The sequence below is a fragment of the Beta vulgaris genome, chromosome 4 (genome assembly GCF_026745355.1).
Source record: "Beta vulgaris subsp. vulgaris cultivar EL10 chromosome 4, EL10.2, whole genome shotgun sequence".
NCBI classification, from domain to species: Eukaryota; Viridiplantae; Streptophyta; class Magnoliopsida; order Caryophyllales; family Amaranthaceae; genus Beta; species Beta vulgaris.
In genome coordinates this window covers 56,215,413-56,286,780 of record NC_079205.1, presented here as the reverse complement: position 1 = coordinate 56,286,780, position 71,368 = coordinate 56,215,413, and the positions used below count along the sequence as shown (strand labels likewise).

Below are 71,368 nucleotides of genomic sequence, written 5' to 3'. Positions count from 1 at the left end.
TCCGTTTCTAGGCATCGCATATTGTGTTTCCTCCCTTTGTAAAATGCGAAGGCAAAATGGCGAGATAAGTTTCTGGAGGAGTGAACCTGCAACCCGTCATTAATGGCTAAGTTTCGAGCTACGAACATGGTGGTTCACATGGTTGCAGCAATCGGCTTAGCTATTAGTTTTGGTTAAAATTTGAAGCGAACTTGTGTACCAGAATGAGAAGAGCAAAGAATGCCCTTATTAAATGGCAACGATTGTAGCCCTGCGGTATGTGATGAAGCATGATGAAGCCAGTCATTTCGTATGATGTCGTGATATACTGATATGAAGAAGCTGCAAATGAAGACATCAAAATCCAGCATGTGAAGGAATTAATAATACATTTATTTAAAGTATTATTTCCTATTCACAAAGAAGAAAAGGCATGCAATGTACACAACATTTGACATTCATGGCCCACCACACATGTATATGGTTAATATATTAACCAAAATACAACAAGTGTCCAATTAAGGGTACCAAAGAAATTGCGAAGCGGTCCAGTTCGAAGGCTACTTGGTCAAACACCCTCCAAGCCAAAATGGCTAGGGGGTCTTTGAGAGGCAAATGATGTGCCAAGTAAAATCTACTGGTCACGTGTCCACTCATTATTGGATCAAAACGATCCACATGGCAAGCGCTATAAATAAAATAAATCTGGTCTGAAACGGATCGGATATCAGATATCCGTACACCAAAGCGTAGTAATGGATAATCTACGGTATAGATAGATGACAAGTGTCACCCATCCGAGCTCCCGAAGGATTAAGGTGAAGCACCTATAAATACTTCGGAGGAAGCTCATTTTAGGCGACGACTTATCTCTCACTATTCTCACAAACCACCTCATTTATTACTTGAGAACTCGTGGTCACTTTTTATGCTTTGCTTAGCACCTTTACATTCCCTTTAAATCCGTACTTACTTAAGCATCGGAGGGGAGATAATCCGAAAAGGATTGTTCTCCTTTGTGCAGGTGCCAGGCCACTAGAAGTGCTAGGAGCGAGAAGTGCTAAGGCGAGGACTAGTGCTAGGACTCACCTTGACTTGGTCAGGAGGGAGCAAGTGCTAAGGTTCGTACGTTCATCCAATATAGGTCAACTCTCCCGGGGTAGCATTGACGGGAAGCCTCCACCCCTCTCTCAACCCTGCAGCTCAGAGGAAATGTTGTAGCCACCCCCATTTTAGATGCTACAACAGTTAGATATTTCCATTTTTATTTTACTATTTTTATATTTAGTTATATAATTTATTGGATAAGATATATTATTTTTAATATTAGTTATTTTATTTTTTAATGGTATCTTAAGGGCAAAAAAGTCGTCACAAAATTTATTCGACCAAACTTGAGTGTTTTCTTTATAATATAACATAGATATAGGAGTATTACATATGAAACAATTCTAAATATTTATCATATATATTTTTGCTTTCATTAGCACCTATTATATATAAAAAAATTAATTTAATTATTTTTCATGTTTTTTAAGGGAGAACTCGTATACTTCTAATTATTTCTATTGTTTTTTTAAAGATTAGTTATCATGTATATTTTTTTCGCAATATATTAACTACTCTAAAGCAAGCAGCTAATATTGGGAAGAAACAAAAAATGAAAATCTCTAACAATCTTATTTAAAAAATATAATATAGAAAAATTTACTATTAAAAATAAAAAATAAAAATAGAAATTAGAACTAAACTAAAAAATTATCTAAAACAAAAATAAAATAAATAAAATAACAAAAATGTAACTTCCCAAGAAAAAAAAACTAATTCTAAAAAATGCATTCCAAAATTTATACCATTTTAGGAAATTTATTTAATTCTTATCCAACGACCCATGACACTTATTAGCAATATCGAATAAATAAAAGTTAAAACTTCTCTTTTTACTATTTTCAAACCTCGGCGACCTCGGATCATTACGTTTTTTTTTTTTTTTTTTTAATTGCAAAAGTGAGATAAAGACTCATACAAGGAAAAGAAATAAAAACAGAACATAAAACAAACTACTTGGCAACAAGCCTTGGTAAGGCCACGCCAATTACATCATTACTTAGGATCTTTGCAAGCTCTAAAGGAATGGTTTGATGCAGCTTAAGATTTTCGTGTGAAATAGTTCGGATCATTACGTTAAATGTGAAATAGTTCTATATTTTAGGTTTTATATTGATAGTCAATTAAGTTTAGATAGTTCTCAATTATTTCATTAGAATTAGTAAACAGACTATCAAAAAAATTAATTAAAATTGTTCCCTAATTTTTTTTGGTATAAGTTCAATGATCTGATTTGTCTCTGAAAAACAAAAAAAATGCTACATTTTCTAATTAAAAAGCCAAAAATCAAATATATCTATTATATAAGTGAATGGGGTAATGGTGTCCCCATGGGTTGGATTGGACCAGAAATTCAACTTGATTGGACCAAATTGTCAATTTTGGTTGAGTAGATGCCGCTAGATGGGGTGCGATTTGTCAGCTAGGGTGACGGCTACCATATCCTTCGCCTTCCTGCTTGTTCTACGCGTATCCCTCACTTCTGGAGATCCCCAGCATTCACAGTGCAAAGTAGTTAGCCAACGCTAAACCTTCACGTCTGGGGATCCCCAACAGTTAAGCGATGACTTCTTCATAGAGAAAATTCAATTTCAGATTCTACATTAGCCTCTCCAAGAAATGGACTGGCACCGAAAGTTTTTTTCTCATTCACAGTAACCCCACCTAAACGAGCAGGGCTCCTCATAGGATTACCTGCCGTGTTTTGAAGGGAGTTCCTGCCATCATCATTCACAGTAATTTCAAGCTAATTGTGTTGGTATTAATTCACTTTCCAAGTTATTACAAAGAACACCAAGCAATCTAGGGGAAGGGGGGTTGAACACAAGACATTCAAGCAATGAAAACAATAGCTAACATATGACAATCAGTCTGTGACTATATTACTGCTCCAAATAAGTCAATATTAAGTAAAAGCAACACCAAGATAGCTTACACGACAAATACAGATCTCAACGAATCCATTACGATTTTATTAAATAGCATACAACGAATGCATTACCATACCATTACCCAGACTTCTCATTAGAAATCGCAAATTGCTTAAGTCAAAACATATACAATATATCACAAGTTCTTGAAAAACAATAAACTAACATAATCAATACAATCAAACTAGCATATTAATGTCTCTCCACATAGTGCCTTCAAGGTTGCTCTCCTTGCCGAGTAAATCACTTAGGCTATGTTTAGTTCAACTTTATTTAAGCACTATATTGCTTATTTAAAAAAAGAGTTCAGATTAAATCCGAAAATGAACAAAAAACAATTACAAAAAGTTTAGATCAGATTAGAACAGACCAAAAAAATTTAAATCAGATCAGTCTAGATCAGAAAAGTTCAAATCAGAAAAAATTCACACGAACTGATTATTGCCTTAGTAGTTAGTACAAGGGTTTCCACTTTCCACACCACCAAAATTCTACTTCACCTTTCCGACCAACATTGAGTGAAAATTCGCCGGACATGAGATCTTGGACCTAAATCAACCAACCGTGGTCAAAATTAGAGGTGATCAACATAAGTCCGATCAGTTGGCCCAGTTCAACTCGACAGGGAAAAGTGAGGTTTTTGAGCTACTAAAAATATCATTTCTCAAATCAAAAGTTTGACTCAGCCCGCAAAAGCCCGTATTAACCCACAAAGACGGTCTTTTTTTTTTTTAATTTAAAATTCATATACAAACCCGATCCAAACCGTCTACTTAATCCACTCTAGTCAAAATTAAAAAAAGTTAACCAGGGGCAGTAAACTTAACGTCAACTTATCTAACCAGGGTCTTCGACAACGAACCTTCAATGGCGGCCATTGCACTGTCATCCACATCAAGCTCACTTGCGAACACCACCTCACTCCTCACTCGACTGTCTTTCCTCAGCTCAGTCCACCACCTCGCACTCACTCTCTCTCCTCCGCTTCGCATTTCGCTCAACTCCCCCGCCAATGCGCGCGCAATTCGGGCGGTGACAAACAGCGCCACCAAGAACGCGGCTGCCGCGGAAAAGAAGCCACCTGCGCAGCCTCGCTACTCTAAGGCGGCGAGGAGGTACTTTAATGACACCTTCGGCGAAAAGCCGCAACGTCTTGCCAAGGTTCTTGCTGCTGCTGGAGGTTATACATACTCTTCTTTCCTTAATTCTTCATTTTTCGTTTTCAATTCTCCGTATTTCTGGTGTTTCCTCGGTTTCGTATTACTCGCTATATTTCCAAAATTACGGATTTTTAGACCGTTTTTAGAGACGAAAAAGATGAGTGAAGGAAAAAAAGGTCATAATTTGAAAATTCGTGTAATAGTAAATTCAATTTTGCTTGAGAAGAAAGAAAAGCTGTATTTGTGGATGATTGATTGATTGTGTAATAGTAATTCAAAACGCATGAAATAATTGATTGATTGAATGATTGTCACATGGTAGGTTGTGAATTTGTATTGCTTTGATGCAAATAAATTAGGGGTTTGATTCAAATAACTTAGAGGGTGTCATGTAATGTATCATGTTTGATTTATCGGTAAGATGAAGAAACCTAATGGGCTAATGTTAATGATTAAACACACTAAATTGGAGGATAGAACATGTGATTTAAGCTCTGAGTAGTGTTAAATTGTTCAAGGTGGAACTTGCTCGTTTCATTGTGTGGCTTTGATGGCGAAACATTTAAAATCCAATTGTTTAGTCGTCTCCATGTATGTTTTCATTGCCTTATTAAAAGATTTCGCAAGGGGAAGATACTTACTTAATGATGACTTTATACAGCTAGAACTACTGAATTGGGAAGTATGACACGGGAAGTCATCATTGAGCGAGAAAGAATGAAGGATGGCTCTACTACTTATTAGTTAGTGTAATTACCGCCACTCTTGGTCATTGTTTTATAATAATATAGATAGTTCGCTTAAGGAAATAGATTCATCAATGGGTCATTTGATCATCTAAAGGTCAATTTAATTTTATACCTAAAATTTTAGGTTAGATAATTTCTAGCATTTACCTTCAGAGGCTTAGACTATGTGCACCTAGAACCTTATTAATTTTTAGACCAATCTTGAGATGCTTTTCATTCTTGTATAATACATGACTTATTAAGCAATTATTATATAGAGTTAGATGGTGCACAACTAGAAGAAATGGGTATATGATGCATGGCTTGATTGTATTAGGCTATTCATAAGTTAAATGGAGAACACTCTCTAAATCACATTGATATTGGCAGGTTTAGTATTAGTGAAAGTAGAATTTTTGCATTGAAAAATTTTGAACATGTGAAACCAATTATTATGTTAATTATATTTATTTACTTGAGTTTTTATACTACCTTATTAAAGATACTTGACAAGATAACGACACAATGCTTTAGCTAAAACAAATTGTAACATAGCCATGTGTAAAAATCAAGCTAGGTGTGTCCAGTGTCCATTAGGTCTCTTATATGTTGACTCTGCCCTTGGGCCATGCGGAATACATTAATGTTGGGTATTGCCTCAGAAAGAATGATGTAGTAGAGATTTTTTTTATTGCACTGGAATTTTGTTAAGTTTTTATTTAAATTTTTTGGTTGATCATTTAGATGAAGCTAGGGGAGTGCGATTCATTTAGATGTTGTTATGAGTTTTTAGGTTTATCGATACTTAGGATCCACTATCGTAAAAGATGGGGAATTGGATGGAGATGTTGATCCTTGGATCAAATCTGGTTGGATGAAGTGAAAGGGAGCATTTGGACTAGCATCATGGTATGCCCCATAGACTAAATGGAAAATTCTATAGAACTGCTATTTGGCCAACTTTGTTTTATGGGATAGAATATTGGCAGTGAAGCATTGTCATGTTCATAAGATGAATGTGACAGAAATGTGTATGCTACGTTGGATATGTGGGCATACAAGAAAGGATAAAATAAGAAATGAGGTTATTTGAAAGAAGGTAGGGGTTGTACTTGTACCCATTTAGAATAAGATGAGGGAGAATCAATTAACATGATTTTTGATCATGTGAGTCGTAAACCGTCAAAGCACCGGTGAGGAGACCCGAAGAGTAGCAAGGGTAGAGAAAGACCAAATCAAACTTGGATGAGGGTGGTTGAAAGCAGCATGCAACTATTGGGACTTGGTAAAAATGTGGCTTCAAACAAAAGAAGAATGAAGGGAGAAGATTTATATTGACGATTACTGCGATTCTCTATATTGATTCAAGCCTAGCCGACCCAAATTATTTTGGGATTAAGGATTTGTTGTTGTTGTTGTTGTTGTTGTTGTTGTTTTGGTTGACAGTCTAAGAAATCTTCCTCAATATTGTAACAATGTTATCTGAAAATGGAAGGTGTATGAAATGGAAGTAAAAAGGTGAGGTTCACTGTGTTTTTGAGTTTACCCAAGACACTAACAATTTTTTATTTTTTTGGAAGAACGGGTGGGTGGGTTGAGAGGAGATGGTAACATCAGAGATCCAATCTTTCAGTTAAGGTTAAATGAATATTCCAAAATTGTTCTGCTGTCAATTCTTGGTCAGTGGCATCTGTGGGTTCTAAGTCTCGCATCTTTCTCTTCTTAGTTGCATCAAGGAGGAGCAGTGAAGAACTCATATTTCAGGGGAAGGTGACTGTAAATGGTTCAGTCTGCGAAACACCTCAGGTTTGCTACTGATTCTGCTCACAAATTCTATGTTTTATGCTTAATAAATTGCTGTCTGATCATTTTGTCTTGCAAATTTGACTTGAGTTCCCTCCATAAATATGTAACTTTAACTACCTAGTGTTGATGACTCGATTTACAGACAAAAGTTGATCCTGCCAAAGATGTCATCTATGTCAAGGGAAGACGGCTACCTAGAAAATTGCCAGCAAAGGTTTATCTTGCTCTGAACAAGCCTAAAGGGTCAGATACTCACGAATGCTTTTTTCTGAGAAAGACGAAATTCTCTTTGTCAAGTCCTTTATGACTCCTTTTCAACTAAGAACACTGAAATGATTTCTCTATTGCAGGTACATCTGCTCTTCTGGAGAGAAAGAGTTTAAATCTGTTCTTTGTTTGTTTGATGATTTTCTGAAAGATTGGGTATGTTTTTGCTGATTTTTATACAGTTCCGTGAATATGTGTTTCTAAATTCTGTTTCTGAGAATTGTTGTGATTTGTATAATGTCTCTAATCAACAGTGGTATTTACATCTTTTTAGAACAAAAATTATCCTGGACAGCCAAAGCCTCGGCTATTTACAGTTGGGCGCCTAGATGTTGCAACTACTGGACTAATTATTGTGACTAATGATGGTAAATATCATTCTTTTTAAAGCTTTCAAATTGAATATATTGAATATACCAATTGCTTCGTTTATGCAGGCGAGTTTGCTCAAAGGGTTTCACATCCTTCGTCAAATTTAACAAAGGAGTAAGTATAGTAGTTCATTTACTAATATCAATATTCTCCAATACAAAGTAAATACTGTATTAAATTAGATTTCACTGCTACTAAGGCAAGATGAACTTGTAAAATGATCTTATATGTGATATGGAAGCATATGTAAACGTTAAGGTTAGAACTTCACTACTCATTACTTATAACTTATAAGTCCTGTAAGTTCCTTTTCTGTAATCTACTTGCACTAAGCAAAGCCTCTGATGATTCAATTTATTGTATTGTTCCTGCCAATTTGAGACTTGACTCTCTCTCTCTCTCTCTCTCTCTCCCCCTCTCCCACTCTCTCCCTCTCTCTCCCCCTCTTTCCTGCCTTCCCTCTCACTCTCTTGTCTTTTTCTTATTTTTTAAAATGTCACTAGGTTTTAAAAAAACTTTTTCGTCAAAAGAAAGCTAGATATCATGAAATGAAATCAATTGCTAATTCCTCTATTATGTCCTGCTGTTAAAACTTTCGTTTGGGTCATCATATCCATCCGCCTTTGCCCCTACATGACCGTTGAAATATTCTATAGGGAGCTTGTTAATTTAAGGAGCTTCATGCATTAACTCATCTGACTCCTTTTGGTAAGCTGGCAATTTACATTATTTATCTCCCAAGCTAAATGTAAAATACATGGTTTTATCATTCTTTCTCTCTACTTCCACAATGTGGTCTTTGAACTCCTAAGCGATCAAGATGCCCACAAGTCCAACTATTTTCTGATCTTGATTTACATGAATGCCAACGATTGCACTCATTGATTTTCCAAACTTTGGTGCCTACTCGGTCTTTGAATGCATTCTATTTATTATGCACACTTTTTAGTATCTCCACCAGCTGTGGAAATACTCTTTGTCTTTGTGTTTCTTAATTTATTGCAAATTTTATCTTTGACTCCTATCCACATTGTCTTTTAAAAAAAATACTTCCTCCGTTTCTTTTTAATTGCAACAATTACCAAAAATGGAAATTTCAAATTAATTGCAACTTCTTTCCTTTGTACAATTCACTTCTTCCTATCTCTCTTCATCATAGGTCCCACTTTCTCTAAAACACATCACTTGTCCTTGCCTACTTTGTGTTTTCGATTCACCTGGGTTCATTGCTCATCATGAAGCTGCTGCTTTGGGCATTGGATTGTATAAAATCCATAAATGGTTCTTGACTTTAGTTTACATTTGTAGATATATTGCCACAGTCAATGGTGAAGTTCATAAAAGACACTTGGTGGCCATCAACAAAGGAACAACCATTGATGGTGTTCACTGTGTTCCTGAATACGTAGAACTACTTCCCCGACAGCCAGAAATTCCCAGAGCTCGCCTCCGTATTGTGGTAAGCATCACAACATTGCTGTTAGTATAATAATTGCAGAGGTGGTTTGTGACCTCAGAATGGTCTTTGTATTGGCCTAAGTAAATGATTTAAGATTCACAAATCTTAAGATGAGACATATAACAGCTGGTCTTCTTCGATGCTTTGGAGATATTCCATGTAACTAATTTTTTCTTTATGGAATCATCTATCGCTTTCCGATAAAATAAAGTTCTGTTGAAAACTGTTATCTCTGTATGGAATGTCAGGTTAGTTGCTTCTCGAGGCTTCTTGATTTAGATTTAGTGTTCTACTAACCTTTTTTATTATCGGAAAGGTAAGTATTCATTAAGGAAAAGAATAATTACAAAATGTTCTTTACATCAAACTACTAAACAAAACAAAACTATGATCAAAACATGCACAAGTGTACCAAAAACCATCAGTCCTAATGTCTACAACATCATTCCCTATTCCCCTTGCCGCCTTCTAGGAAGGGTTCAAGGGGAAGGTCAATAATTTGCTACAGTAGGAAGAGAACAAGACAAGAAAACTAATCAGCAAGTGTACTACTAAAATTTTATGGAATGTGGAATCTAAGTACCAAGTGTTCTATATCGACAACTCTTATCTCTCACCACTCAAATTCAACTGAAGTATCTGTGATAACTCTCTGAGATTGTTGTTGGTTACGCTAATAAATATCGTTTCAATTATCTGTGCATAGATATAAGATTTGTTGACGTGCATGTAATAGTCTGTTGAATTCTCCTCTCATAGCCTCATGTAGTGTTTGCAACTGCACACTGCCCTGAGGATGATTTATATCTAAATTTAATACTCTACTAGTCCCAGATAACATATGGAGAAAAAGTGGGTCGATGCAAATTAAATTTATTCACCTTTTTCTAAATGGTTTTGTCGGACTTTGATGTTCAAGCATTGGTCACAGTGCTAGATGTCTTCAGTTTTGCTCCTTAATTACAGGTGATGGTTGTTTCATTTCATCCAATTAAGTTATCTCAATGCCTAAGATTTTAATGGGCTTGATATGTAGTACCTCCATACAGTTTAGATGAGAGTGAAAACTTTTTTCTTAGATGCTACTGTGTTGTTAAGTTATTTTCCTTTTAGTTATGAACTGGCAATTTGATGTTCTGAAATTGAAGGAATCAGTTTGACTGCTTGATGCAGTAATCGTGTCCACCCGACTTTCTGATCCGACACACATAATGTTACATGCTTTGTGTCTAGCTGGGAACAGGAGCATTTGAAAGCTGACTGCAATTGTAATATTGACAGGTTAACGAAGGAAGAAATCATGAGGTTCGGGAGTTGGTGAGAAATGCTGAACTTGAGGTTAGTTCCCTCTTTTTGATTTGGTCGTTACTAGGTATGCTATTTCTGTGTCGCACAAGACTAGGTATGCTATTTCTGTGTTGGACAAGACTAGTTACTAGGTATTCTATTTCTGTGCATTTAAGTAATTGACTGCTTATATGGCTGCACAAAATCAATGGTGTCATTTGATTACTATTCCTGTACATATATGTGCATAGTATGAAGTTTTGAATTAATTTTCCTTGGTTTTTTCTCACACAGATTCATTCCCTGAAACGCATACGTATTGGCGATTTCAAGCTTTCTCCTGACCTTGGGTAATACATAAGTTCCCTTGTTTCTGATTCCCTCCGGTCAATATATTTTGATTAAAAATCTAAAACACCAGACAACTTAAGGCATCCACTTCCTTTTATGATAGCTTTGAGCTTTCTTGAAGTGTCTGAGGCTCTGCTCGAAGCACTAAGTACTCTGATTGTAGGTGGATGCAAATGGGAGACAGATTACCTAAAGTTGAATAAGCATGCCAAGAAATGCTTCCACTGAACAGAGCATTCTTGCAGCCGTGCAGGACCCATGTAAATACAAACGATGAGTATTAGAATCTTAAATTAAAATTTCACTGATGAAATGTTTGGAAACAAAAAAAAAAATAAAAAAAATAAAAATTGTACTCGTAGTAAATTAGCACTGATAGCTCATAAATATCAATTTCTGCCGTTGATTGCAGCTGTCAACAGAATTTGCTCAGTTATTGCATGATCAAAATAAATATTCTGATCGTTCTTTGTTTAATCCCTGGCTGTCGAATCTGATGGACTGGAATAATTGATTGTGAACTTTCGTAGTGTGGTTATTAATGTCTTTGGCCCCTAGTTCATGATCTTTGTCTTCAAGCTTATCAATTCTAGTCTGTTTTTAGCACTTAGATCATATATTATCCATAGCTATGCAATGTTCTGAGTCTGTTATTGTCTCTTGTAGGCTTGGCAAGTACATGGAATTGAAAGATAATAATCTCAAAGCGCTGGGATGGGAGAAGTAAATTTCAAAGTTATTTTATGCTATTTTCTTCACCCAAGGAGCACATCTGGAACATGACTGATCAGAATTTATAGATTCTAACATCAATCGATGACAATACATTTTGGAGCCTCAGTGGGTCAACATGCTGTTTCATTTATATGCTGCAGATATGGAGATTTAAGAAAATGGTAGTTTTTCAAAAGGAAGCATGCACCGTTATAGTTCCTTGACGCACCTGGATTTGCTAAAATTTGTTTTCCTGGTGTGAATAATGTGTTATTTTGGTGAGGTTTTTCATGCATAATGAAATGCAATGCAATTGATCCAAAAATGTCAGCCAGTTGAACATTTGGATCTTTCTTAAGGAAATCAAGATGAAGGATGTAAATCCGCTGGCCGGCACAATGTTTCCTCTGTACAGTGAATGACTGACTGAAGACAGAATACTCCATTTTTTAAATAATGTAAAATGGTCCTATCCAATTTTTGCAGTAGGCTATCAGGTATTCAGGTGTAGTTGTCTGTAGGTGTACTATGTTGGGTATTGAACTGTATAAACTTGTGAGTTGTGGATGTAACATATGGAAATAATTAATTATACATATACTTGCGTAATCCAATAAAGGGATGGATAGAACAGGGGTGATTATTACCAGAGTCAAATTCGTGTTTGAGATTGCTCAATATGACTTGTTGAGAATTTAAGATCCTGCATCAATCTTGGGTTGGTTTGAGCTCAGACGAATCGAGCTTTAACCAAGTTTTAAGTTTTAACCAACTCTAGTCTAGCTATGAACAAGTCAACTTGAAGTAACTCGTAAGCCATCTCAAATCTATAGTACTCATAAAGTAGATGACATGTTATATTGAGACATCTTGCCTTGATTTGAACTTGATATTGTGTTTTTCAAATTTCTCACAAGTTTTTTTGAGTGGAGTTATATGTTCCTTAACTCGGCTCATTAATATCTTCAACTCGAACACAATTCAAGTTAAGCTCTCTTGAGCGGACTCAAGCTCGCATAGTTCATAAGTTCTTGTTTCATAATCACCTCATGGAAATAACGTTGAGTTCAATATCATACCTCGCATGTATTTATACATCGAAACCATCCATGTCAATATAGTTTTTGGACCATTGAGATTGGATTGCAAAGGGGATTGAGCATATGTAAATGATTTTTTTTTGCTATTATTAAAAAAATATTGTATGATTGCAGGCCCAAGCTACGGTGTGAGGGGAGACTCTCGAGGCCTACGAGTGTGTGCAAGATATTGAATAATATGCTTGACTTGGGATATTGAAAAATATATTAAAAAAAAATCGATCGGAAATCATTAAAAAAAAATGACCCAAACCCCCCAAAAAATCGAATAAAAATCCCCTCAAAAATACCATGGCTTCTTTTGGCCAATTAGTCTATCCTTTCAAAGAAAATTAAAAAAAAGAAAGCATATCAAAACATGGAGGTAAAATCGCATTCTCCATACATAAGAATAGAAGGAATAAAAACTCTCAAAAAAAAAAATAGAAAGAATAAAAAAATAAAGGGAAATTCTAAGGTATGCCCCTGAAAAATCGCACGGTATACCCCTATTTTTTTCGGTCTATAATAAATCCCTGAGATTAAGTTTCTTTATCCATGATAACCTTCCACTAATTTTTTGTTAATGTGTTGTTTAATTAGTGTTAACCATGGTTAAGGGATAATATATTCCCAAATTAATTTTAGGGTTTATGATATAAAATCCCCAAATTGATTTGCGATTGAAACAGCCTTGTTCATCTTCTTTCTTCGACTCTTCTCAGTAGTCACCCACGAAAGAGAAAAATGTCATTTCAACCTCCAACTGCTCATATTCAAGGATTTCGCCATGTAAATTGGAGTTTGTAAGCCCCAAATGTAAATGCAAGCCTCCAAAACTCGCGAAGTTGAAGCTCTCTCTGACGGAACTCAATTTCAGGAAGGCATTCTTCAGATGTGATGATTGTATGTTCTTCAAATGGCTCTACGAATCTGATATTATTGGTTTTGCGAAGCTTGCTGCAAATTCTGATGCTCAAATCTTTCTGTTAAGGAAAAAAATTGATGGATTGAAGGAGATTGTAAAGCTAGGGTTTATGGCTGTTGTCATTCTTATTGTTCTGGTGATGTTGAAGTAATAGAAATGGTGAATTCAATTACATTGTAGTCGATTTTAATTATGTACTTCCAGTTGTACACTTTCTTTGGATTAATGAAATTCATTTCAGAGTTTACAGTAATTCTTGGCTTGATTAATATCTGTGAAATCAAAATTTCAATACTGGCTTGATTAATAGCAGGTTATTCAGCAAATAGCAGGTTATTCAGGTTATTCACAAGATACTGGCCTGAAATTGTGAATGCAATAGTTAACTCCCATATTATTCAGCAAGAAATATATTGACATCAATATTCAGGCTTGAAACAAATAACCTGAAATAATATTCAGGCCTGAACTGAGACCAATTTGCAGGCCAGAATTTGTCAATGCAGGTTATTCAGAATTGCACATTGTGTTTGCACAAAAAAAACCTGCATAAAATTCAAGAAGCCTTGCAAAGAAACAGTGCAATCTGTGGCATTCAGTCAATTTAGCTGAAAGTGTAACAAAGTCAGGTCTAAGTAAGGCCTCCAAAACACAGCAAAATAACCTGTGACACAAATTTCCTGTGTGAATAAGAGGAACAGCAAATAACAGATGAGAGCAACATTGACAAGATAACAGATGAGCAATTTCCTGTCACAACCAAACAACCCTGAAATACAATTTCAAAATATGCAATAACCTGAAATAATTTTCAGGTTTTAATTGAGTTGCTTACAGCAGGTTTATCACAACCAAAAAAATTGGAGGCCTGAAATTGTGAGCAATAAGACTGCTATTAACAGGAAACAAATGCACAAATTCATAGCCTGCTAATAGTGAGCAAATAGCCTGATATATTCATAACAGGAATAGCCTGATATATTCATATTAGCAAATAGCCTGACATATGCAAAGAGCCTGACATATGCAAAACAGCAATAATATCTGATAATTTTCAACCTGAAACCAATTACAAATGTGAAACTGACATATGCAAAACAGCCATGACATATGATCTTGAAACCAAAAACCTGAAACCAAAATATCAGATCATTTTCAACCTGAAACCAATACTCTGAAACAAGTAACCTGTGAAACCAATTTCCTGAAATAATTTTCAGCCTCAACTGAGTTGCTCAAAGTTGATATATTCACAACAAAACAGCCAATGCAACCAAAAACCTATGAAACCAGTAAAGTAGTATGATATATTGATGGTCTAACAAAGTGGCAGATAGTTGTTCAAAAACGAATACAAAAAACACATTGCAATATCTAATACACAGTGGCATAAACAGCTATCACAACCAACATTTCAGTAACTAAATTTCACTACAACAGACTAATTAGGCTAGTACTGAAATAGCTACTGCAACATTGCAATCCTCTTCACGATTTTTTGCTGGTGGCTTAATGTTTGGCTGTTTTGGGTTGCTATGCTCTGCTCTGATCTGGCCTTGTTCATGTCAAGCACTACTACATGCGCTTCTTCTTGCCTTTCCTGGTGCGACCGGGGTGAGTAACTGGGTGAATTATTTTCATTCCAGGAAGTTGGTTTGGGTCCTTTGGAATTGAATTCAAATCTTTTTTTGGTGTTGTCTGAGAAATCTTGACTTGAGGTCCTTTCCAAAAACCCTTCTTCCTTAAATATTCCAAAGCCTCCCATTCATTTGAATTGTGTAAAACAAAAATGAAATTGCTCATCTTAGAGTCCCAATTCTGTATTTTCTTCAACATATTCTCCGTACATTCTTGTACATAATACCAAAAAGTAGCTTCTCTTTTAGCAGCCTCTTTCTTTTCATTTGTGACACCTTCAAAATGAGAATCACCTTTCTTTGATTTCTCATTCCAATCCTTAACCAACTTTTCAGCAAACTTAAAATCATGAAATTCTATAGCGGCGAATTGACTGAAACAGATTTGTTCCCTTTGAACATAAACTGTGGTCTTTTCCTGCAAAAAACAACGATAAAAGAATTAAAGAACATAAAAACCCATTGCCACATCTCCCAACAGGCAGCCACATTTTAATACTCTCCCAGACCTGCAAACTCACAGAACAGGGGAAAAAAAGATGGGCATGCGTCTCAATCTCAGAGTGGCAGAGCACACATTTCTCATCCTGCACAAAACCAATCTTAAACAATCGATCCTTCGTTTTCAACCTGCTAAAAAAAAAACGAAGGATCGATTGTTTAAGATTGGTTTGGTGCAGGATGAGAATTGTGTGCTCTGCCACTCTGAGATTGAGACGCATGCCCATCTTTTTTTCCTTTGTTCTGTGAGTTTGCAGGTCTGGGAGAGTATTAAAATGTGGCTGCCTGTTGGGAGATGTGGCAATGGGTTTTTATGTTCTTTAATTCTTTTATCGTTGTTTTTTGCAGGAAAAGACCACAGTTTATGTTCAAAGGGAACAAATCTGTTTCAGTCAATTCGCCGCTATAGAATTTCATGATTTTAAGTTTGCTGAAAAGTTGGTTAAGGATTGGAATGAGAAATCAAAGAAAGGTGATTCTCATTTTGAAGGTGTCACAAATGAAAAGAAAGAGGCTGCTAAAAGAGAAGCTACTTTTTGGTATTATGTACAAGAATGTGCTACGGAGAATATGTTGAAGAAAATACAGAATTGGGACTCTAAGATGAGCAATTTCATTTTTGTTTTACACAATTCAAATGAATGGGAGGCTTTGGAATATTTAAGGAAGAAGGGTTTTTGGAAAGGACCTCAAGTCAAGATTTCTCAGACAACACCAAAAAAAGATTTGAATTCAATTCCAAAGGACCCAAACCAACTTCCTGGAATGAAAATAATTCACCCAGTTACTCACCCCGGTCGCACCAGGAAAGGCAAGAAAGGCAAGAAGAAGCGCATGTAGTAGTGCTTGACATGAACAAGGCCAGATCAGAGCAGAGCATAGCAACCCAAAACAGCCAAACATTAAGCCACCAGCAAAAAATCGTGAAGAGGATTGCAATGTTACGTAGCTATTTCAGTACTAGCCTAATTAGTCTGTTGTAGTGAAATTTAGTTACTGAAATGTTGGTTGTGATAGCTGTTTATGCCACTGTGTATTAGATATTGCAATGTGTTTTTGTATTCGTTTTTGAACAACTATCTGCCACTTTGTTAGACCATCAATATATCATACTACTTTACTGGTTTCATAGGTTTTTGGTTGCATTGGCTGTTTTGTTGTGAATATATCAACTTTGAGCAACTCAGTTGAGGCTGAAAATTATTTCAGGAAATTGGTTTCACAGGTTACTTGTTTCAGAGTATTGGTTTCAGGTTGAAAATGATCTGATATTTTGGTTTCAGGTTTTTGGTTTCAAGATCATATGTCATGGCTGTTTTGCATATGTCAGTTTCACATTTGTAATTGGTTTCAGGTTGAAAATTATCAGATATTATTGCTGTTTTGCATATGTCAGGCTCTTTGCATATGTCAGGCTATTTGCTAATATGAATATATCAGGCTATTCCTGTTATGAATATATCAGGCTATTTGCTCACTATTAGCAGGCTATGAATTTGTGCATTTGTTTCCTGTTAATAGCAGTCTTATTGCTCACAATTTCAGGCCTCCAATTTTTTTTGGTTGTGATAAACCTGCTGTAAGCAACTCAATTAAAACCTGAAAATTATTTCAGGTTATTGCATATTTTGAAATTGTATTTCAGGGTTGTTTGGTTGTGACAGGAAATTGCTCATCTGTTATCCTGTCAATGTTACCAATTTAAATTTCTGCAAACATCAAATGGTCAAACCCATAATCCCACAGAAAAGTAAACTAGAAATCAAATGGTCAACTTTTGCCGCACATAATTTTTAAAGATAAACCTACCTCAATTAAGCTCGCAACTAGAAATTTGTTGTTTCCAAAATTGGGGAACTCAGGTAGAAACGACACCATGAGCTCCCCATCACACTGCAAAAAAAAAAAAAAAAAAAAAAAATCATAAAGTTCATATTTAAACACAATTGGGTACTTACAATCAAAACAAAGGAAGAAATGATGATAACAAGTCTAGAACAGTAGATCATATGCTAGTATATACTAATCAGCCAATTCACTTATAGTTTTATCTCGATATTATAAAGCTTACCTCTGTTGAGACGCGTTGGGTACTTGCTATTTGAGTGTCTCCTGAGCTGAGCAAAATAATACAGGCATGAATACAACACATCAGTCAACATAGATTATGATATTAAGCATCATATATATAAGCCCATACTTTCCACATGAGTATGGAAATGTGACAGCATAAATTTCGCAGTCTAAAATTTGAAGTCTAGGACAACTATAAATTAAATAGGTTCAAGGAAAAAAAAAAAAAGTAAGGGAGATTATAATGGTATAGTAGTAAATTAGTAAATGTCCCTCACCTGACTTCTCCCAACATTCCAGTGAATGTCTCGATTCCACCCTTTATTAATGTCCAACATAATAAAAGAGTTAGAATAACAATACATTGTCATTTTCAACAATAATAAATAACCAACGTGGTATAGGAATACCATTTAACACTTGTGCCTGGTTTTCGGAGGTGATAAGGATCACAGAGTTTGTCTGTTCCAGATAATACAATTAGAAACAGAATTAAAACAGGCAAGTAAATGTTACAATTAGAAACTGAAAATTAAAACAGGCAAGTAAATGAATAGGATCTTACTCTGAGCAGAGCAACTCTTTCTGTAATGACATCAGGGCACTCCAAGGCTCTGAGCAAAGCTTTACTTCCTCTAATGTAACCAAAGTGCTGCATAAATCAAAAAATCATTAGCATAACTATCTGGCTGTATTCTAAAACTAATTGGAGGTAGTTAGTAATTAAAGACCTACTAACCACAATATTTTCAGCAGCCTTTTGAATCCTACCAACCTTATCCTCAGGCAATTGTGTGATTTCAGCCAAATACTACACAGAAACAATTCATTTAATATACTAAGAAAGTTTCAGCTTATTAAAAAATATCAAAAATATTAAAAAAAACACATCTACCTCCTTTGGTTGTGTCATTAGCTCAGTGTATGAAATGATCCCAGCATCTTCAAGTTTTCTCACATTTCCAGCATTCATACCATGTGAAATCCCTAACACAATAATTCAAATCATTATAATAATTGAAAATAGCTTTCAAATGCTTCTGATTAAATAGAGTAAGTGCAAAAAAATGCATAATATATGAATCAGGTTCACAAACACTAATATTATAAGCAATCAGCTTAAAAAAAACAGTTTATATATAGAAAACTGAGTTTCAATTTTGCTTTGCAAAATTATGCGACAAATAAATTCGGCATCGTACAAATTTTCTACTCTATTTCAAAATTCAAAACAATTGAGTAATTGAGGAGCAAACATGAGGACGATGAAACGAAATTCTTCAATATTGCGAAAATTTTAACCTAACTATTTTTTTTTTTTCAGGCATTTTAAGATTGACGAAACTTCACAGTATGAATTAAACTCACTAAACTTATGCTACTGATGCCAGTGGTTTCTCTACAAAATTTCTACTCTATTTCAAAATTCAAAACAATTGAGTAATTGAGGAGCAAACATGAGGACGATGAAACGAAATTCTTCAATATTGCGAAGAATTTAACCTAACTAATTTTTTTTCAGGCATTTTAAGATTGACGAAACTTCACAGTATGAATTCAAACTCATTAAACTTATGCTAATGCCAGTGGTTTCTCTTTGAATTTTTGAGGCAATTATAACACGAAATGAAATAGTAAACTCAAATTATCATTAAGCAAACTTACATTCATTTATCAGAGCAAAGAAATCCTGCTTTTCCGAGTTGCTTCCTTCAACGATCTGCAATTCTGCCATTGTAAAGAATAGATGGAGAAGCTTCAAGAAGTTTTTGAAAGGAAGATAAAATTGGTAGAAAGAGAAAGAGAGGAGTAGGAAAGTAAGAGAGAGAGAAATTTGAAATTGTGAATTTGTGATTGGTTAATCTGTGATCATATTGAGCTCTGGTTATATATAAGCTGAGGAATTTGGGCGGGGAATGAAATGGGGAATTTGAAAAGAGAGATGCTACACGTGGCATTTCAATCCAATTTGTTTGGATGGGTTGCGAATTGCGATGATGGAGAGGAGAGAAGGGAGGTGGTTGTGACTTGTGACAATGGAGGAGGCGGTGAGAGAGAAGTTTTTTTTTGGGGGTGGGGGAAGAGAGATGTAGTCTCTGGTAGTAAGGGGTTGCAAGAGAAATGAATCAAATGATAAATGAATTTAGCTTTATATATATATATATATATATATATATATATTATATATATATATATAGAGTCGGGATCCCGTGAGAATGAAGATTATGTGAGAATAGATAATATGTGAGAATAAATCACAACCGTTAGATCATAGAAATCTAAGGGCTGCGATTTTCCCAAGCCCTAATAACAAACCCATCACTTTTCATAACAAGTGATCATTCTACGTCTTATTAAAACAACAGTTAAATGGGAAAATTGAAAACCCATCTCTCTCTTCATCGTTCGATTTCTTGCGAGCAAAAATCTGAAATCTTCTCTCTTCATCGATTGATTCATCCATCAAAAGTTTGTTCAATTCATCAAATTTTAGTGTTCCTCAATCGTTCAATTCATCAAATTGGGTGTTGCTCAATCGTTCAATTCAATCATTATTAGGTACGAAATTTTGCTTGCTTTAAATCTGTTTTGCAATTTTGTTGTTCTTAATATTATGCTCTTCTTGTTAAATTATCTCTGTGATCATAATTTTTATTAATTAGTAACAATGAAATATGTTTTTGTTGTTGATATTTCGCCATGGCTAAACGTAAAGATCATTACTTGCTTAGTTGCAGAAATGAACCACCTTGCCTTGCTTTCTTTGAATGTAAAGATCATTTCTTTTTATTTTTTATTTTTGTGGTTTTTTTTGTGATTTGAGTATCTGGGTTGAATTGTGCTAAACTCTAAGCTAAATCAATTCTACTAATTGTTGCTATCTTGCTGACCTTTGTTGAATGCTTTTTATTTTATTTCTTGATTCTCAAAAAGTAATTTTTTTTGGGTGTATACTACATGAGTTGTATATGAGACCTGCTGTTTTATTTGATTGTTGTGATCTTGAGTATCTCACCTCGATTTTTAACATATTCGGGTGAAAAATGCCAATATCTTGCTGCGAAGTTACGGAGTTTGTACGTCTTTGTAAGGATAAAGAAACACTCTTCAAGTCAATACGTTACTTTCCTAAATATTATCTTTAAACTAATTAAAAGCAATAGTACAAGTTTAATAGTCCATTCAAATGGAACTAGACAAATTAAAGAGGATATGACCAATCACTCTTAAGATATAGTTGCCACCACCTTAGCTTGGTTAAGGATTGATTTTCCCTACGATGATGGCGCCACCATTTTGGCGAAGTAAAATTGAAGGGTTCGCAAAGTCATCACATCTAATTAAAGATCTATTACATAATGCTCAGAAAAGTTTAGTTGAGTGATATTTGTATGTCTTTGGATACTCTATTTTTCTTAATCATACATAGAACTCCACTTGAGTACATTAGTGCTACCTAAAAGTACATTATTTACACTAAAATATATTAAATCTCAAGGATATTAGATATATATTATATTGCACAGAAGGAAACAAGTTGATTGAGAAAAGAATATAAGAGAAAGAAAATCTTATAGAGGTGTAGAAAGAGAAGTGCAATGGAAAGTTTAGAAGAGTTAGTAGTTTAGAAGAGAAATAAAATCTTCTTGTATGAACTTGCTTCTGTCAGAATATTGTTTACATGTACAATGTGGTGGTAAGACTCAGAGCACTGACTAGGATGTCTAGGGGATTGGTGCAATGACTAGTGTCACCATTTTTATATCTTGATAACTTTTTTCTCTGATATCTAGAAATGATGATTCCTAAAGACATGTTTTTGTTCAAGAAAAGGCTGTTTTTTCCCACCTTTTCTGACTAGGCCAATAGTGAGCTAAGAGTGTGTTATTATTGTCTAGTGCAGCATTATAACCAGCCTTGAACTATTTTTTTCAAGCTAGTCTTGAATTGTGGTCTAAGTTGGTATATCACTGTCCACTAGGTGCTCTTTATATATACGCTGCCTCGTCTTTGGGCATTTCTTAATCAGTTTATTAGCCTATTAGGCAAGTCTTCGTTCCTTCTAAGGTTGGAGCTTGCGCTGGTTACTAGATGCTGGCAACGCTTCTTTGGTTTAAATTTTTTGTCATTGTTTCTAGTTGAATTTTGAAGATATACATTTTAGGGTCTTCTTGGCTGCTTCGGTCTGACAATAACTTCATATCTTGCACCTATTTGGTATTACTACTAGCTTTCAGTTTTGGTTGTAAGTTTGTACTAGTTGTCTAGCTATAAGAGAGTGTTTGGTTTAGTAGAAACATTATCCAAAAATAGTGGATATCCTATTTCTTTTGTTTAGTTTGTTACTGGTGGAAAATGTGCTGGAAAATACTTCTTACAATGTTAGATTATATTATATCTTCCTTTAATTTTTTATTTTCATTGTTTCTTTACTCGCTAACTTTCCGTTCAAGAACCAAACAAAGGAGAGTAATTGACTATTGTGTTCCCGTTGAATATGTGGTCACAAAAACGTATTTGAATATGTTAATACAAACAAAAAACTGAAGACAACAAGCAAGTATCTGTCTGATAGGTTTTTCTTCATCTATTTGGGTTTTTTCATCTATTTGGGTTTTGCTGACACTGCCTGGTATTAATCTTATAGGATATTAGAAGAGCATTACAAATGGAGCCATTTGTGAAGGTGGATGGAGTGATTGGTGGTGATGTGAAAGTTGACAGACAACAGGTTAATAGAGCTAACAAGAAACCTTTAAATTCAGTGTAGTCATTTTCTGGGAAATGTAATTCTGATGTATGTGCTCTTAATTGTCTTTCCAGGTTAACCAACCATGTCAAATGTGTGGACACAGCCCTGTTGAGCTGGTTGATTCAAGACGAGTAAGCTCTAAGAGCATGTTTGCCATATGTACTCTTTATTAACTCAATTGTTTATCAGTTTATCTTGACACAACAGACGAGGTTGGCAGATGAAGGACAGACTAATTTCTTCGAGTGCCCATCATGTATACATCAATGGAAGGAGAACTATTAGGTGAGAATAGATTAATATGTGAGAATAAATCACAACCGTTAGATCATAGAAATCTAAGGGTTGCGATTTTCCCAAGCAAAACGCGACGCTTATGCTGCCATCACCTAAACATGAGCAAGACTTGGGTTGCAAAAGAGATTTTCTCCATCTTTAATCACTAAAGTGTCACAGAAGATCGATGTCAATCCACCTAAAGGAACCAGAGATTTTCCACCCGAAGAAATCCGGCTCAGAAGCTGGTTGTTTCAGAATTTCAGAGACGTGCATGTGTTGTTGTTTAATTTTTTGCTGATATGTGGAAAAATTGGCTAAATTTTTGTATTTATTTTTGGTTTAAATAGAATTTTTATGTATCGAAATTTTTTGGTTTTGAAGTGGTTGATTTTCATATGAATTGTCTATAAAAGATGATTAAATTTATTATGTTCAACTAATTTGCTTATGTACATCATCAATGGCTTGAATGTACATTACCAATGGATTGAATGTACATCACATATATTTACTTGTTTTCAAATCTCAATCCCACTACTGATTTATTAATTAAAATGGATGTAATGGAAAGTGAGTCAAGAAATGAATTGCATTATAGGAAAAAAAATTAGAACAAGTGTATAATTCAAAAGTATATTTCGAAAAGAATGTATCAAGATCTCATATGAATGTATAAGATTTTATCACGTGATCTCAAATTAATAGAATAATGTTCTAAACAATGAACTATGCAACATTAAATTAGTTGTGAGGTGTGAGCTTGGCTCAATGAAACTATATACATAACTCATTTTGAAATGTAAGGTACAATTATAATACATACATGAGGTGTGAGCTTGGCTCAATGAAACTAACTTCAAATTATATGGGCTATATAACAATGAGTTGTAAGGTACATCACCAATGACTTGAATGTACATTACTGCTGACTTAAATGGATATCACCAATGGCTTAAAAGTGCATCACTAATTGAAGTTAAATACAAAATAGTAGGAATATTATGGAATTGTTGTTAACTAAATATCTAACTAGCTCACTACTAAATTGATGGAAAAAAACTAACGGGAAAAAAGCTTAATATAGTGTATGTGTTGTGCAATGTAGGTCAAGGACTATTTTCATGCTCGTTTTCTTAGTAAGGGGATTTCAATGTGTACGATGCTCTAAAAATATCGAACTTGGATGTATTATCCAGTATCAAAGTTAGTAAAATATGATTAATTAAAACTATATATATAACTCATTTTGACATGTAAGGTACAATTATAATACATACGTGAGTTGTGAGCTAGGCTCAATGAAACTAACTTCAAATTATAAGGACTATATAACAATGAGTTGTAAGGTACATCACCAATGATTTGAATGTACATCACTGATGAATTAAATGTACATCACCAATGACTTAGAAGTACATCACTAATTGAAAGCATAACTGCCAGGACACAAGGAAATTTTAGTCAAGAATCATCATTCATATAATATAAGCATGAAAAACATAATATGTCTTACATAGACCAAATTGTGTTATAGCACTTCATGCACAACTAAAATTCTCAAAAAAGGCTTATACACATGAAATTCTCAATATGCACCACTAGTAGCCTCGCATTGCCTTAGTCGAAGAAAAGGGAAAGTACCACTTGAACTACGTGGGATTAGCGGCGGACTGTAATATGGATCAATGGACTCCAGAGATGAAAGGTAGTTGTGCTTCACGATTGCTACTTCTTCAGGTGGTAAATGATCTGTCAATTTCTTAAGAATATACTCTACTTGTACTACATGGGCTTGATGGTTGGCTGCAATACAAATCGAGTAACCCAAAAAGTAAATCCGAGCATGGTTGCAAATTCAATTTTGTATTGGGCTTGTGTTTGTTTTTCCTTGTGCAAACTGCATGCAGAAAGATACAACATCAGATTAATATGTAGATTTCTCTTTAAAAGCACTTTAAACATCTATAGGGTTCTATCTTTAAGCTCAATCTACTTCACTAAATGACCTCCTTCGCCAACTTTCTCTCATATCTTCTATCCTCTTCATTCTAACTAACTAATTATGTATTCCTTGAAGCGAACTGCAGCAAACTAAGGAGTTGGTCTGTAACAAAAATTGGTTTGTAACAAAAAATTTCACACGCAAAGTCTTTGATTTTGAATTTAGGTTTATTCCTAACACATATTAATGTATGCAAGATATTATGTGTTATTACCTTTGTTTCCATATTTTAGGTTCAGGAAAGGATGAATCTAAGCTACGAAGTCTTATGTTGGCTGGGAAAAGCAAGACTCCATGTCTGCATCAATAAAGAGCGCATGTTTCTGAGTTCTTGCTTCATTGCCAAAGCATGTAAGCAGGAGATTATGTACTACTGTAATGGAGCTCTCTGAAGCTCTAGTTCTAGAATTAGAGGTGTTCGGAAGGAATCTGGAAAGATGGAGGAGATAGCAAGATGTATCCACAACGTTCAAAAAGAAATTTCCAAAATACTCATCAATTATCCATGACTCATTATGAACTGATATAACTAATAGTGGCTTAAAGATACATCACCAGTGGCTTAAAAGTACATCACTAGTGGTCTAACAGTACATCACCAATTATAAATGCTTAGTCTTAGATTAAAAAACATATTGAAAAATTTACACTGCACCATCACTAGTCTTGTAAAAGTACATCACTAGTGGCCTAAAAGTACATCACTAATTCTCCACTGCACCATTATGTCCACTGTAATTCAAGAATCACATTGATATATCTACTGCCTCAAAGCTTGCAAACGTTTCAACTCCTAACTTAATCCCATGACGGCTAATTGTTAGCGTACAACTTGCAATATTCTCAAGTTGATGCATTATCCAGTAAAGCATGCTCCTAATCCTTATTGTATGCAATATGCAGGAACAATCATAATCTAATCTAACTCGATTCAAGAACACCTAAATTTCCCATCAAGAGAAATAAACAACTTTTGCCACAATCATATACGGTAAAAAAATTACCTAGCAAAATTACAGTTCCAATTACAAAAAGCAACAACTACCTAGTGATCTTCTACAAACAATGAAAGAATATCATCACTAAGTTACTAATAGCTCCACAAAAGATTAAGTGCAATAAAATTACAGTACACCCAAAACTTAAAAAACAACCCAGAAAAGATAAACACCCAAATAATATTTAGTAGATATGAAAGAAATGAACCACCCAACAAAATGTATCGAAATTTGGGTTCTTCTTCATCCTAATACCAGGGGAACAAATTTGCAGCTTCCAAATTGTTGCAATGGAAAGTTAGGGGAGAGGTTCTACACGAAAAAACATAATGAAACATATGGAGTTAAACCAAAACACATAAACGCCACATAACAAAAAAATAATGGAAGTTTAGAGCCCTTCAACAAATTTCCAGACAAATATTACCTTCAAAAGTTCTAAATCCAAAACGAAACAACTAAAACAAATAGGAAAAATGAGAATCACATCTTCCATCGCTCAATTTCATAGTAACAACATCAACATTATGAAAACTAAACCCTAAAATTTGAGAAATAACTGAAAAATAGAGCATAAAAAATTCAAAAAATACCATTTTGAATCTTTTTCGAGTTTCAATGAAGGAGTTCGAATCTTGGCCGAGCTTCAATTGAGGAAGAAATTGCTATTTATTGAGAATCACATCTGCCACCGCTCAATTTCATAGTAAAAACATCAAAATTTTCTAAAATAAACCCTAAAATCTGAGAAATAACTGAAATATAGAGCATAAAAATTCGAAAAAAATACCACTTTGAACTTCTCTGAGTTTCAATGAGGGTCTTTGAATTTTTTTCGAGCTTTAATTTAGGACGAAATTGCTATTCTGCTATAGCTCGAGCTACTTTACCATCTTCGAGCTTCCATGGAGGATGAAATTGCTAAATTTGCTTGTATCAGTATGTCGAGGAAGCACGAAAGTGTTTTTGGATTAATGATGAGATAAATTTCAGCCATTAGATTAGAGGGATCTAAGGGCAGGGATTTATTCTCATATAACTAAGTATTCTCACATAACCATGTTATTCTCACCAGAGCCCAAATCTATATATATATATATATATATATATATAATATTATATATAATATTATATATATATAATATATTATATATATATATATATATATATACCGTAGATATCTAAGGGTATATGTGTAATTACCAACAACTTCCATCTATTGTTCACCACGTGGCCATGTGCACATACTCAAATACTCTTCTGTTTCCTTCCTCCATTAGCGTTTTATGATTTTTATCTTCACTTGATAAAAAGTGAAATACTAATCCATGTCCACGACTAGAGGTGCTAAACGTGTCGTGTCGTGTCACTCACATAATCGAGTTGAATCCCTTAAATCCTAAGTTCCTAACCCGAGCCGTTTAATAAATGTGTCGTGTCAACACGTTTAAGTTAAACGGGTTGACACCCTCGACCCAAACCCGCTAATAACGGTTCGCTTTCGTATCGAGTTAGCGTGTCACGTCTTTTTTTATATAGTAATGTATATAATTAGGTGTAATCGTGTCGTCTCGTGTCAACCCATTTATTTAAACGGGTTGAACTTCCCAACCCTAACCCAACCCGTTTAATAAACGTGTCGTGTCGTGTCAACCAATTTACTTAAACGGTTCAAGATCCTCAACCCAAACCCGTTAATAACATGTTGATTTCATGGCGTATTAACGGGTTGTATTGACGGGTCAAGATCCTCAACCCAAACTCGTTAATAACGACTAATAAAAGTCTATGTTTCATGACCAATTAGACGAAAATGCCTCAAATTCTTTGATGCGAAATTATTTTTATTTTTTAAAAAATAAAAATGGTTCAAGCGTCTCAAATTTGCGCCTGTCATTGTTTTTTTTTTTTTTAAACGTTTGGGCACAAAAAGTAAGAATGATAATTCACTTTACTTGGAGCATTCTCGTATGTTTTCTCATGAAACATGAACTTTATTAGTCCTTTTGGATTTCCTTTAGCATTTCAATTTTGAATTCTAAAAAGAGAAATGTTTGGGTGACTCTAAGGGTTGGTAGCATTTAGACACATCACTACATCAGCCGTTAGTTTGGTTAGAATTCTTAAAAACTAAACTGAAAAAAATGAAGTAATGCAAATTGATAACCGAAAAATGAACTGTTGGAAGTTAAGTAGAACTGAAATCAAACTGAAGCTGAAATGCAACTGAACTAAACAAATTGAAACTGAACTGTAATTGAAATGAAATTGAAATTAACTGCTTAAAACTAAAAAAAGTTGATCAGATAGCTGAATTAAGATTCAATTGAATTTAATTGAACTGAAACTAAACCTGAACTAAAACTTAATTACTAATCAAAGATATTTGTTTTAAATTATTAACCATCTATTTCTAATAATGCGTTAACCAATTATACATTTACTGATATTCTATATTATTTTTTGTGCAAAAATAAGGTCTTGTTTTGTTTCCATTGGAATTGACTTCACAGGAAATCATATTTTGGGAAAAAAATTCCCTTCTTACTTTCCTAGGAAATTAGGAATTAGCTCATGGCTTGTTAATGAAATTCTGGATTTACCTTGTTTGGGTAGGCTTTGAATTTGAGATTTGGATTTGGCCCAAATCTAATGTTTTTAAACATTATTTTTTTACTGTTAATTGGAAATCTATATTATTAAAGCAATGTATCCCTTTTTAACTACCCCAACTTCACACCATAAAGCTTCCCTCCAAAAACAAGCTTTCTCATTCACTCCCTCTATTTTCCAGCTTTCACATTCACTCCCTCCCAAAATTTTAATTTAAATTTGAAAATCTAACTAATAAATAATAAAAAAAAAAAAAACCAATTTACCCACGTTCATACCCCAAAGAGAAATAAAAAGAGAAATTAAAAATAAACAACATCACAATGCAACTGCTTTCACCACAATACCAAAACCCATCTACGTGATATCAATAACCGCTTACACTACTGTCTACTGCACCAAAGTCTATCACTACCAGTACAGTACCCACTGATAATTGAAAAACTGAACTTCAACTCCCTACCAATTTCAATCAGACTAGCAATACATAAATTAACTATGAGATTAACAATAAATATCATTTGTAGACTATTGCTTGTGTTCTTTCTATTATCTGACTGTGCTAGGGTCGAAATTTACGCACATAATTTGGCCTTTCATTCATCTGGTACGTATATGATTTATTTTATGCTGACGATTATTGTCACTTCAACAGATTGAAGGAAGGGTTGCAGAGTTTATCATAAATTTAAGCAGAGATATCTTACAAGATGTGTCTTAATTTCATGTGTATGTGCTTTATTTATTGGATTTCATCAAGGTGATGTCTACCACTTATCAATCACTTACATAAATGTTCACCCTGTACTTCTGTGATAGCCTAGACCAAGTCTCTACTAGGTCCTTTTAGCTTAACGAGTATGCTCACATGACTTAATTTAGGAGACGAGCAATTTCAAGCAGAAATATAGATACATTGGTCGTACTTGAAATATATTTCTAAATGGTCTATTAATCTGATCTACAACTTACATTCTCAATTTCAATTATATTCTACTTGAAATCTATTCTAATTGAAATCTACAAATTAAACACAGATCAAGTTGAAACTTAACTTTGAAACCCAGTTTGAGTTTGGACTGAGGATGACATTTCTTTTAACTGCTGTCTGTTTCTTCAGGTTTAACAAATTGGGCAGCCTTGAGTTGCTGTTATCTTATATCTTTGGCTTTGAAGCTTTGCTCTATTCTCATGGCAGTGCTGCTAATTGGGCCTTTTGTGGAGCTTAGTAACCGTCTTCGTGCCAATCTTATGGTCTATTTTTACTATTATTGTTGAGAGCTTGGTTTAATGTACAAGTTAGAATTGGATTTGAATTGTACTTATTTTAATGAGTTTTGGCCTTCTTTGGTAGATAACGCGATGGTGTCATCATTTTCCTGGTTTAATGTTTTTGTTTTTGATTCGTTTAATTTGTTTAGTTTGAATTTTGGACTGTTATAATGTTAATTGATTGGTTATTTAGCTTGAACTGAGATTTTACGGAAAGTCAAACTAATGTAAAATAGAACAGTCAAACAATTGATTAAACATTATATAAGGGCTTATTAAGGCTAATTGGTTGTCATGAAGACTTGGTATTAGAATGCATCATAAAAAGGTAGAATTCAGGATTCCTGAGATATGATGTTTAGGATTAGGGTGAGAGAGAGAGAGAGAGAGCACCTGTTAATTTTAGTGATTGATATGAATGTGAAATATCATTGTTGTGGTTAGGTTAATGCCTTAACATGCTGTGTAATTTTTAATTATTGGCTCACTATAATGTACGACTGTACAACTACCTCTTGCGTAAGATATTACTTTGTACTCCCTCCGTATCGAATTATTTGCAACAATTGTTTTTTTACGTATTTCAAGGAGATGATTTAACGGTGTAAACGAATAAATTAAACAATATAATTTTAAGATTCTCATTCTTGATTGTGTCAAAATCATGTTGATTAATTTGTTCATTTACCCCTTCAAATTGTCTCCTTGATAAGCGTGAAAAACAATTGTTGCAGTTAAACCGATACGGAGGGAGTACTCAACTGTCAAAATCAAGGATCCTTTTTGCTCAAATCAGAACATCTTTTGCATTATTGACCTGTTTAGCTGCTATTGTTTGCACGGGTCTAGGACTGTTTCATTCAGTTTGAGCTTAGCATGTTGGGGCAATGTTTATGCCACTTGAAATTTTTGGCAACTAATGAACTAAATACATCCTCTTTCTTTTTTGATTGCAACACCTAGGTTTTTTTTTTTTTTTACCTTTTAGGGGAGGGAGAGAGAGTGAGATGTAAAAGAGTGAACTGATGTGATAAAGAGGGAGATAGAAGGAACAGATTTCCTAATTTGATGATTTTTCCATTAAAGGGAAACATTGCAATGATAAGAGAATGGAGGAAATATTATATCTTCATTTCTCACTTGTTCTTAATTGAGATGTGACTGTGATATGAAACATTCATGGGTTGGTTGGTACCTGCGGTCCTTGCCCTAAAACATGTGGCATGTTAATTTTATTTTTGGTCTGCCCATTCCTGTACTTGAATTAATTATACTGCATTTCTTATTGCTGGTTTTTTGTATGGAACTCTTTTAATAGTATAATTATCAGTCGATTTATGATGTTGTTGACCATTTCTAATTATCTAAATCTAATTTATCTTCCAGTCAAGACCGGTAGGCCCGGTTACCGAATAACTAAGCAATTTGATTCAGAGACGAAGCAGAGATCTTTTCTTTTCCAGTTAACTGCAAACTACATTGTTCTACAGAGTACTTTGTATTAGGAAAATTTTACTTGAACGTGCCTTTTGGTTTAGGCATGAATTTTTGATATTCCTTATAAATGCAGATAGAGTACCCTGAGATTGAGGATAACACAAAGCCAAAACACCATTTTATGTCTTCTTTTGAGCAGGTTAAATTAAGATTTTGGATGTATTTGTTATTATATGGGATAGATTTTTCATGTACCTTATGGCTACAAATCAGATATATGGTCACTTGATAAACATTAGAATTTCAGAAAGTATGATAATTTAGTTATTTTGAACTCAAATAGAGCTTGCTTGGTGTTGATTTACTCGGTTGCTATAGGATGTTGTATATTCGAGATTGCCGCTCATCAACCAGCATTCTGAGCTAATGTATATTCCAAGCAGATTTAGTTCTATTATTTTTACAGGTAATCCTTTATTGGTTTTGCTTGAATTATCAGCAAAATTTGAGTATCGATTTGTGTTTGAAGTTTTCTGATGTTTGATTTCTGGATATATTGCTACTAATGGCATTGGCATCTTCATGGTGTATTTGTTCAGCATGATTTTGTGTTGAAGACTTTGTCTTTTTGTCATTTTTTAAGCTTACATTTGCACCCAGTTGTAGTTTAAAGTCTAAACTGATTTTATCAGTCATAATTGATCAATGATATGAGCAATAAAAGGTTGCATCTAATATCTAAAAAGCTTGTTGTAGATTCAAATTTATTCTTGGATTTCTCCTCTTCTGCTTCTCTATTAAATATTTAGAGGTTATAGATTAGTTTGCTAAATTTCAGCCTAAATGATGGGAGTCAAACTCCATTTCCCTTTGGTTCGTTGTTCAATGTCTTCATTTTCGTTGGTTTCCCACCCAATTCCACTCTACTTCTTTTGTGATTTTGCTTAGTTCAGAAAATCTTTGCACTGTTTTCTGTGTTTTGAGATCGGATGAAAATTTATGGTTTATATTGATGAAGTTAGTTTTCTTTGCATGGTGGATTCTTAGAACACTGTTTCTGTTTCTAAGCTTATGACTGAGTGTTGATGTAATCAGTATCCATGGGCAGTGTGCTATCATAATGTTTGATGTTACATCATGGATGTCGTATAAGAATGTTCCAACCTGGCACCGTGATCTTTGCCCGTTTGTCACTTTGTTTTAGAGACCTGATATTTTTTCCTCCCCAAGTATAGTCTGAGTAGGATACTTATAATGTGGTCTTATATGCGAGCAGTGTCTGTGAAAACATCCCCATCGTTCTCTGTGGGAACAAAATTGACCTGAAGAACAGGCAAGTGAAGCCAAAACAGAGTACATTTCACAGGAAAAGAATCTGCAGTACTATGAGATTTCTGCCAAGAGCAACTACAACTATGAGAAACCATTTTTCTTCTTGATTGTAGTGAATGAAGGAATTAAGCAATCAGCAGGAGTATCTCAAGCTTAAAGCGCGTCATGAGGCCCTGATGCGAATAAATAGGCAAGATGGATCTTCACCTGTAGATTAAATGGTTATGTGCATGAACTTATGCAACTTATTCATCTGATGTTGATACATGCGAATTGATCATCATCTGGAGTTTGATCCTGCCGAATATTGTGTTGTTGCCCCTGATGCTGAGATCTTTTGGGAGGGTAAACCGTCAACCTATTAGGCATGAAGACGAGGATAGATTAAATCAGGTTGGTTAATGGATATGATAATGCTGGCTGTATGAGGAAACAGATGGCTCAGATTTGTGAGCATGTTGAACTATCTCTTAGGCGTCCGAAGCTCTTTTCTGTAATTGGTGTCAAACCTCCAAAAGGAATTTTGCTGTATGGACCTCCTGGTTCTGGTAAAACCCTTATTTCGGAAGCTGTTGCTAATGAACCTCTTGTTCTTAATCAATGGGCCTGAGATTATGTCCAATGTGGCTGGAGAAAGTGAAAGCAACTCAAGGAAGGCATGAGAAGAATGCCCCTTCAATTATTTTCATTGATGAGATTGATTCCATTGCACCAAACAGAGACAAGACAAATGGTGAAGTTGAAAGGCTGATTGTTTCTTAATTGTTAACATTGATTGATGGGCTTAAGAGTCGAGCCCATGTTATTGTCATGGGTGCTACTAATCGACCTAATAGTATTGACCCTGCGCTTAGAAGATTTGGAAGATTTGATCGTGAGATTGACATTGGTGTTTTTGATGAAGTTGGGAGATTGGAAGTGCTTCACATCCATATGAAGAATATGAAACTAGCAGAAGATGTAAGCTGTAAATTCTCTATGTTTTCTGAGTATTGGAGCATAATTAAATGGAGAGTAATTTACAGCGCGTCACTAATTATAATATTTTCGCAAAATTCTTCAGGTTGATCTTGAAAAAATATCAAAGGAAACCTATGGATATGTGGGTGCAGATCTAGCTGCTCCTTGCACAGAGGGAGCTCTTCAGTGTATTAGGGAGAAAAATGATCTCATTGACTTGGAAGACGAGACAATTGATGCTGAGGTGCTGAATTATATGCCTGTTACAAATGAACACTTTCAAACTGCCCTAGGAACTACAAACCAGCCCTCTGTGAGACAGTAAGTTTCCTTTACTAAATTTGTGGAATTCTGATATTTTCATTGACCCTGAAAATGTCTTACTCTCTTTAGATATCAACTATATTGAAAGATGAAAGAATTAATAATTATGGAGCGAAATATTTTCTTTTGCCTTTTAACTTTGATTGTATGTTGTTTCTGAACTCAGAGAATTTGATTGCTTTGAATGACAGGCCGTGGAGGTTCCCAATGTTTCATGAGACAATACTGGTGGATTGGAAACTGTCAAAAGAGAACTACAAGACGTATGTCATAAAAAATGTGTTTGATATGTTGGCATTTTTGTTCCTTATATACCTCTACTTGTTGGAAAAAGTAATTTCATTTTAAAAAGCTCATGGTTGAAGGTTCATCATGTTCTTCTGGCTGATATCAATTCTAAATTCTGACATTGTCAACAGACTGTATAATATCCTGTGGGCTGTGGAGCATCCGGAAAAGTTTGAGAAATTTGGCATGTCACCTTCTAAAGGTGTTCTCTTTTATGTTCCTCATTGTTTTGGTAAGACATTGCTTGCAAAGGCAATCTCTAATGAATGTCAAGCCCAAGCTAAGTTCAATTCATCAGCATGAAGGGACCAGAGTTGCTTACTATGTGGTTTGGATAAAGTGAAGCAAATGCGAGAGATTTTTGACAAAGCTCGTCAATCAGCTCCTTGTCAATCAGGTAAGCTGTTTGGCTTTGATTATTGATGTCAATGTTGAGTCTTCTTTTATGTGACATTGAAAGCTTATTACCATTGTTGTCTTTCTAAAACATACTTGCAATTTTTTTAGCATTGTAGTTTAGAAGGGGGAGATGCCGGTGGAGCTGACTGAGATGGATGGCATGAACGCAAAAAAAAAAAAAAAAAAGGTTTTCGTCATAGGGGCTACAAATAGACCTGACATTTTTGATCCGACGTTGCTAAGGCCTGGAAGAGGAATGTGTTGATCAGTTGATGTACATTCCTCTTCCTGATGAGAGTTCCTGTCTTCAGATTTTTAAGGCTTGTTTGAGGAAATCTCCAGTTTCTAAGGATGTTGATCGATCTATCTACTCTTGCACGTTATACCCATGGTTTGTGTGGTGCTGACATTACTGAAATATGCCAACGTGCTTGCAAATACGCCACCAGGGAAAACATTGAGAAGGTATGTTAGCCAATAGCCAATAGCCAATAGCCAATCTCATTGTTTAATAATCCATTATGACATTCCTCATTATTTCCTGCATCCGCTATGTGAAACCTTGTTTGATAATTTCAAGGATTTTCCCGTATTCTTTGTTATCCTCCTTTTATTGCTAATACGTTATCCAATCCTGCGGAGTTTTCAAATATGCTTGTTCTGAGCTATGATCATATCGAATGCTTTTGTGGAAAATTATGAAGCTCTTTTTACATATGATTTGGCATCGTAGGATACATTTAGTGATTTCATATTTAAGTAGCACATTAAGTTACGAAATTGGCAGGATCTTGAGAAGGATAGGACGAGGGTACAGAAACCGGACAATATGGATGAAGACTAAAATGAAGAGTTTTCTGAGATCAAGCCAGCACACTTTGAGGAGTCAATGAAGTTTGCTCATAGAAGTGTTATTGGTGACGCAGACATACGTAAGTACCTTACCAATCATTTGCTCAAACCTTGCAGCATTCTCATGGGTTTGGTTCTGAATTCTGCTTTCCCAACCAGACTAGCTCTATTGCCCTTACCTTTATCCCCTAATCCATGACATTTGGTGCACGACCAGACTTTAGAGTCCTTTGCCTTCCATTTAGTGCACGACCAAACTTTAGATAGGTACGCGATAAGCCTGTCAACCAAACTAGCGGATCCCTTCTTACTCTTTGGCTTGTTCTGTTTGTGATTAGGAGACAAATAATGTGGAGCATTTGTATTTTATGTGCCCTTTATCTTTGCAGGTCTAGATAAAACATGCAAAATGGTGTTAGAAATTCAAACATCATGACGTTTTCAATCAAGAACGATTCTTTGGACCCTTGAAAACCCACCCTTAAGAACCTTGAAGAGACCCTTAATCGAACAAGAACTTTGATGTGTAAATTTAATTGTGTTTAAATGTGTATTTGAATGTGTTTAGGAGTGTATTTGAGAGAGGATTTCGGCAGATTATCATTGCATGCGTGTTTTGTTTGTAATGGCCAATGGGAGAGCCAAGGGGTCTTATTTATAGGCCTAGATCATGTGAGGAGCAAGGTGGGTCGCCATTTTGTTGCCTTTTTTGCAGCAATTTTGTCGAAAATAAAATAATTTGTGATTATATTCAATTGCACGGCTTGTAATTAAATTGAATCTAGGCTTCTTGCGGAGCAATCCATGTGGGCCCCATGCTTGGAATGTTCAGGAAGGTTCCGCAATGACCTCTTTCTCTCAGTTCTGCGTTTTTGCTTCAAAATTAATAAACCGGTTTGTGTAAGTCCAAAAGTTATGGAAAAATATATTAAAATCCGTCTTAAAATATAGTGTGTTGTGTTAAATTTTCGTGATTTTTGGAATTATTTTGATAATTTTTAAAAATGTTTTAAAACTAAGAAAATTGTTGAAAATTTAAAAAATAATGCCGAAAATGCTTAGAAAAAAAAATGACTAAAAATAAGTTAAAACTATTTGGAAATTAAAAATTATTTTTAAGGGTGTCTTGGGCAAGAACAAGTGTTAATTGTAGTGTAAAACCTATCTTTTTAGAGTCTTTCAAGGCTCTAGCTCCCTCGATTTAGCTTGTGTGTTGCAAGGGGTGTTTTATCATTGACCGTCTTAGGTTAGAGACAAATGTAGGTATCTACAATTTTTTTTTTCCTAATTTTCATTAACCATAGTTAATCGTGGGATTTTTTTTTTTTTTTGATAGTGTTAATCGTGGGATTGTGGGAATGAAAGAATTAGTGAGTTCATGGGGAAATGAGGAGGAACGTGTTGTTATTTTTTAGGTTATTTTTCTTTCATTTTCCGTTTATTATTTAACTTAGAGCCTTAAAATTAGGGGGCAGTTTTTTTTTTTTTTTTTTTTATTTTTTTTAGCGAGATTGGATGAGGGTGTCTTTTTAGCGGGCACACGATTTCAAAGTTGGGAGATTGGACCATTCTCAGAGTGTTAAGTGCATAATAAGGTACTGAACTTTGCTAATAGTTGCGATTTAGGTACTCTAGTTGTAAAAGTTGCAATTAGAGTACTATCATATACCATCCGTTAACTTTAACAATTAACTTGGAAAAGGCATAGAAAATAAGAAAGTTTGGCAAAAAAAAAAAAACTTCTTCTCTTCAACTCAAAATGTATAATTTAAAATTTTGAAACTCCTATTAAATTCCTTCATTTGCCAATTCAATTGCCATCTTCAAAATTCCATTGCTGCTTTCCATTACTGAAACTCCTATTGAATTCCATATACTTCAAACATCAAAATTTCGTAAAATCAAAACAAAAAAATAAAATCAAACAACTATGAGAAACAATGAAATTCAACTTGAATTTCTGGAAATTATTACCTAAAGTAAGAAAAACAATATTATTTTTTTAAAAAAAAACCTTGAAATTGGAGAATTTTTGTTATTTATTTATTTATTGAATGCATCCCTCACAATCAAAAATTGTGGGATTGTGGGAATGAAAGAATTAGTGAGTTCATGGGGAAATGAGGAGGAACGTGTTGTTATTTTTTAGGTTATTTTTCTTCCATTTTCTGTTTATTATTTAACTTAGAGCCTTAAAATTAGGGGGCAATTTTTTTTTTTTTTTTTTTTTGAATTGTTTTTTAGCGAGATTGGATGAGGGTGTCTTTTTAGCGGGCACACGATTTTAAAGTTGGGAGATTGGACCATTCTCAGAGTGTTAAGTGCATAATAAGGTACTGAACTTTGCTAATAGTTGCGATTTAGGTACTCTAGTTGCAAAAGTTGCAATTAGAGTACTATCATATACCATCCGTTAACTTTAACAATTAACTTGGAAAAGGCATAGAAAATAAGAAAGTTTGGCAAAAAAAAAAACTTCTTCTCTTCAACTCAAAATGTATAATTTAAAATTTTGAAACTCCTATTAAATTCCTTCATTTGCCAATTCAATTGCCATCTTCAAAATTCCATTGCTGCTTTCCATTACTGAAACTCCTATTAAATTCCATATACTTCAAACATCAAAATTTCGTAAAATCAAAACAAGAAAAAAAAAATCAAACAACTATGAGAAACAATGAAATTCAACTTGAATTTCTGGAAATTATTACCTAAAGTAAGAAAAACAATATTATTATTTTTTTAAAAAAACCTTGAAATTGGAGAATTTTTGTTTTTTATTTATTTATTGAATGCATCCCTCACAATCAAAAATTGATCGTATCTCATTGAGAAATTTTTAGTCTATTAAAGAGTAAAAGGAGGGATAATGTACAAGAGATGAGAGACTTAATAGGAGTTACATTTTTTTTATGCTAAGAGAGCCCCGATGGTAAGAATCGATCCCAAGATTACCTGAAATCGAGAGGGAAGCTTTAACCACTTGAGCTATCCCTGATAGTGATGGCAATGGGTCCAGGACCCTACCCTAATTTAAGGGTATGGGTCTTAATTTTTTGGACCCTGTGGTTATGGGTAGGGTATGAGTATTATATTTATCGGGTAAGGGTATATTACCCATACCCTACCCACATACCCACTTAGTATATATATATATATATATTATATATATATATATATATATATATATATATATATATATATATATATATATATATATATATATATATATATATATATATTTTAACGGCATGCTAACTCGACACGAAATTGACCCTTTATTAACGAGTTTGGTGGAGGTTGTTGTTACGTTTAAGTACATGAGTTAACCCGACACGTTTATTAAACGGACCGGTTGTAGGGACTCAACCCGTTAATGTAAGCGACACGACACGTTTAACACCTCTAATAAAATCTAGCTTGCAAATAAAATTCAACTCCAAAAGTTAATACTTCCTCTCTAATAAAATAAAGTCAACAATTGTACTTTTTACGCATGGCGAGACAACACTTTAAAGATTAATATCTATGATTATGTATTTGTAAAAAATGTAAAAACTAAATCATAAAAATTACAAGTTAAGTCGAATTCAACCAGACCCTAAATGATTATATTTCAAACTTTACCTTTAAAGTAAAAATTGTGAATAATGTTTAAATTCAAACTGTTGCATTTATAATGTTATTTTTTTGACAGGATGTTATTATGTTACTAAAGAAGTAGATGAATTCACAAAATTGTAAAGTCAATACAAGATGGTATAGCCAGAGCTAATTTCCTAGCACGTTGTCTACGAGCATCTTCTTCGAGAACATGCTCATATTTCTGATTCCAATTCTCATCCTTAAACCGTGGATTACAAATGAATTTCTCAAGCATGACTGCATTTTTGACAAAGTATAAGGCGAGTTCAGATTCGGCTTCAAAGTGATGACTAAATGCTGCAGTCCATTCAAGTTTCCGCAAGAAAGGTAAGGTTGCATTAACTCCCTCCTTTTCCTCCAACCACTGCTTAACATCTTCTAAATCGTATTCTTCAGGACCAGAATCAGAATCCAAATCGAAATCAGAACCATATTCGGAATCAAAATCAACATCCAACTCACAATCAGATAGTTGCATCTCTTTCTCACCGGGACAATCACAACGCCATTTTATCTGTAAAAATAAAAATAAAAATAAAAAAAACTATCAAAATAAGTGGAATGATGTTGCAAAAGATGAGGGTACTAGACTACTAGTAGATGAACACGTATATATTTTACCTGCAGCTTAACATTATCCAAGACTGGACAAGCCTCTGCATAGCGTCTCAGCCGAAGAAGGTTCATATGCCTCCAATCAAAGCTATGGTGACCAATGGTTACTTGTAACTCCAAGTTCTTCACGTTAGGGAAGGAAGGTAGTAGGTGCGGGTCTTGGTAAGTACTATCAATTATCTGTATACGTATAAACAAAAAATGGCATAAACCAATTATGATAATTATGAACCAAACAGAATGACGAAGTTATTGATAAGGTTAGTTACAAAGTCTACCTGAAGAGAAAGTTTAGTCAACTGTGCAGCAAAGCAATGCATCTGCCACAAATATGGAAGCAAACTAGGGCAACGCCACCAACAAAACCGTGCATCAACGAGTGATGGAACACTAGCATATATCACATTCACGCTAGGGGCAGGAAACCCAGAGAAATTGAGGGATTCGTGGAAGTGTGAGAATTCAAACGACAAAAGATTGACAGCATGTATCTCAATTTCCTTTACAAACTGGCACCGGTGTATAGCCAAGTGTTTCAACTTTTCAGATGAGTTTATGATCTTAAGATTCTGTAGATCATCAGAGCCTTCAATGTATAGCCATTCCAAGAGGCGGAAATGAGATAAAAGCAACTCTAGTAACTCTCCACTTATGTTAACAAACCTCAGACATAGAGATGTTAGATTGCTAGACCCATTCTTGAAACACAAACCCTTGAAAAAAGTGGATGGAAAGGAGCATTGAGAAAAATAAGGATATTCATGAAAATCGAAAAAGTCTGACATAGAAAAATTTAGCTCTAACTTCTTCACTCCTTTAGAAAAAGCAAGTTTGATCCAGTTACATAAACAGTTTGAATCTTCCTGACTTAATGGGAAACAAACTCTAAAGTCATTAATGAATGGCCCACGGTGTGAAGTTACTAAGTGATGAACCCAATTCAGAAATTTGGGTTTTACATCATTATAAGATATATAGCCAGTCTCGCAATCAACCAGCGATGTCTTTCTAGCATCCAAGTCCACAACAGTAAAATAAGAATACGGAGCCAAATACCTCCAACGTCTTGAAAGGACGCTAGTTCTTGTTGCATCGTTTATATCAATTAGTTGTAGGATGGAGACTAGTATATCATCTGGTAAGCTGCTAAGCCGGTCCTTATCTTCATTTTGTACCTGTCATCAACAAGCAAGTATGCATGTCATCTCATGTCCCATTATCTTTGGGTAATCACATACATTATCAGAATTAACAAGAGTTTTCAAAAGCTCTTGATCATTCTTGGTGTTTTATTATGAAAACCTAACCTTTTGCCCGAGGTTAGGTACACAAGTAGACATCCCAAACAGCAAGCTGCGGTCACACTACGATAGAGTACTACACCCTCCACCAAACTCCGATCCTTGTACGTGTAAAATCTGCGAAACAGGTCAAAGAGCAAAGAACATAAGTAATATCTAATTTATCCATTAGACTATTACTACTCCCTGCGTATCAAAATAAACGCAACGATTTGACATGAAGTACAGAGGTAGAGAGGAAAAGTAATACCTAAAATTCCATTTATTCCATGAACAATAAGATAGCAAAATAATTGAAACAAAAACTCAAAATAATTCCAACAAAATTGACACAAAACTCTAGCAAAATAATAACTCGAACAAAATTAAAAATAGATAAAGAATTGAACACAAAATTGGGGGAAGAAGAGGGGATAGAAGAAGAATACCTTAAAAACCGAAACCCTAACTGATAAAATAAACTCAACAACCTTTCCTTCTCATTCACCTCAAAACGTATATATATATAGTACATCATATTCCTAATCCTAAAAGATAAGTATAGGAAATAAAAGATATTAACACAATTTAGGAAATCTAAAGATATATACAATATCTCCTAAATAATATCTTAACACTAACAATGATACAGTATTAAGATCGAGCAACCACACAACAATAGCAGCAGCGCAGCGCCAGAGAGAAAAACACAGAGAGGTCGTCCAGCCAGTGGGGCCTATAAGGAGAGAGCGAAAGGGTTGCATGGCAGGGTAATCAATCATCAATATATATATATAAAGGAGGAACTTTTCGGGAGCATAGAGCGCGCCACCTAGGATTGCCATGTCATCTTATTAATTTACAAATAATAAAATATAGATAATAAAATATAGAGATAATATAGATAATAAAATTTAGAGATAATAAAACTTTATTGCCACGTCATCTTATTAATTTACAAATAATAAAATTTAGAGACATCATCTTATTAATTTACAGATAATAAAATATAGAGATAATATAGATAATAAAATTTAGAGATAATAAAACTTTATTGCCACGTCATCCTATTAATTTACAAATAATAAAATTTAGAGACGTCATCTTATTAATTTATAGATAATAAAATTTAAAGATAATAAAAATTAAGAGAGATAATAAAATTTAGAGATAATGACGTCATCTTATTAATTTATAGATAATAAAATTTAGAGATGATAAGAATCTAGAGATAATAAAATTTAGAGTTTGAGACATAATAAAATGTAGAGATAAGTTTGAGAGATAAGACTTTATCTATTTCAATATTTTTTAGTTTTTTATTAGAAATATAAAACATATTTTCATATTATTTCAATTATTTTTTTCTGTTTGCGTTTCAATTGCTAAGAAATATCTACTACAACAATAAATTCAAATGACGAGAATCGAATTATCATTTGTTTCAACTGTAAAAAAAAATCAAACGAAACCTCATCAAAAATATCTCATGGTCATATCCCAAATAAATTATCTAATTGCAACGTCATCTTATTAATTTAGAGATAATATAATTTAGAGTTTGAGTGATAATAAAAGTTAGAGTTTGAGAGATAAGAGTTTATCACTCTACGGCTATGATTCACTTTACTATAAATATGCATGTTTAGCTAACAATTGACCATTTCCATATACTTACAACACTACAACTTACAACAATGGCTCACCAATATTCTGATCCAGACTTATCACGAGAAGCAAGAAAAAGACGTCGAACGATAATTAACCCAGAATTTATTCAAGGTTATACTCTTTCATACCTATAATGGTATGAATTTTACTAGCTTTATGAATCAACTATGCAAATCAGAATCTCTTATGCAATTTCATAGCCAATAATCCATCTAACTATTAACATAAAGTAAAGATAATATTGACAATTAAAGTTGTTTTTTTTTTTACTAAAAGTTGATTGGTCCAAATAGATAAGTAAAACTGCCCAAAGTGGTGATTATTGCAATGGAAAAGGAATAGATGAAGTATGTAAATCAAATCGTGTTGAAAAATCTCATTTTACAGTCACACAAAATCAATAATGTTAAGAAAAAATAACAAAAAAATATATAAAAAACAACCCGTGCAACGCACGGGCTTCAAAACTAGTTACTAAAATATAATATAATATACTCTGTATATCTTAATTAATTTTATTACGATCTTCTTATTGACGGACGCCCCTTGCGTTAATTAAGTACTAAATATATTTCCTAAAATCATACTTCCTCCGTTTTTTTTAGATGTTTCATACGGTTTTGGCACGATATTTAAGAGTTGATTCAGTTGGATAAAATAATTAAGTAAGTTGAGTAAAAAATTGAGTAAGTTGGGTAAAAGAGTAAATGTGTGAATAAAAATCTTTGGGAAAAAGTTATTTTGGGTGAATAGATGGGGTAAAGTAATGAAAGTTGACTTTAGAAAGAGATAATTCATTAATGTTAGATTAAATAAAGTAGGTAAAAATTGAAAAAGTTATTTTTAGATTGGTTTGGAACAACGATTAGAAAACATCCAAAAAGGAAACTGGAACAACTAAAAAAAGGGAGGGAGTATAATTATTAGATTTCAATATTTCATGCCAAAATTACTCGTCAATCAATCAATATCTTAAATATAATAAAGCAAAACATTGTTGATGTCATCGATGCTTACGTGGCGGCCTCTCATTAAAAATTTTCCCGCCAAAAGTATTGATGACATTATAAATAAATTATTATTTTTTTAAAAAAAACAACTATATGTCAACTCATTCTATCTTAAATTAAATCTGGAAAAAATTAAATTTAAAAAAACTATATTATTAAAAAAAAATTATCCAAACAACAACTATATATCATCTCACTTTATTTTAAATTTAATCTAGGTATCAAAAACTAGTAAAAAAAACAACAATTTTATCTATCTAAAAAACAATTATATCTCATCTCATCACTCTATTTTTTAAAATTAAATTTGTATAAATTAATTAAATAACAACTAATAAGTTTTACTCGATTTTCCAATAGATTTTAATAAAGCTACTATCATAACTTTCTATATATCTTATCTGTAAAACTTATCTAAATACTAATAACGCAGAAAACAATTGTTGTCATTAATGCTTATGTGACGGCCTCTCATTAAAAACGTGCTGCCAAAAGCACCGATGACATCAGAATTCTAATAAAATTAGATTAAAATTATCTATTGTCCCATATTTATCCAGAAAAATATATAATTAAATTAAAAAAACAATATTATATACTCCGTTTAGAGTAACAATTATATCATATCTTATCATTAATAAAAGATTAAATAATAAAAAAATACTAAATAACAACTATATTATAAAAATTATATAATTAGTAATTAAAAAAGATTCATTAAAATAATAATGATAAATATCATATCTTTCTATTAATACAAGATTAAATAAATAAAAACTACAAGATAACAACTACGGAGTATATCTTAAAAATAATATCAACAAATAAAAATATATTTATAAGAAAATAATAATAAGATTAAAACTAAAAATATATTTAATAAACAATATCTAATGTAGCCGTGCATCGCACGGGAAATTAATCTAGTAATATATATTTAGATTCACATAATATTCTAATTTTTAGTTTACTTATCTAATGCACCGCCGCACCCGGGCGCTCTTTAGCTTTTGACATTTTATTAATATCAAGTTTAAAGTAATTACCTCGTCAAAAAAAGTATAATGTAATTACACAAATAATCAAAGTATACATGGAAATATATTGTGTACTTGGTACAAAGATTTGGAATTTTTTCCTTGAATAATGCAAAAGTGGGTTTTAATTTCCAAAATATGTCCAAAAAAATCAAAATTCCCTGCGTACCGTCCACGTAGGACGGCACGCGAGAAATTTTTTTTTTTTTTTTGTTTTAACCCACAGAAACCGCTACTCAGAGTAGCGGTTTAATTTTAAAATAAACCGCTACTCGGAGTAGCGGTTTACAAATAAAAATCGCTACTCTGAGTAGCGGTTTACAAATATAAACCGCTACTCTGAGTAGCGGTTTATAAATATAAACCGCTACTCTGAGTAGCGGTTTACCTGGGCAAAAATATGGTAAGCAGATATCAGTTTTCATAATAAACCGCTACTCGGAGTAGCGGTTTTACCTAAGTTGAAAAAAAAAAAAATCTCGACACTTATAAACCGCTACTCCGAGTAGCAGTTTTACTAAAAAAAAAAAATTTCGCGTGCCGTCCTACGTGGACGGTACGCAAGGAATTTTAATTTTTTTGGGCATATTTTGGGAATTAAAACCCACTTTTGCATTATCCAAAGAAAAAATTCCAAAGATTTGTGCAAAAGATCGATCGTGTACGAATATAAATAATTAAATATTGTACGTTACAGGCTTTACAGCCAACATTCAACAAGGCATGGATGGAAACATCATTTTTTAGTCAAACCATTTTTTATTTACAGGTGACTTTCTCTTGATTAGTTGAACTTTAATCCATCTTTTGGATTAATATTATTTTCAAATTCCATTAAAATTTAAAATTTGATTTTCTCTTCTTCTTTTTGTTTTTTCAGATCAATTCGAATATATTTTTTCCATATAGATTTGAATATTTATAGTTATTCCAATTTATAGGGTGTGTTCTCTTCAACTTATTTTTACTTATCTTATCTGAACTTATTCGTACTTATCTGAATTTATCTGAATTTATTAGAACTTATTGGAACTTATTTTGTGAGAGGAAAAAGTAATGATTATACTTATTAGAACTGAACTGAACTTATCTGAACTTATTAGTACTTATATATCTGAACTTATCTGAACTTATTAATACTGAAAATAAGTTGAAGAGAACGGGGCCATATACTTGTATATTGAATTTAAGATCCGTTGTACTCCCTCCGTTTCTTAATGTTCATATCACTTTTTTTTCAACTATTCACAAGTGAAAGGAATTTTACAAAGATCTTGTTTGATTCGTATTAATGGTAGTTTATTAATATTCAATCGTTATAATTTTCACAAATATATAAGAATATAACTAAAGATATGAAGGATACTCCCTCTGTTCCTAAATGTTCTACCATTTCAGTTTAGCACGCATATCCATGGACGTTTTATTTTGATAATATCTCTAATTAAACATTACCAAAAATTATATATTATTGTAGAACTCATTGAAACGAATCAAACAACACCCCACATGATTTTATTTTGAGTTATATGTTAAGAGAAATTTAGAAGATTCTCTTATGTTGTGAGTAGTGACAAAATTCCAAATGTATACAACATTTAAAAACGAAGGGAGTACAAAACATACATTGAAAAGAGTATGAACAATAATTGACATGAACACACACACACATATATATATATTAATGTGTTATATTATATTGATTGATATTGCAATTTTATAAATAATTATAAATTATATATTGATAAGAAGAATGTTCTAGAATTAAGTAAAAAATTTATTTATTATTTATTACCTATTAGATTAGATTTAATTAGATTTACCTTAAAAATTAAATTAGATTTAATTAATATATTATAAGTAATTTTACAAAAAAAGAAAATGAAAAAAGAAAAACGTTTTGGAAGGAAAATTTTTAATGAGGTTGTGCCATGTGACCCGAATTCGGGTTGAAAAATCTTGCCCAAAACCCACAAATTTTCGAGTCGGAATCATTTGATAAGCTCTAGTCTAATTGTATTATATTCCTTGTGGTTCCTTTCATTTGACTTCTTTTCCGAAATGAAAATCATAAATGTTTGTTATGGGTGTAATTTTTTTAATTTTTAATTTTTTTTGAAAGGAAGAAGTAGCTTAATTATTATTAATCGAAACAAAGTCACAACCTGCAACATGCATGAACCAGCTAGGGAACTCCTCACACCACACTTCGACACTAGAGGACCGAACCACCCATTGAGCTAGGCGATGAGCCACTCTATTACAAGATTTACAACTACGATTGCAAAACTCAAAGGAATAAGACTCAAAATAATCTACTCCGTAGCAAAGAAATAATATCATCTACGAGCATTTGAACCAACCCGCAACGAGAAACCTCACCCTTGTTTGCGCGAATAACCACTTGCTTGTGCATCACCTTCAAAAATCACATTCTTCCACCCCATTTTAACGAATAGATGCTTCCGAGAAAGTGAGAAACACCATCTTTGTTTCATCCCCTCTCTCTCTCTTTCTCTCTCATCACCGAAAAGAGAAAGGTCTTCCTCAATTGGTTCGGCTGAACAGTCTTCTCTCTCCTCGAGATCTGCTCTCTTCTCCCTCGTTGCCGTCTCACTTCCCGACTCTCTATTAGATACTCCTACATCTCACTGGTAAGCCCCTTTTCTTCGTCACTTCACCGATTTTGTTAGGGTTTTGCGCAATTCGGGTTACAATTCAATCAATCAACATACAGCTAACTTGTTCCCTTTGTTGATTAGGGTTTCTTCCGTATTAATTTGAGCTTTTGTTTCGGCATCGAGGTTCTTCTTCATCAACTCTCTTGAACAAGGTAAGATTAACGTCTTTTGAGCTCCTAAACTCACTTCTTTTGTTTTTGCAATTGTGTATTGTGATTAATTTGATAATTGTCTCAATTTACAAGTCAAAGTTTAGCGAAATCATAGCTTATCTCAAAGAATTTCATTAGGTTTTGTTATTTGGTTGAAGTGGCTGATTTACTATGTGAAATTGATGAGTGTGATTGTCTTTTTAACTTTTTATTGTTGACCAATTGTTTGATCAATTAACCACTTGATGATTTTAAATCACCATTCTCTTATTAGAAAGATAGGTTTTTGAATTTTGATCTTTTGTGATACGTTACTATATTATGTTTTGATCAATTAGTCGATGGTGTGAAACTTAGATTGTTTGACATAACAATTAGCTTTATCAGCTCACAACACAATCTGGAGGAAGGGATATTCGGCAAATAGTCGATGAATATAAAATTGCATCCGATTACTTTCCCATATGCAGAACCTTGTTTGTTCGATCTTGAACCAGGCAGTTTGCCATTTTGGTGTGGGCAATTTGGCTAAATCAGTTGAATACATTCTCTAGGATTCTTTAATTTTAGTCATCATAAGGATTCTTTAATTTTAGTCATCACATGTTGATGTTATGTTAGGTTTTTAGTCCCTATATTATGGTTTTGAGCGATTGGTTTCCTTTGTATTATGAAGTGACATAGCTGATGATAGTATTATAATGATGATCATTGCTGAATTTATGAACTAATGACAGAATATTTTAAGAACTAATGATGATGAGTATGAATGAAAAAATGAAATCAAACACACTAAGATAGTTATCAAGCATTTGAGAGGCTTGAATTCTTTAAAACATGAGCTTTCGAGAGACTCATACTCTCCCAAGAGTTTTCACTCAAAATACATTCAACATACCTATGCTCTCTCTATTTAGCACTATTTATAGACAATACTACGCAACAAGTTCTAGAAACTTGTACCAACTTCTAGTATCTATATTATTATAAAATACCTACATGACCCTTATCCTACTAATATTGATTCATTACACATTGCTTGCAAAGGGTTAAGTTTGCTCTCTGTTAGTCTATGCTTGGTGATAGAGAATAGCTGATTGAGAAGAATTTTTAGATGTTTAGCATTGGCCATTGTCACTTTTTGTTCTTTTGTATTCTTCTTTTCTTGTTTGCTTTTGCTTAAGTAATATAAATATATAATGGAATATCTGAATGTTCTTGCATAATGCCTAATGGAATATCTGAATGTTCTTGCATAATGCCTGATCTTTGGTGTAGTTTGGTAGAGATTAATATGAGAAATCATTCATTCTTTATAGCCTTTGCGTTTAAAGGACAGCTAATTGTTTAATTATATGTGCTTTTGGTTTAATCTGTTTGCTGTTTTATTGTATTGATCTGTGTTGAACAATGTTTCTGAATCATCAATTTTCCACTTGCCATTTGTTAAGCTTTAATCCCATACGTGGGTCGAGCCTGTTTTTTTTTTTTTTTTCAATCTCTTATATATCTAATTGGGTATTTCTAAGGTGTGCCCTCGAGTTTTTTCAAATTCTAAGCTGTACCCATGGTTTTTCAAAATCGCAATCTGTGCCCTCCAACTTTTTAAGCATTATGAACAGTAATCACATTGGTTACTTTAGTTAATCATTGTTTAGCGTATATGTTTTTGTTATTAATACTTAGGCTCCGTTTGGTAGGGCGTAAAATATTTTCAGTGTAAAATGATTTTCATGGAAAACAATTTACAATGGAAAACACAATCCCAAAATTAGTTTTCCGTTGTTTGGTTCGATGTAAATAAAATGATGAAATGAAAGGAAAATGAAAGGGAAAGTAAGGAGGTAGTGAGAGGAGTGTACAAGAGAGAGAAGGAAAATAGTTTTCCCTTCATTTTGGAAGGAAAATGGTTTTCCATCATTGGGAGAGTAATTTTACCCAAAGGGAAAATGGTTTTACACTCTTTTGCCAACCAAACAATGTAAAACTGAAAATAGAGGAAAACAGTTTTCCGGGAAAATGTTTTACGCCCTACCAAACGGAGCCTTAATCCTAAAACATGATTTATTCCTCTCTCATCCTCACTCTAATAAACTTTGTTTCGCACTCTCCCTCCTCTTCTCTCTTCTTGAACTTCTTCAGGGGGCGTTTGGTTCATATTATGATATGGGTTTGGAATCAGGAATGAAACCAAGGTGGTATGGGTTTGGAACTTGATACATAATACCTTGTGTTTGGTTTCATTTAGGAATGAAAAATCTTTTTTTATTTGATACCTAGAGGTAAGGTATGAGCCATACCCACCTCCCCCCTGGTTTCTAACCCCATACCTTATGGGTTTGAGGTATGGGTTTAAAGTTTAGAAATAACTTAAACAAACACTAGGTATGGGTTTTGTTCATTCCAAACCCATACCTCATACCTAAAACTAGTGAACCAAACACCTCCTCAATGTATCTGAACTCATACGCATAAAGCTCTCGTTCACCTTCAATTTCCCCTTGCCCATGGGATTTTATTCCCCCAAAATGTGAATGCAAGCCTCCATTGGAGTGTAAATTGAAGGTCCTATGGAGTGTAAATTGAAGGTCTCCAAATCGTATAATAACCGTAGAAAGGCTTATTGGAAGTGCGACATTTGCAATTTCTTCGATTGGGTGGGCCCTAGGCCCTAGCAGTATGGTGTTAAGGGGTAGGACTGAAATGCGAGATGAAGTCGTGGATGGTGGTGGTTCCAATGTTGAATTGAAGCTTCAAATGGCTGGATTGAAGGAGAAGATTGGCGAATTGTCTTTCTCCATCTCGAATTTATGCTGCATTCTGGTGTTGGGGTTCTTAATGGTGGTGTTGTTTATGAAATTGAAATGATGCTGGGTTGTAATGGTCTTGTGATGGTTTTTTGATTTTGTACTGATTGTCTGGTGTTTTAGGAGTTGTCAATGAAATGGGGTTTTTTGGTGGTTTTCATTTTGTTAATGAAATTGTAAGTTAGGATTACTGAAGTCAAGTCTCATTTTGTATTGGCTGTGTAATCAACTGATTCAATGTAATCAGAGTATTCATGCAAATGATATTTTTTTTTTTTTTAGGTAAACATGGCTTTCACTCATTAACTAATAATGTTAAACATATTACAATCTAAGAGAAGTTGCTCAATACAATAACCAGGGGGAGAGGGAAAAAGCCTAGTTACAGCACTATCTCCAATCATGTTTCTACACGCCTTAGCCATCTTGTCCGCCACTTGGTTGAACTTCCTGCTGCAGTGTTTAATCTGAAGATCCGGTCTCTGGGTGAGCCACTGCCTGCACATAATAATCATATTGGAATAAAGGTCAGAGTGACCCCCTTTGAGGAGGTTTATGGCATCCTGGCAATCAGAATAGATAATCGCCTTAGGGAGGCTATTTGCCACTGCAAGTCGAAGGGCTTCCGATAATCGCCTCAGACTATTTATTCGAGAAGTGTTACGCTTAATGAGGACAGTTCTATGGAAGTATCTGGTGTTACGCTCTCCCTCCCCGATCCTCTCCATACGGCATTTGGATTTCCAAAGGGTTTCCTCCTGGTCAAGGGTCTCCATTATCTCCTGTTGGAGGGTCTCCATTATCTGGTGAAAAGGTGAACTGGGATGGTCCTGGAGGTACATTTGGGTTCCTTTCAGCCTAGCTACCAGACGCCTCTTCCTACGGTATACATTCCCAAAGGTTGTTTGGTTCCAGTCAATAAGGGTCTCCCTAAATGCATTAAGGCTTTCCTGGATTGACCTACTTGGGGAGGGCCATTTGGGAAGGGCACTCTCTCTAAACCTATGGTCAAGAAGCCACATTGGTTCGAAACGAAAGGGTTTCTCCCCTTGTACAAAGGCCTCATTTTGAAGTTTGAGAAGGACAGGACAGTGGTCAGATGTGATTCTCGGGAGATGCCACAAGTTTGCATTTGGGAACAATTGAAACCATTCCATGTTTGCCCACCCTCTATCAAGTCTTTCCATGATCGGGTTGAGCTTCCTTTTATTCGTCCAAGTAAACTTCGGCCCATTAAACCCCATATCAACCAAGTTACAATTATCCATAGTGGTAGCAAATAAATCAGTTTTCCTTCTAGAAACCGGTCGACCACCCAACTTTTCATTTTGATTAATGACCTCATTAAAGTCACATAGGACTAACCATGGTTTGTTTAAATTATGCGCGAAAGCCTCTAACTCATGCCATAATAATTTGCGAGTATGAAACTTAGGACTAGCATAAATTGCAGTAAGAACAAAAGAGATGTTAGATGCACGTACCTCAACTACACCATAGACTCCCTGAGCACCTTCTCCAATAACGTGGAAGTCCAAAACATGCGATTTCCACATCAGGAGGATGCCCCCCACAAACCCATCAGGTTCCAACAAATGCCACGAATCGAAACCCAAATCCGCAATAATCGCGTCAGTTTTCTCGCGGCCCACCCACGTTTCCGCAAGCACAACAAGAGAAGGGTAATGCTGGTTCATGAGAAGCCTGAAGTTAGGCTTGAAAGAAGGGCGAGCCAACCCTCGAACATTCCAAAAAAGCACCGTCATTCCCTTAGATAGCAGTCTTTTCTCTAGGAGCATCTTTAGCACCTCCTCGTTTCCTACTACCCATGGGTCTACCTCGGCTCCGGTTTGTGGGCATGTCCATGCCCTCCTGTTAGGCCAGAGAGTCACTTCTGCTTCTCGCGGGCTTTTTCTCTCTTTTCCCTCGGCCCAAGTGACTGTGATCCCCAGCTGTTTCATTGGGAGATGCAAGCGTGCAAGGAGCAAAGCATTGGAGTTGCTCTTTGCTATCATCCGCACATCCCTCTGTTTGACCCGAAGGAGTGTTCGAACCATTGGTAGGAGGGGGGTTGGGTCTACCCATGGGCCCAAACTTGCTAGCATGGCTCTTTCTTCGCTCTCTACTCCTACCTCTTTCTCGAGGAACCATTTCAAGAAAATTCTCATATGTTGGGGAAGATGATCGGCATCTAGGACTTGAGGGACATGAGCTGGACGGAAAGCCGAGTTGGAGTACATCATCAAGTGATCTGCTTGTTCGGGGTTTAACGCGGGGTTGAGAATAAGTGCTTTCACTTCCATGAACGTAAGTTCCGTATAGAATTCGTTCGGGTCTTCTAAGGAGTCCGGTACGTAGTACTCCACCTCCTCCGGATTGATCTCGACCTTGAGCGGACGAACTGGCCGGCCAAACAAAACCGGGCTGAGTGGGGTTACGGACATCATCCTTGGCTCGGGAGGAGAGTTGGGAGGAGACAAAGGTGGAGGAGGGGAGAGAGATTCGGATAGGTCCAGTACACTGGGGTCGCATGGTCTCCACATCCTTCTGTTTAAGAGGTTTTTCTTTGGGTAATACTTTCAGAGAGTTTGAGATTTTTTGGGAGCTTTGGTTTTCTTTGTGAGGTGAAGATACAGAGGGTGGATTAAATAGTAAGGGGGGGGAACGGGTATCAGTGTTTGAAAAAGGGGGGCATACCTCCGACGGGATAGGGGTCACAGAAAGCTGAGGTAAACACTCAATTTCTTCTTTCTCTCCTCCACGTTTCCCCACATAAGAGGGTGAGGACTGCACTTCTCCCTGCAAAACCTGTAATGCCGCAAAAGCATTTTGGTTCCTCCCAGAAGGATTTTGGAAACCCAAGATTTCCTTGGGACCATGCTTGTGAGGTGAGGTCAAATCTGAGCCCCTTATTTCTCTCTCCTCCAACGTTTTGTCATCCGGTTTTTTAGGGGTCCACCTGGTTTTAATGTGGCCCCTAGTACCCTTATCCGTTTGGGAGTCAACCCCAGCAGGCCTGATGACTTTTTTCTTACCTCCCACGTACTTCCATGCATACTCCTCCTGGGTTTTCTTTTCACTCGTGATTTCCACACTCCCCAGACCAGTCATGGTTTCCGGCGATCTCTTCAAACAGGACTTGGTAGCATGACCCACTTTTTGACAGACCATACAAACCCACGGCGATTCAGAGAACACGAGCTCCTGGCACGAAGCACCCAGCCAGACTTTGCTCGGAGTAGGTTGGTCGGCTTTCATGAGCACGCAAATGGCTGCAAATCGCTTCCGATCTCCCGTCAAAGAGTGGGCATCAATTTTTATTACATTACCAATAGCATTCCCAACAGCATGAAGGATCTCTTTATGGTAAAATTCAAGGGGGAGCTCAGGGAGATTAATCCATATTGGATATTGAGAAATTGTTGCTTGGGATGGTTTAAATCCCGCCTGCCAAGCCTGCACCCATACAAGGGACCCCATAACAAACCAGGGGCCATCGGACAGGATCCGAGATTTTTCTCCAGGGGCTCCACAATGAAGACTATAGAAACCCCTCCCCATAGAGACAAGGTTCACACTATCCTTCCATTTTCATACCTTTTGAAGTTCCTTCTTTAGGAAATCCTGAGAAAAGGACCGCCCAACGACCTTGCAAATTATAGCATCGTTCCATGGCTTGACGAGGTCAAGGTATCTACCTTCGGAAATGGGAACGAACACATCATCCTCCTTACAGAGGAGAGGTTGAACTTCAGCATACGGGACCGATGACACCTGTAGGGGAAAACCCTCCACAATTTCCAAGGTCCCTAACCCCTGAGAAACCTGGGTAACATCCTTAAAGGAGCGCAGCGAATGGGACGGCGGAGGGCCAGAGGAGGGGGGCGAATCTGCGGCGACGATGACGGCGGCATTTGCTGGAACCACGGGGGTCTGCTTCGGGAGACTCTGGCTCGGATTCTCGCTTTGTGCCGTGAGGGCGGTTGGGGTGGAAGAGGGTTGTGGTGGTATGTGAGGGGGTGGGGAGTGGAGAGAGATTTTCTCTCTCATCTCTCTAGAACCCGTACTTGGTTTAATTGACGGTGGTGTTAAAGAGTCAAACTTTCCATGCAAATGATATTGGTTTAACTGAATGGATATGCAATTGATATTGGTTTAATTGAATTAGTTCTGATATTTAATTGAGTATTTGTGGTCTGCAGTAATAGCTTATGCTGAATAAGTCTGATATTCATTTACACAACAAGCAAATACATTGTTGCAAATAAACTATCAACTGAATAAGTCTTACACAAGCAAATCAAATTGGACACATACAGAGAAATCCAATGCTGCCATTCCATTTCTTAAGCTGTTGTACCAAAATAAAGTCTGCAGTACTGACTCATGAAGAGTTACCAGAAAATTCATTGGTGCTAAAAAATTTAATGAAAAGGGTAAGAAATAACTGACCTTATCAAGTAAGAAAAGACTCGATTTTTAGGGATTTCGAACTCAAAAAGTCGAAGAAAACGACGCCTTCAGATGGAAGTTCTAGCATCGAAACAAAATCGTAAACAAAAATTTTGAGTGAAAAAGTTAGGGTTCCTTGTTGGAATTTTTGGCATTCAAGTGTATGTCTGATAGAAACAGAGCTTTGATCATATTCAAGGGAAAGTCAAGAGTCATAGGGTTTTTCTTATTTATTTATTTATTTATTTTGTTTTTTGTAATAAAAATTAACCACAGTTAATGAAAGTCATAAATGGGCACTGCACTGCTGAATTAGTCAAACAAACTCGAGGGCACAAATTGGGATTTGAAAAAACTCGGGGGCACACGCACACCTTAGAAAAACCCTATCTAATTTTACTTATTCATCTATTTTTTCCTGTGGGAGATTTAGTTTGCCTTTTGTTCCTATTTGATTAGTCTACTAATGTATTCTTGTTCGTGAAACATTTTTTGGAATATAAGTGTTGGTAGAAGAACTAACTAACATGATTTTTTCTCTTTCCTGCATCTTCATACCAAAATGCAGATTTTTAGCTGGTTTTTGTATTCAAATGGATGCCAAGCCAAGAAGTTCCTTCAGATGGTCGAGGAGAAGAAGAAACGTGTCCTGGAAAGGAAAGAAGCCCCACTTAAATGGCAACAGAGATTAGAAGCTGCTGCAAAAGCAAAAGCAAAAGTTGAAAACTTGATTGTTTTAGAATTATCTTTGGCTGTTAAGGGGTTTCTGTTTCAGAATCTCATAGCTAGGTTAAATGATCTTCAATTCGTCATTATTCTTTAGAGGCTATCCTCAAATCTCTGGACATAATTTGAGCTTGCTTTATGTGGGTTCGTTGTTAACTGTACATTTGACATAAATTTCCATAATTTGATCTGCTGAATCTGTATTTCTAATATTGCACTCTAATCTGGATATTTTGAGTATATGTGCATCGTGCATGTTTCTAAAGCCACATTGCACACAAACTTTGTACTTGTAGTGCCTTTCTTTGCAGCTTAAAGCATCAAGCTCAATACCCAAAATCCGAGGGAGGGCTACATGCCACCTTATTGGTTTCCCTAAATCGTGAGCATATCTTTATTTATCTAAACAATTAATGTACAATTTATTTTTATTTTTATTTTTTTTTTTTTTTAAAAAGGAAATTTCTTAGGTTTGCTAGCTTATATACTCATGAGGTACTCCGTATTAGGTTTGCCTTATGTACACCTAAAGTCAGGGTATAATAGCTAATTGTCCTTGTGTTTTTTTTTTCTTTTTCCTTCCTCCTCTTCTCCATCACAAGTATTCACAACAACCTAACCTATACCACTGCACTAGACCCAACCACCACAACCACAAATACAAACCCACGAAACCAAGATAATTAATTGATATAAGTTCATCAACAAACACCAACAAAAATGTTTATTATGCCTTTCTTATTTACAAATTTGTATGTGTAACAAGGAAGGTTTAACACAATTATTAGTAAAAACAGAAAAATTATGCCTAAAAAATAAAATGACATAAATTAATTAAAGGAAGTTTCAATAAATTGTAAACCAAAATTTACATATTTTCTATCTATTGAAAGATCCGATTGCAATAAAAATTATAATCTCATTTTTTTTTAGCAAAATTTTATAATTGCCATTTATATAAGTTGAGATAATGTATATTATCAATCAATTAGAGCTCATAGCTAGAGTAAAAAACTTGACACAACAATACAACATACATCGCACACATAAAGAACTAGTCAACTAGTGCTCATATAAAATGTGCATTGCACAGGAGGCTAATATAATTTTAGTACCCAAACAAGAACAATAATCAATCTTACCTACACGTCAAAAAAATAATAATCTATCTTGCCTAGTATATTAAATAATCTTCGATAGCATAATCAAATCAATCAAATAAATATAATATAATATAGCTAGTCATAGACGGATCAACACATATACGCAACACATAGCTAGTATTCGGCATGTACAATGGTTATAGCTAGGGACTAGCTAGCAATTTTCAAAAGTTTCTAGCTACTAGCTTGACCATTGAAGCTAAATTTATTGATTAGCTTGGCCAAGCAAATTAGCTTTGGCAAGCTAATTTGTTTGGAATAAAAACTAGGAGAAATAGTAAGACAAATTGCATGGGAAGTTGCATTTCTACTACTTTCAACAAAAACAATATAATTGTTTTATAAAAAGCTATAGCTAACCATTGGAGAAGAAATTAGCTTGAAAAGAAAATTAGTAGAAATATTATGTGGTATAGTAAGCTAATTGTCAAATTAGCTTACCATTGTACATGCTCCTGTCAAAAAAAAAAAAAAAAAAAAAAAATACACATAGCTAGCACAAATCATGGGTGTACGATGTATGTGTAACGTAAGTAAACATTAATGAAATCATAAAAAACTACTAGTGTTTAAATAAACGGAAAAAAATCCAATTTAGATGGATGAAAAGGGGTTACGGCCTACAGATGGAGTTTTTTTCATCTGTCACCCGATTCATCATCACTTGTCTATTTTAGGAAGATAGCAATTGTAGGGTTACAATTATCTACAATGGTCATCTTTCTAAAAACTAAGTTTTTAAATATGAGGGTAAATTTTACAGTACAATCGATTGTACGGTACAACTATACTCAATTTTTTCATAATTATTCCAAGAATAGAGATCCAATATAACAAATGAGGTAGCATTGTACGGATTTGTAGCGGTGGTGATACCATATAAATCCTCACGGATTTAGGTTTGTTAGTAGACGATTTTTTTACTTTTATTATTTGTCCACCAAGTGAAGCAACATCTTTTGCCACAAATCTCATTACATACCTGTCCCAAAGGATTTACATAAGGTTGTTTTCCAAACGTAAAAAATAAATCGAAACGGAGGAAGTAATATTTACATATGCTCAAAAATAAGTGCCAAATAAAATTTTTACATGTAGGATCGCGTGCCAAAAATACTACTGTAGTGTAAAATAAATCAGCCTTGGTTGACGAGGATATGAGTTGAATTATTATTCCCATATTTTGATGTGGTTGTGGTTGCCCACTAAATCAAATTGATATATTTTGCGTATTGCTTCCCTTCCCGTCTCGTGTTTAATAATTTTCGTGGACACGTGAATTTGCATTTTAGTTTTTTTTTATTATACTATTCTATTAAAGAATAACTGAATTACAACTTAACATCTTGCTGAATATGCATAAGGAAATAATGGGACATTTAAGCATACTAGTGCATGCTTATAAAGTTATAAATAGGTCTAGCGAGCTAATAGGATATGTGAGTCATTCTTCTCTTCAACATTAACGCAAGGCATACATAAATACATAATTGCATACTCATATTATTTCTCATCTTCAAAGGTATTCGATCTCTATACTCGATCTTCTTCTCTCTCTCTTGATCCCATATTATTTTTCAGGGTGATGTTGATAAATGATAATACACTTTGCATTTAAGAAGAAGCACATTTAAGAAGCAGCACATTTAATTAAGTCTCTTGGAAGATTAAGTAAGAAAAGATGGAACGAGTTGCAGTGATAGGAGGAGGAATAGATTGGGAGCAGCTTATGAGCTAGCAATGCAAAGGCAGGCGTAAGTGTAACATTGTACGAGAAGCAGGATCACTTGCATTGGGTGGTCATCCTAAAACTGTCAATGTTGATGGCATTGATATTGACCTTGGATTCATGCTCTTCAACAGGGTATATATGTTTTTTCTTCCTACTTTTGCACAGTTCCTAATTAAATTTGCATAGTTGACGACTTAAAAGTTGAAATCTAAAATTCCAACACAAATACATAAGTCGTTACTCGTTAGAACTAAATACAGATCGAGTACATCATAGATTCAATCAACAATAATAGCCTAATAAATAAAAAAACTTCATCAAAAGCCATGCAATATGTGAGTTAATACTCATTAGGCTGAATCAAGATAAATAACGTACAACCTATGCAATTCATCTATCTAATTTATATTATAAACAGTTCAATAACCCTTTTCCCAGATTTTGAAAGCGAAGCATGATCCAAAGCACTCTATCTTTAAGTTAGAAGCATGAGCCATTAGCACCAAGCAACCTGTTATCTTCATCCACGTACTTCATCTTAAATTTGCCGACCTTAAGTTTAAGCCTCGTGGCCACTTCGTACTCAAGTTGCTCAATGATCAGTCTTCGATCTTTAGTGAATCTTTTTTACGAATAACTATCACCACAAAAGTACTAGGATTTCCATCCAAGTTGTGCATCAGTATTTGTCCACGTACCCTCATTTGCACCATTTGAACGCTCCTATCCTCGACTTGTTGTCCGTCCACCTGGCTGGCGTTGATATTCCAAGGAGGGCTCTTCAAATGTTCTTCTTGAGGTTTGGACAGCATTATCCAAAGATGATACATGATTTGAAACTGTATGGTCATGAGCTGCGTCCTCATGTTGTTTCATTTTTTGGGGTCTTGGCCATTTCATACCCGCTCTGATCTTGCCAAATTACGCACCACTGTAGGTCTTGAAACTGGTTTTGGCATAGCAAATTTAAGACAAGATCACCATAAATACGAAATTGTGAATTATCAATAAAGTAAACCACCATAGATGAATTATAAAGTATTCAAGTATATGCATTATCAAACTCCACAGGCACCTACATGTGCTGTCGTGAGCTGCAACATCATGAAGTTTGTTATGCTGTCATTTCGTTTCAGTCTTCACAGGGAAGTTGCTTATGCATCTTGCCAGCTCAACTCCTATTCTAACAAACTTCTCACACTTGTCATTTTATCATGAAGTTTGTTATGCTGTCATTTCGTTTCAGTCTTCACAGGGAAGTTGCTTATGCATCTTGCCAGCTCAACTCCTATTCTAACAAACTTCTCACACTTGTCATTTTAAGGGTCCTTCTCATTATATATATATAGAATCGGGATCCGGTGAAAATTTGTAATTATGTGAGAATAGAAATATATATGAGAATCAACCACAACCCTTAGATCATACAAAACCTAAGGGTTGCAATTTGTCCAAATCACTAACAACGAAACCTTGTGTTTCGCGGCAACCTTTCAATTGAGCGTAGAACATTACCTTTCACAGGAGGAAAAAAAACGAAAACTCATACCACTCATCATCGATCAACTGATTGCAAACAAAATCTGAAATTCTATGCGTGATCGCAATCCATACATCAAGTAACTTTTGGTGCTGCACTTTTTTTTCAATTATCTCCAAGTACGATGTATAAACCTAATTAATGGAATTCGAATTATTTTTTTTACTATTGATGTACTTGTGTTCTTTTCTTGTGTTCTTCTCTTAATTTATGGATTCGTAATTACTAGCTATGTTTTTCGCATCTTTTAATCGAAAATTAAGTCTTCTAGAAACTATTCTTAATGGTCATGGAATTTTACTGAAATTTTGTTCATATTTTTCTGTATATGTCGTTTTGTGTTGTGGTTGTGTGCTATCGAGGAACTATTGTTTAAGAGGTTGCTTTTGAAGAGTTTGATCATCTCTGTTTTGTTTAGCTGGTAATGGGCACGATTGATGAGATGAATTTGATCATGTTCATCATGTATATACTACATGTAAATTAATGCTACACTACAAGTACATTAAATCTCAAGGACATTATGAGTGAATATATAATATGATTGTGGCAGTTGGCTTCATTGTCCTTGGTTCATTGTCTTGTCTCATAGATGATGCCTCTCGAACCAAATGGTACTACAGTATAATGATTTTGGACATGTACATCATATGTTTACTACATGTACATCATATGTTTACTACATGTACATTAGGCACACTCAGTTCACATCCTCTGTTATGTAAGTTGGGGACAAATTTGACTCCTTTAAGATAGTTAGGCCAGTTGAATGCAAAATCTATATAGTATACAAGATTGCTCGGTTAAGGTTTCGAGCCTGTTTATGCATTGATAGAAGACATAATTAGCTCAGCTCGAGTGCTGAATTTGGTACTTTTAGATGAATCATACAAGATAGTCTCAATGGAGGACCAGATTGCCAGGGAATTTGGGGAAATGATTCGGGATATGGGGTTTTGGAATGACTTGGAAGCAGTGCGGTCGTTGGTAAGATTAGTGAAAGAAATGGCTCATGAGTTTGAAACTGATAGGCCTTCAGTTGGACATTGCCTGCACCTGTGGGAAGAGCTTAGGACCAAGGTGACAGATTGGTGTGTTAAGTACCACATTGCTGAAGCTCTCATTGAGAAGGTGATCGAACAACGATTCAGGAAAAACGACTACCATCCTGCTTGGGCTGCTGCTTACATTTTGGACCCTCTTTATTTGGTAAGGGACAACAGTGGGAAGTACCTTCCACCCTTCAAATTCATGACACCCGAGCAAGAGAAGGATGTGGACAAGCTTATTGCTAGATTAGTTTCGAGGGAGGAAGCACAGATTGCATTAATGGAACTAATGAAATGGAGGACAGAAGGGCTTGTTGTACAGTTAAAACATAGAGATCCCAACACTAGAAAAATGAAAATTACAAATCCTCATGGCTTTAGGCTCTAGAATGCTTCGTCTTTCTCAAGTTCTCCACTAAAAAAATAAAAGATAGATAGAGCAAAATAACTTTTGGAAAACATCCCCTCAAAAAAAAAAAAACTTACGGAAAACAAGTATGTTGCAACTAAATTAGATTTCATGAAATGGAATGTATGGCAAGTTGGGAACTAATTTGTGACAAAGGATATATACATAAGTTTAAGCTCGTTTAATATATTCAACTTCTGTTAAGTGCCATGATTTTCCATGTTTAATAGTTGTGGGCAAAAAATTATACTCCTGTAAAAGTTGGCTTTGAATTGGTAGATTATGATTTCCTAGTTAGAGGAGTAGAATTGCAGCATAATCATCTTCATGGCATTGATGAGATATCGTTGCTATCGCGATTTGCAGCTCATATGAATGCAAATGGTGTTGTTTTTGACCCACTTACTTCCAAGATCAAGTAGTTCCTGCTCATCATAGCAAGTTAGAGTCAGATCATCAAAAAGGTAGAGGTAGATAATTCAAGCCCAATTGTATTTTGTACCCACCTCATAGCTCATGTTGTCTACGTCTAGCCTCATATCTCGATGATGATCCATGAAATTCCTTGAATATAGGGAAGAGCGGTCAACAATCATCAGGCCCTAAAAATCAAATTAAATCCAAAATGGCATGGTCAATCAGAAACTTACAAAGACAAACATATAAAAATACCAACTCTAAAAACATTACAATATCGTTATAATATAAATTAAGGAGGCTATCAAATCCCAGCCAACTCTCTGCCTCTCAGGTCCCACTCACTGCAAGAAAATGGAGGCATCCAGAGTGCAGAGATCAAAATTTGCTTGGCTTATATGCTGAAGTTCTCCATAGCTCATTAGCACAGCTTATTCACAATAATATAAAACAATAAATGCTCTATAAAAAAAAGTTCACCTCTAACCCCCCCCCCCCTTTTCCTCCAAGCTCACTCACTATAAATGCACAGCAACACACACAAGATAACCAAGTAAACATATGGGATAGAGCAGAATGACTTACCTTGAGTATGCTAAAGGGAACAGTATCAACCAACTTCAATAGGTATTTAGCCTAGTTGATATCTTGGTGTTCTGATCTTAAGAGATAAGCGAATAGTTATGCTTCACAACCACAAGAAGATGGAAATCTTCCTACAAAGAGGAAAGATAAACTTCTTGATAATGACTATACTTCATGAAGAGCTGCAAAGGCTTGGATATATTTCTCGTGATTTCTTTGGTGGGAAATTGTCGTCCTTTGGTTGCATGCTATTTGTTATATGTATAATAAAACTCTCATATCCCAAAGTGATTGGATGGGCTTCCCTCACCCCTTTGCATCCCATTCAATTCATGCAAAGGACTTGTGTACCTTACCCTTGACCCCCAATTTATTCACACCTTGCACCCCATCAATCCGTGCAAATGACTGGCATACATTACCAGTTAAAATGCACATCCAATCATTTCCCTTCCCAGATTTTCATCATTTCTGCCTTTAACGGTTTAACCTCTCCTCTCCGTCAATTCACTTCCCAAAATACCATACCAACCTCCCTTTTCCATAGTCCATCCTCCACCTCTGAGTCAACCTCTCTACTATAGAGTCCTCTAGTATGCTTTCTCATGCTTCCAGTTGTAGTACTTAATGAACCAGAGATATGTTGGGATGTGGTGGATTGTGATGGTGTCACTTCTTAAACTATAGATTGTGAATGCAAATGGTGTTGTTTTTGACCCACTTACTTACACTATAGCTCTATCATTTTGTTTGGATAATAAAGGGTTTTTATTTGAATTTCAGTTGCATTTAAATATACTAAAATTGTGAGGTTTTCATTGGCAATGCACTTGTTACATTATACATAATAGTAACTGATTATGTACTATGTGTTAGTTTTCCTCTTTCGTCGATGCGTATTTATTTTCTTCTTTTCTTTGGTTTTACAGTTGCTCGAAATGGATGACATGGAGCAGTGGAAGGCCAAGCTCTTTTCTTGATGCGTATTGATTTTACAGTTGCTATGTAGCATGTAACTACAATTAGAACAAATTTTACTTTTATTAAAATGCAACTGCATTTTATTTATAGGCTACAAAGAGAGTATAATTCGAATTTGGTCACTTGTCTCTATTACCAACTTACAGTGTTGTCGTTGAAATTCTTTTTTCGCTAGACAATTAAAGAAGACTATACAAATAGGACATCTTAAAAATGTCTATTTTGAGACATCTTAAAGTACATCACAAATGGATTGAAAGTACATCACGGATGGCTTGAAAGTACATCACGGATTGCTTGAAAGTACACCATGAAAGTATATCACTACCAGGACAAGGAAATTTTAGTCTGGAACAATATTTAATACTATAAGCATGAACAAGACAATATATTAAATGTAATAGTAAAATCAACCTTTTGATCAAATGCAATAGTTTCAAACTTCGTGTTACTTGATAGGTACAAGACCAAAAGGCTTTACCTCACAGGAATTTTGGTCTAGAATCTCTCGAACTAGACCAAGGTAGGGAGACGACGAATGGTAAAATCATGAAGCCAAAAAGTTGAGGTAGATTTAGTTATATTAAAAACATTATGTCAATTAATTCCACCCAAGAACACTTCAAAGTTCAAATTCCTTTTCTATAGGAGACATATATATGGCAGCATGAGTATAGTTGTATAGTGTTACTAAAATTCTCAAAAAAAGGGTTACACATATGAAATTCTCAATATGTCATATGAAGACATATTATCGACCGGTTGTAAACTTATAAAAGTGTGCATCTCTTTCTTTATTTACAAAATATATGGCAAATTTCTGCGAAATACAATTGTTCCAAGTCGTTTTCTCATTTCATCGCCTTAGCATTCTTCAGCATAACTTGTTTGACCACGTTCGAGTCATCCTTCAAGATCTCACAACAATACTTAGCTCTCAAAGTTTTCAGAAAATGAGCCTAAAAATAAACATATATTTATTAGCTTTACAATCAAATATATTTAGAAAAAAGAACCTAAAAGAAAATTTCTTAAATCGTTTCTTAGGTTAGTATCCCATGAATAAGTTCCTTGCGCCTATACATTCCCAAGTACCTCATTGCAAACACACCAGTATCAACATCATCATGCTCATTTGATTTCAGTTGCATTTTGATTAGCTTTACGTCGAAATTCAATACTTTTCTGGCTCTTGGGTCACCACTTGACTCCAAAAAGTTAGAAAATGCCTTAGCCTACAAACGCACATTATATATCTAAAGTAAAATCTTTCAGGCCATGTGTCGTTCAGTTAGCGATTTCAATCCCACGTGGCATGACGTGGCATGCTCCGTTGATCAGTATTTTTTCGAAGCTCAATGAGAGTGTCCACGTGTCAAAGCAATCAAAGAGTGTGAAATTCCCATAATCACGGATATCCCTTCCCTTAATCACGCATATAATTGATTCAGTAATCTATATAATTGACATCAATTACGGATTTTAATTGATACGTAATCTATATAATTAAGGAAACAATTATCTAGGTTCCCATATTTCTTGATTTTTTCCCATAAGCACGGTTTGTAATCAATCATCATCAATTCGATAAATCCAAAAATTAAATCACGTCAATCCTAATTGTCGTGAATATCTATTGAGATTGGTATAAAATCAATCAATGCATCAGAATATAAATCCCCCATTGTCATACTATAACTTTATTCAGAAACAATTTTCTAAATCGCTTGATTTCCGACTCTAAATTTCTTCTCAATTCTCTGTTAATCCCATTCTTGAAATAAATAGGGAAGGGTTTAATTCATTGACTGCTCATACTAATAAGATATGAAAATTTTGTTTCTTCCAAATTATAAGGGTGACAGTAGAGAAATTCAGGATTTTTTTAGATAAGGGTTTTTCTTGGGAAATTACCTAAAAATGGTGGGAGTGGATTTTACATTGATCGATATGCATTCATATATCTCTTATTTTTCTCCAGATTTGCAGATGAGAGAGTCAGAGAAACAAGGAAGGGAGTTGAAAGAAAGCCAAAAAAAAGGAACCATAAATTTCGTGAAACTCCTACTGTGAAATTCAAGCCTCCTAATAAAACTCCTTGAAGTTCTTCTAAATTTCTCCATCTTCTTAATTTCAATTTTTTAAAAATTGAATTATGTGGGTTGATTAGCTTTTTTATCATCTGATGATGGGTTGAGTTTGATTATTTGTGTTGTTTGTGTAGGAATCGTAGAAGATGAATAGTTTATAATTATTTGTTTATTTGACTGATTTATATTTCAGGATTAATTCAAGGAAAAAGCCAAAAAGGGAAGAAGAAATTTGGGAGAAAACTCGGTAAAAGAAAGGGTTGAAGAATGGATATGGTGATGGAACATGAGAGAGAAAGGAAGGGTTGAAGACTTGAAGATGACAGTGGGAGTGCAGGAAATTATTACTAATTTCTTTTTACATCTTTAATGGAATACTCCTAATCTCCTATAGTCCTATGTTGGCTATGTACTAACAGAGTAAAAGTTCAATATTATATATTTTAGTTTTAAAAAAAATCTACTTTCTAAGATGTACTTCCTCCGTTTCAAAATAAGCGCAACATTTGCATAGTGTTTACTATTCACAGTTTAAACTTTAATTAGCTTTGGTGATTTACATTTTAGGAAAAACATAGTCATGTGGGATCTTGTTAGATTCGTCTGAATGTGAATTTTTTTAATATCAACTTTTTATAATTTTTACTTATTGATAATTGAAGATATTAACAGTTAAAATAATGCATTGGCAAACATGAAAACAAGAAGTGTTGCACTTATTTAGAAACAGAGGAAGTATAATTTATAGCTTACTTTTTTTGATAGATCTTTACATCTTACTTACTTGATATTAATTAGTTAGAATGACTTGACAAAAAATAAAAATCATTACCTCGATCTAACTACCCTTCCTTGCTTTAGCATGCATGTGGAGTTTAGCATTGCAAGAATGAAAAAGTATTGAATCATTATGAGCCCCACATCTCTGATGTGGCAGCAGGTTTTTCTAGGATGGTGTCATTCCCTTGGTTCACAAATTTACATGTTCAAGGAGTGCCTTTTCATTCCATCAGATTGTTCGTCTGTGATGACTTACCAAGGAACTAATGGAGTGGATAAAGAAGGCTAGGAGAAAGTGGTAAGAAAGATATTCTGCTGATATTCTGCATCTGAAGGGACTGCCAACCTCGAAAGGGAAGCACGTTCGATTCGAGGATGAAGATTGAATGAGAACTTCATATGAATGGAACTTTGTGTGTTGTTGTTTTACATGTATCTGAGAAAGTGGATAACTTTCTAAGTTCTCGCACTTACTTTTTAGTTCCAAAAGACTCAAGGATTAGAAAAAATTAGTCTTTAGGAAACAAATTGTTGTGGATTGATGTGAATCAATTAGTCCATATTTGATTGATTGTTGTGGACTTCCTGAATTGAATGCTACTAGCATTGTCTTCATTTGTATTGATCTTTTGGATTTTATATTGATCTTTTTCACAGCAAATTTTGTTACAGTCAAAAGACACAAGGTTTTGTGATGGTGAAGATGATTCACTAATAGACTAAAAGAAATATTACCTTGATGACCCAAATTTTATATGATTGTAGTCAAAATTGATAATGTAAAATTATGATTTCGGCAAGTACTTTTAGCCTGATTTTGAGCCTTATAGATAACGTTATTTTTTAGCTCCTATCTTAGCCAAATTTTTGGCCTTATATAATTATAGATAGTTTAAACTGATGTACTAATTAAAAATTTTATTATGTAAAATGTTTTTGGCTTTATATAAATAGACAACATAATTAAAACGTGCGTTTTAGCATTATATACTAATTAATATGTACTTTCTATTATATATTTCACCTAAAAAGATTATCCATTATATTTCAAACTGATCATAAAATTGAGAAGAACATCCCTTCTTCTTTACAAAAGTTTAACAAATAAACTCAAATTAAATTCAACATACAATTAATTTTCAAAACTCAAAGTTAAATAACTAATTTTTTTTGAATAGATATCAATAGTTGATTATAATTTTTAAAAGGTATCTTCTATTTTATAGAAATAACTACACAAACCAAATGCTATGAAAATTTCAAAAATATAAGTATAATTTGGGAAGATAATTTTTTTTCAAAATACGACATTTATTTGACTTTCAATATATACATCCTATAAATATATTTATGCTACCTTACTTTTTTGTATTCAATACAAATAAAATTAAAAAGGAAGTCTCAAGTCATATATCTTCTTGCCATAATATAGAAGGGGAAGTGAAAAAATAGAATTTTTGGGAAGTTGATTTTGTGTGATATCTTTGTGTGTAACTTTTAGTAGTATATAATATAAAGGGATATTCCATTTGGTACCATTGAATTTTTGGTTTTTTCATTTGGTATCACTGTTATTTTAAACTTCCACATGATACCACTCTAATTTAATATTAATCTTTATCATACCATTTTTTTAAGTAAAGTGTTAGTTAATGGTTGAATAAGAATACGATTTTGTTTGAGTTTGCATGTTTCTATTTGCAGTTGCAAAAAATTAATAAATTAAGATTTTAGGGTGTCGTTTTAACCCTTAAAGCTCTATTTTTCAGTCAAAATGATCATAATATTCTATGTCTTTTTAAATATGACCTCGACTTTGACCTTAATGACTAAAACAATTACTCAAACCTTAACGCAAATTAAAACATGTAAATCGAAGTAAAACTCTAGTCTATTATAACTTAAATTAACACTTTACTTAGTTGAATGCTACAATAGAGAATAAATTCAAATTATAGTGGTACCATGTAGAATATCTGAAAAATAGTGGTACCAAATGGAAAAGCCAAAAGTACAATGGTACCAAATGGAATATCCCTAATATAAATTATGATCTAAATGATTTTATGACTTTGCACAGGATATCATTACATACGGAAAAAAAACCATAATGTACAACAGCTATAACAAACTACAAGTAAAATATTATGAAACATTGAAAAATAGAAGTATAATTTGCGAAGATAATTACATCTGAAGCTCTTGAATCAATAATTCATAAACCGTTTACAATTGAAGTAATACCTGAACTTATAAAAGTCATAATGTACTACCTTCAATTAACAATTGGAGATGCAAATAAGACTTAAACGCATTGAAAGAAGCACGAGAAAGTTCGAAGCATGGCTATAGTTTAGTGCATTGTAGATTGTTGCTTCATATTCGCGGGAAAGTTGGGTTGGCAAACAAGAACAATAAATCTAGAGAGAAAACGATTTGGTCTGGGGGTTTTATTTGGCAAAGAAATTATTGGTTTTCAAAAAATATAATTCGTATTTTTTGAAGATAAATTCCAATATCAATTTTAAACTTTCATTTGATGGCATGATTGGTTGAAACATTTGGGTAGGAGCAATTGTCGGTGGTTTATTGTAGAAGCTAAACTGTTGAGAATGGAGTGTTAAGTGTGAGTAAATAGTATATATCGTGGGAGGAGGACATATGATGGGGTGTGTTAGAAGAGGAAAAAGGATGTGTAATATTTTGGAATGATAAAGTCATAAAACTATCTGCTGATAAATGGTTTTAAAAACTTAAATAAAAGAACAACCAAAATAGTATCCTACACAATGACCCTGTTTTGCTCAATATTTTTTAGTCCTTATTAGAAAAATAAGTTTCATTAAATTCTAATAAGTTCAGATAAAAGTCTTATAAGAATTAATAAGTTCTGATAAATTCAGATAAGTTTAGATAAGTTCAATTCATTAAAAATAAGGTTTAACATACTCACAAAAAAAAGGTCTACTATATTAAGATAAGTTCTAATAAATTTATTTAAAGTCTACTAATGAATAATATGTTCAGATAAGTTCTACAGTTAAGTTCAAATAAGTTATATATTAGTAACACTAATATTAGGATTTAAATTATACCCGTATAATATTTTTCAATTAAGTCGTTCAAAATTGAGTCACAATTGTTAACTCCTCGCTAATTAACATAAGCTCATTAATAATTTAGAAAATCAAAATGAAACATGGAATTAAAGAAAATGGTAGCTTTTGATCTATTTACAATATATCATTCAAGAAATAGTAGTATTCAGGCTTTGTGGTGGCATTGTGGACTACTAGCTTTTTCTGCACGATATGCGTGCATTGACATTTTAGGCATAACGATTGCTAAGTATTTAAAAAAATAATTATAAAAGTACGTATCTACGTTCACCTTCATTTGGTGAGTAAGGAGTATTTAAATACTTACAAGTAGTATCTAAAAATATTTTAACGTAGTATCTAAAAATATTTTAAAGTAACTATAAGTGATAAAATTACATATCCAAGTAATGAAGAAACTAATTTTTTTTGAGTTTGTATTTGTGATTAATTTTGTATATGAGTTGTCTTTTATTTTAATGAGAATGTCATTTTTTTTATTGTACGCGGTATTAATTTTCACTATGTTCTTGATTACGAATTTTTTAAGTTGATTGGATCAAATTCTAATTTGATTGAATCTTTTTTATTGGCAAGTTTATGTGATTGACAATTATATGAGTTGATTGGGTTTAATATAGATTTGGTTTAATTTTTTTGGTAAGTTTATTTGTGTAATGGTTTTATGTTGCGGAGGGTGAATATGTAAATTCAAAGGGGGACACCATTGCTCCCTCTTGGCTTATATAATAGAGACTAGCCTTCATATGCACGCGATGCGTGCGTTAATTTTAAAATTTGTTATTCTATTAGATACTCCATTCGTACTTTATTTATGATTAAACTTAAATGTAAAAAATTCAACAGTTAGATGAATTTAGATATATTAATTTGCTAATGTAAAAAAATAAAAAGGTTGTGAGTGATTGTTAACATTAATTTTTTGTGAATGAATATTGAACAGAAAGAACAAAATAATGAGTTGGTTTAGCTGGATTAAAGAGTATCAAAGGTAGTGAATGTTTAGACTTTTCATGTGCATGTTATGTATGTCATCTTTTTTTATAAGGTATGAATATTTTCTGCATTTAATTTTTGATTGAAGTATTTGATACATATACCATTTTAAACTTGTTTTAAATAGCAAAGTTGGAATGAGATTTTTAAATGATTTGCTTTTGTAATTTTTTTTCATTCCATTAATTAGATCATTAAGGGTATTTTAGTCACTTCAAAAGAGGACACCAAACCTCCTCCCTTGGCTTATATAATAGAGATAATTTGATGGAAAAATAGAAAAAAGAATATTTGAGAGTTATAGGTAAAAAAAAAATGAAAAAAGAGAGTAAAATATTGGTACTTTTTTTGTAGACCATAATTATCAGATAAGTAATTATAGCAAGTAAAAAGAGACCTTCATTCATTTGAAAATTAAGAAGTAAAAAAAGACGAAGGAAATATATGTGATTTCTAATAGATAATTTTTTTGTATATTGTCGACTACCTAATTAAAAAAACAAAAGACAATTCTTCTATTTTGTTTTCACTTTTCCTTAAATAAAAGGATAACCAGAAAATATAAATCATATAAAGAACCTACAAGACACACACATGTATATAATACGCTATTACGTATTTATATGTTATAAATTAGTTTAATTAATATCAAAACTGGTGTTGGCTTGATATATTTTAAAAGGCTACTATCATATTTTTCTATTCTTCCGGATTGCTTTTAAGAAGAAATAAAGGATCAAGGGTTAACGGTGGACCAGTGGTGTCATTGAATGTGATTTTTGGGAGGCGAAAAGTAAAGTGGGAAGTAGGAAAATGTTACACCCATAAAAGAAATTACGAGGAACAAAAAAACAAGGGAAAAACTATATTTATCAATTTTGTAATCACTCTGATCCATTATGCAATTGAAAAGTATAAAAAATATCAAACTTTTACAATAAATGAAGATAAAAATGGAAGCATAGCATAAATACTAAAGAAAGATTGACATTCTACACAACAATAACCTTTTATGCCCGTAAAAAAAAAATTCTTTTAAGGGTTTACAATATAACACGAAAATAAAAACGGTAAAAAACTGACTACGTCGTATTCATAAAAACAAAGGTACAATATACAGTACTTTACGTAATTACATTTGTATAGCTTACTTGCATGTTTAATAATTGTGCAACGAAAAAGGATCACGATGACATCAATGAAGGCAACTAAGTTTAAATCTTCTCTATCGTGTTGCAAATTTAACTCTAACTGATGAACAAATTCAAGCTTTTGCACTGGCAGATATTGAAGCTAAACTACAAAGTAATGGCAGTAGCCTTCGAAAATTCAGTGAGATGCCTTTTCCAGATGAATTAGTCGTGTTTGAAGGTCAAAATAAGCTAATAGCGGATGAGCTTTCATATGACATACCCTCATTAATTCAGGAATATGACAAACTGTTTCCATGTCTAACTGAAGAACAACTAATGGTTTTCAACGAAATAATGGACTCTGTTAATGGCAAATCAAGAGGTGTCTTTTTTGTATACGGATATGGAGG

At 34.1% G+C, this 71,368-nt stretch overlaps 6 protein-coding genes, 1 long non-coding RNA gene and 1 pseudogene across 11 annotated transcripts in view; 4 read left to right on the top strand and 4 right to left on the bottom strand.

Annotated features, from left to right (window-relative positions):
• Positions 1–3,811: 3,811 nt before the first annotated feature.
• LOC104890607 (hypothetical protein) lies at positions 3,812–11,757 on the top strand. Of its 3 annotated transcripts, none has more exons than XM_010676151.4 (10): positions 3,812–4,197; positions 6,632–6,711; positions 6,854–6,954; positions 7,062–7,134; positions 7,253–7,346; positions 7,416–7,464; positions 8,659–8,809; positions 10,091–10,147; positions 10,391–10,446; positions 11,114–11,757. In XM_010676151.4, exons 1-10 carry the CDS (start codon positions 3,885–3,887, stop codon positions 11,172–11,174), a joined length of 1,035 nt encoding a protein of 344 aa, XP_010674453.1. In that variant the 5' UTR covers positions 3,812–3,884; the 3' UTR covers positions 11,175–11,757. The 3 variants fall into 3 exon arrangements, with proteins under 3 accessions (XP_010674453.1, XP_048499305.1, XP_048499306.1); XM_048643348.2 differs by lacking the exon at positions 11,114–11,757 and adding an exon at positions 10,551–10,924; XM_048643349.2 differs by lacking the exon at positions 10,391–10,446.
• LOC104890608 (meiotic recombination protein DMC1 homolog) lies at positions 11,446–19,512 on the bottom strand. 3 transcript variants are annotated; one of them, XM_057394396.1, is made up of 9 exons: positions 19,045–19,512; positions 18,275–18,366; positions 18,119–18,190; positions 17,945–18,031; positions 17,791–17,841; positions 17,658–17,698; positions 17,378–17,423; positions 17,116–17,199; positions 11,446–13,832 (listed from the first exon to the last, which is right to left on the bottom strand). In XM_057394396.1, exons 1-9 carry the CDS (start codon positions 19,112–19,114, stop codon positions 13,800–13,802), a joined length of 576 nt encoding a protein of 191 aa, XP_057250379.1. In that variant the 5' UTR covers positions 19,115–19,512; the 3' UTR covers positions 11,446–13,799. The 3 variants fall into 3 exon arrangements, with proteins under 3 accessions (XP_057250379.1, XP_057250380.1, XP_057250378.1); XM_057394397.1 differs by lacking the exon at positions 11,446–13,832 and adding an exon at positions 16,368–17,015; XM_057394395.1 differs by lacking the exon at positions 11,446–13,832 and having other exon boundaries at positions 17,040–17,199.
• An 11,254-nt stretch (positions 19,513–30,766) lies between these two features.
• On the top strand, positions 30,767–35,643 carry LOC104890718 (cell division control protein 48 homolog A-like; annotated as a pseudogene).
• Positions 35,644–38,431: 2,788 nt separating this feature from the next.
• Positions 38,432–41,172, bottom strand: LOC104890719 (putative F-box/LRR-repeat protein At4g15060). Its single transcript, XM_048643347.2, has 5 exons — positions 40,878–41,172; positions 40,456–40,566; positions 39,427–40,323; positions 39,155–39,328; positions 38,432–39,047 (listed from the first exon to the last, which is right to left on the bottom strand). Exons 2-5 carry the CDS (start codon positions 40,486–40,488, stop codon positions 38,619–38,621), a joined length of 1,533 nt encoding a protein of 510 aa, XP_048499304.1. The 5' UTR covers positions 40,489–40,566; positions 40,878–41,172; the 3' UTR covers positions 38,432–38,618.
• An 8,977-nt stretch (positions 41,173–50,149) lies between these two features.
• On the bottom strand, positions 50,150–53,512 carry LOC125497041 (uncharacterized). The gene is made up of 2 exons (XM_048643346.1): positions 51,271–53,512; positions 50,150–50,284 (listed from the first exon to the last, which is right to left on the bottom strand). The coding sequence occupies exons 1-2, from the start codon at positions 52,327–52,329 to the stop codon at positions 50,249–50,251; spliced, it is 1,095 nt and encodes a 364-aa protein (XP_048499303.1). The 5' UTR covers positions 52,330–53,512; the 3' UTR covers positions 50,150–50,248.
• Positions 52,366–53,347, bottom strand: LOC125496775 (uncharacterized). The gene is made up of 2 exons (XM_048642347.1): positions 52,484–53,347; positions 52,366–52,401 (listed from the first exon to the last, which is right to left on the bottom strand). The coding sequence occupies exons 1-2, from the start codon at positions 53,345–53,347 to the stop codon at positions 52,366–52,368; spliced, it is 900 nt and encodes a 299-aa protein (XP_048498304.1).
• Positions 53,513–57,413: 3,901 nt separating the features above from the next.
• LOC125497040 (uncharacterized) lies at positions 57,414–62,972 on the top strand. The gene is made up of 2 exons (XR_007273591.2): positions 57,414–59,518; positions 62,789–62,972. It is a non-coding gene; the product is annotated as an uncharacterized LOC125497040 (long non-coding RNA).
• Positions 62,973–71,312: 8,340 nt separating this feature from the next.
• Positions 71,313–71,368, top strand: part of LOC104890720 (uncharacterized) — a 773-nt gene continuing 717 nt past the window's right edge. The window contains exon 1 of the mRNA XM_048642346.1: positions 71,313–71,368. This exon is cut by the window's right edge and continues 110 nt beyond it. Coding sequence (XP_048498303.1) covers positions 71,313–71,368 — 56 coding nt within the window.

What these genes read in the sequence shown, in the direction of transcription:
- LOC125497041 (XM_048643346.1), bottom strand. Translation starts at nt 52,329, where the DNA reads ATGTGGAGACCATGCGACCCCAGTGTACTGGACCTATCCGAATCTCTC. An exon ending in GAGTCTATGGTGTAGTTGAG is followed by an intron (nt 50,285 to 51,270) that starts GTACGTGCATCT and finishes TATTATGTGCAG; the next exon opens with GCAGTGGCTCACCCAGAGAC.
- LOC104890607 (XM_010676151.4), top strand. Translation starts at nt 3,885, where the DNA reads ATGGCGGCCATTGCACTGTCATCCACATCAAGCTCACTTGCGAACACC. An exon ending in GGTTCTTGCTGCTGCTGGAG is followed by an intron (nt 4,198 to 6,631) that starts GTTATACATACT and finishes TTCTCTTCTTAG; the next exon opens with TTGCATCAAGGAGGAGCAGT. An exon ending in AAGCTTTCTCCTGACCTTGG is followed by an intron (nt 10,447 to 11,113) that starts GTAATACATAAG and finishes TGTCTCTTGTAG; the next exon opens with GCTTGGCAAGTACATGGAAT.
- LOC125496775 (XM_048642347.1), bottom strand. Translation starts at nt 53,347, where the DNA reads ATGGGGAGGGGTTTCTATAGTCTTCATTGTGGAGCCCCTGGAGAAAAA. An exon ending in TGACCCCTATCCCGTCGGAG is followed by an intron (nt 52,402 to 52,483) that starts GTATGCCCCCCT and finishes CACCTCACAAAG; the next exon opens with AAAACCAAAGCTCCCAAAAA.
- LOC104890719 (XM_048643347.2), bottom strand. Translation starts at nt 40,488, where the DNA reads ATGTCTACTTGTGTACCTAACCTCGGGCAAAAG. An exon ending in TACCTAACCTCGGGCAAAAG is followed by an intron (nt 40,324 to 40,455) that starts GTTAGGTTTTCA and finishes TGTTGATGACAG; the next exon opens with GTACAAAATGAAGATAAGGA. An exon ending in TGACTAAACTTTCTCTTCAG is followed by an intron (nt 39,329 to 39,426) that starts GTAGACTTTGTA and finishes ATACGTATACAG; the next exon opens with ATAATTGATAGTACTTACCA.
- LOC104890608 (XM_057394395.1), bottom strand. Translation starts at nt 19,114, where the DNA reads ATGGCAGAATTGCAGATCGTTGAAGGAAGCAACTCGGAAAAGCAGGAT. An exon ending in AGGCTGCTGAAAATATTGTG is followed by an intron (nt 18,032 to 18,118) that starts GTTAGTAGGTCT and finishes TGATTTATGCAG; the next exon opens with CACTTTGGTTACATTAGAGG. An exon ending in ACCAGGCACAAGTGTTAAAT is followed by an intron (nt 17,699 to 17,790) that starts GGTATTCCTATA and finishes ACATTAATAAAG; the next exon opens with GGTGGAATCGAGACATTCAC.